This window comes from Triticum urartu, chromosome 7A (assembly GCF_056163025.1).
Source record: "Triticum urartu cultivar PI428250 chromosome 7A, HENAU_Tu73, whole genome shotgun sequence".
NCBI lineage: Eukaryota > Viridiplantae > Streptophyta > Magnoliopsida > Poales > Poaceae > Triticum > Triticum urartu.
In genome coordinates this window covers 599,254,377-599,316,825 of record NC_141879.1, presented here as the reverse complement: position 1 = coordinate 599,316,825, position 62,449 = coordinate 599,254,377, and the positions used below count along the sequence as shown (strand labels likewise).

Here is a 62,449-nt window from a genome sequence, read left to right as displayed (position 1 = left end):
TTTATTTTCTTGTGAAAACGCAGGCAGGAGAACCTTTCCAGAGGATTGGCACAGACAGATTCCTTTGTACCGAACAGCCTAAAAGCTAGCGATTCCTTAGGAATGAGTTTCCTTCGGTTTTCCTCCGGTTTTCCTCCGTCCCGAACAGGGCCTTAGATTTGAATGGCAAGAAACCTATGAACTTGAAGCTATGGAGATTTTGTGCTATATTAAATGCGGAACATCTGTGCTCATTCATTCTTTAGTAGGTCAAGTAAGAGATAAATTTGGAATATCTTTGTGCATATTTCCTGCCAACTGGCTTACTTGATTGAAATTGTTGCTGCTGATTGCTTTGGCATAATTTACATCTATTTGGTTTTGTTAAATAACTCCATATAATAGAAGTCTCAGAGTTTTGACCGCAATTACTTGATTTGATTCTGCTCACTTCTGAACATCTGTTAGAAAAAGTATTCAACACGTGAGAAACCTGGTTGTCAGTCAGATATTGTCAGACAATAAACGGCTAGCTGCCTAGCTCCCCGTGGACATCCCCCTGTTGTGATTGTTTTCTGCTTGAACTTAATGTTCTGCCTATTTCTAGGGCAAGCTGTTCTTTTTTGTTAAGCACAAGTAACTTCATAAGTTCTGATGCTCTGCTTACCGCAGATAGAATACTGGCAGGTTGGTGGTAACTGCATATATGCGTTGCATCATTTTGCTAGACTTTGCCTTCATCAAATAGATTATATCTAGTGTATAGTTTAAGATCGAACTTATGGTGGTTCTTTGCCGATTAGGTCTATTGATCATTTCTTGATTCATTCACTTGATCCAGTAGGGTTTCAGGCTTTCAGCCATGTAATATCTATGAAACATATATGGTCGAAATGATTGTTGTAGAATGCAGCTGTTGAAGTATAGAGTGGATCTTTTTTTGTGCTCTAGATAAATCCTTCCTAGTTCTCAATGATTTGGTACTCGGCCTTAAAAATAGTAATGTTTATGTTTTAGTAATTAGTTAACTATGCTTAATATGATTAGCTATGTGCAACTGTTCTCCAAGTTTTTAGATATTAAGAGCCAAAATAGGAGAGAGCTATCATTTAGTTGATGAATTGTAGAAAACTCATTGGTTGATGAAACTGTAGAAAACTGATGCGTGATTGAAGCTAGGATTGTTTCGGGGATGCCAAAGCACAAGAGAAATAGAGTGTGCATGTGTGTGGGGTTCTGGGGTATGGGGTACCTTAGTGTTCTTGTGAAATGTGGTATGGTCATGGCACTCGTGGCTGTAGGTACTGCTGTTGTGATTTTCAGTTCATGATATACTTATTTTATCTGTAAAGCATGGTGATACTTACTGGCTTCCTACTCTTGGTTGATAGGTATACTTTGAGCTGCACGATTTTACTTCTGGAGAAGCAAAGTGAAAGGGCGTTCACTACATTTTCCTGTATGAAGACCTTGTTGTCCTTCACCAAGTGCTTGCGAGAGAGTTCTTTTTGTAAAGTTTGGCCGGTGGGTCGGTTCCCAGAATTTGACAGACCTGTGTGCTCTCATCTCGCTGGGGGCTCGTAGCTTTCTCTTGGGTCGTGCCGTTCTGACTGGTCATGCGTAAACTTGTTAGCGCGTACTTTCTGGTTGCTTGGTTGTGAAACTCTTAAATGCTGGAGACAGTTTGTAATTGGTCCATGACACTATGTTTACTTTCTGGTTGTTTGGTTGTGAAACTCTTAAACGTTGGTTGAGGTTTTTGTTTTGTTTTTGAAATTCCTGAGGGAGACCGCAGGTTGAGGCAGTAGAAACGGTATGTGGATATCAATCTATCATTACACGTAAGCAGCTAGCATGGTACTCATCTGCGTGAGCACTAAGTAAGCACTTGGTTGGATGATATTGACATATGAGTGAATCCACCGCCACGTTAAAGTGATGTTTTGTCACGCATTGGATGACATCATATCAAATCTTTAGTTTTCCAAACCACTTTTACCTGCAGTACCCATTTCTTTCTCGCCCATCCGATCTGGCCCCATTGATGGCTCCGATCCCTCATATTGCCCGTCCGTTCTAGGGCCATGCCATGCGTGGGGGGTCGTGGCAGGCTGGATCTGGAGGGGGGGGGTTCGGTTAGAACAGAGGAAGGAGGAAGAAGTGGCTTGGGGCCGGCCGGCCGTGCTTGGGCTTAAATCCCAAGGCATGACGCCAAGCCGGTTAGCGCCCAGGTTCAACGGTACGGCGCCAAGGGCTGTGGCGTCGTGCTAAGGTGCCACGACGCCATGACTTTTGGCGCCGTCCTTTCCATACGAATTTCCTCCCCGCCACGGAGGATTCGATGTGGCAGGGGACGGCGCCATGGCCTGTGGCGCCGTGCTATCTTACTCCGGCACCAAGACCCTTTGGCGTCGTGCTCGGGGTCCATTTGTGGAATTGTTTCCACCAGAAGTCCATATGTAAAATTGTTACCAAAAAAGGGCCAAACTGCAAAAATAACTTGCCTCCCTCTCCCCGAGCCGCTCCATCAGTGTGACTCCCCCAACGGGACTATACCTGAGATTTAAGAAGGATTGCAAGACGACGTCGACCTCAAGGGACGATGGCCCTCTCATGCCTGAATTGACAATTCTTGTGGATCAGCAGCGTGATCCTGATCCCCCTGGCTGGCCGCCTCGCCGAATTAACTACCTGACCGTGATCCGCCAAACGTGTCGCGGCAAGTTGTTCTCGATCGGCAGCCCTGCCTAGTGCCTGCCCTATCCTCTAATTCTTCACGCTCGCCCTGCCTAATCACGCCAACATTGACGCGTCGCCCCTCCCTCCCCAGTCCAGTCCCCTAGCTAGATGTCAATGTCATGCACGGTTCCACTGAAAAGCACAATTAGAATCCACTGGAAGCTTGAACCAAAAGCACAATTATTCAAACGTGACAATCCTTTTTACATCTTCATTAGTCAGTTAAGTTATTTCTTCCATTGCTTTTACGCCCAACCAACCAACCGACGGAAAGAGGCATGCGTCTGTCAATGGGGAAAAGATCTCCAGAGTTCTCCAGTCCACCTCCTCCTCCTCCTGCTGCTAGGTGGGCCTCCCTCGCCAACTACCCCCCTCAGGTTTGACCAAACTCAAGCGGGCCTGCCAGAAAACAGAAAACAAGAGGAGGAGACAGGAGCCAATTTTACCTCTTTTGCCACTGTGCTCCCCACCCCCACCTCCTCCTTCCACCGTTCTTTGCCTCCCGGCGAGGCTCCGCTCGACGTGCCCGTCGCCGTGCCGCACCCCCCGGATATCAGCTCCCGTGGGCTCCTTAGTGTAATGGACCCTTGGCCGCCGACGATCGCCGGCGACGTGAGACAATCACAGAGATCACAGACATGATACGACGGGGACAGATGAGGAACCCTAAACCCCTGAGCAACGCTCAATTCAGTTTAACTGGTTTGTACACATGAGTCTCTCCCCTCCTGAGCTCTCTCTTTTAATCGTTACAGCATCGGCCTTGGGCCCACATGTCATCGACTAACACACTGTAGGATCTTGAGAAGAGGTGTCTAGAGGGGGGTGATTAGACACTAAGTACCAAAGTTGCAGTTTTTAATCTCTTTAGGTTTAAGTGGAGTTTAGGCACAAATTCAACATTCACAATACATAACAAGCAAGCATGCAAAGAGTTTATGAGCAGCGGAAAGTAAAGCATGCAACTTGCAAGAATGTAAAGGGAAGGGTTTGGAGGATTCAAACGCAATTGGAGACACAGATGTTTTTGTCGTGGTTCCGATAGGTGGTGCTATCGTACATCCACGTTGGTGGAGACTTCAACCCACGAAGGGTAACGGTTGCGCGAGTCCACAGAAGGCTCCACCCACGAAGGGTCCACGAAGAAGCAACCTTGTCTATCCCACCATGGCCGTCGCCCACGAAGGACTTGCCTCACTAGCGGTAGATCTTCACAAAGTAGGCGATCTCCTTGCCCTTACAAACCCCTTGGTTCAACTCCACAATCTTGTCGGAGGCTCCCAAGTGACACCTAGCCAATCTAGGAGACACCACTCTCCAAGAAGTAACAAATGGTGTGTTGATGATGAACTCCTTGCTCTTGTGCTTCAAATGATAGTCTCCCCAACACTCAACTTCTCTCACAGGATTTGGATTTGGTGGAAAGAGGATTTGAGTGGAAAGCAACTTGGGAAGGCTAGAGATCAAGATTCATGTGGTTGGAGTGGAATATCTTGGTCTCAACACATGAGTAGGTGGTTCTCTCTCAGAACTGGTAAGTTGGAAGTGTAGGTTTGTTCTGATGGCTCTCTCCATGAATGAAGAGGAGGTGGAGGGGTATATATAGCCTCCACACAAAATCTAACCGTTACACACAATTTACCAATCTCCGTGGGACCGAATCAACAAACTCGGTCGGACCGATTTAGTAAACCTAGTGACCGTTAGGGTTTTCGGTGGGACTGACGTGCATCTTGGTAGGACCGATATGGTTAGGGTTAGGGCATAACGTAATCTCGGTGAGACCGATTACACAAACTCGGTGAGACCGATTTTGGTAATTAGCTAACCAGAGAGTTGGTCAGGCAAACTCGGTGAGACCGATTACTCAAACTCGGTGAGACCGATTTTGGTAATAAGCTAACCAGAAAGTTTGCATTGTAATCTCGGTAGTACCGATTGCACAAACTCGGTGAGACTGATTTTGGTAATGGACATACACAGAGAGATTACAATCCCATCTCAGTGAGACCGAGATCCCTATCGATGAAACCGATTTGCCTAGGGTTTGTGGCAGTGGCTATGACATTTGAACTCGATGGTGCCGGATAGAAAGAATCGGTAGGGCCAAGTTTGACTTTAGGTTTAGGTCATATGAGTGGAAGTGGGAAAGTAGTTGAGGGTTTTGGAGCATATCACTAAGCACATGAAGCAAGAGGCTCATTAAGCAACACCTCATCCCTCCTTGATAGTATTGGCTTTTCCTATAGACTCAATGTGATCTTGGACCACTAAAATATAAAATGAAGAGTCTTGAGCTTTTGAGCTTGAGCCAATCCTTTGTCCTTAGCATCTTGAAGGAGTTCCCACATCCTTTAGTCCATGCCACTCCATTGTTGAACTCATCTGAAACATACTAGATAAAAGTGTTAGTCCAACAAGAGATATGTTGACATTAATTACCAAAACCACCTAGGGAGCACTTGTGCTTTCAATCTCCCCCTTTTTGGTAATTGATGGCAACATACACCAAAGCTTTAGATAAAGATATAAAGAGTAGCAAGTAAAGCTTCGGAAAGACATGTAACAAGCATAGGCTCCCCCTACATGTATGCAATCATGTAAATATGGAATATAGAAGCATATGAGAGCATAACCATGATAGAGTAGGCAATGTGTTACATGTATCTTGGCCATATGCATCAGAGCAAAAGATTATTAAGGAAAACACCTTCATGCTCATGAGTCCTTCTTGCAAACAGTATGTACATCAGCAAGAATTCCTCATACACATGATTGTGATGCATATACTTACCTTGTAGTCTTGAGTTGGCTTAGGATGGAATGAACCTGCACAAACAAGGTTAGATAACACAAGTACATCTACTAGCCAGAGCAAACAAAAGAAACCACAAGAATACCGATTGCATGTAGAAAGTGAGTACTAAGTACCACATTGGATTAGACATGTCCCCAAGAATAAAGATATGCAATGAATTTAAATGATTTCCTTCCCTTAGGTGTCTTGCTCCCCCTGAATCTAGCATGGGATATTGGGAGAAGATAGGGAACAGAAAATCAGAGCAGAAAATCAGAGCTGAAAGATATGAATGAACAGAGCTTAAAGCAAATAAGCACATATGAACATGTCTTTCTCCCAAAAATACATGTGGCATCTCTCCTCTTGAACATAAAGCATCTAGGATCCTTGAGAAATACTTTCTACTTGAGTATTCTCTCCCCCTGGAGATCTCTTTATCCCCCTTAATATTCTCTCCCTTTTGGAAGTGATAGGCTTTGATGTGATCTCTCTCTCCCCCTTTGACATCAATTTCCAAGAAGGGTCTTCTGGAAGTTGTTGTGGATGGGTTCGGTCCTTGAGTCGCATCACAAAGCACTGGATAAAATTGTGATGCTTGTAGAGGACAAGATTCATTGAGTGGAGCTGGATCAGAAGAAACATAGAATAAGTGGCAAACTGTTTTTCCTGTTGTGAAATCGGTGGCACCGAGTGGTATGCTTCGGTTGTACCAAGTGGATTCGGCTGGACCGAAAGCAACAAATCGGTGAAACTGAGTTCATCACAGAGAAAACACTGGTCACCTCAGCTCACTAGACTAGTAAGACCTCACAAAGATTTGCAAGGAATTAACTGAAGGATATGCAATGAATTGGATGCAGGAAATGCAGAGCAACTGAAAAGAAAGAACGAAAGAAAGAAATCTAGATGAAGTTTTTTTGAAAGGGAAAGCAATTATGCATGAGACAAATGCAAAAACACAGACAAGAACACGAGAGAACTTCATCTAGAGATGGTCGGTGACAAAGTCACCTATGTTAGAGTATAATGACTTATGAGTCAAGTGAGATCACTTGATCATGGGTCATACTCATCGTTTAAGCTCAAAATGGGGTTACCATTTTTTGTTTAAGCATTTTGATGTATTCACATCTTGTCGAGTTGCTTTAGCTCATGTCTTGGAGTAAAGCTTCTCTAAGATGGAATGACATACCTTGGTTGGTGGTGTTGACCATGTAGTTGAACTTGTGTGGGTTGCTCAAGGTTGATGTAGCTCATCAAGAGTTGGGAGCACCACTTGGAATTTGAGTCCATCTACCTAGATGGGTTAGTCCTTGCAAGGAGTAGCACTTGTGTAAAAGAGAATTTAATCATGAAGCTCAATCATCAAGATTGTCAAAGGATATGTTTGAAAGATTCCGTGCTTCCTTGACTTCAACCACCATAGTGTAGTGACTTGGTGATGTAGAGATTGCTCAAGATGTGAGTGGTTTACAATCTCATGGAATTTGATTTAACCAAGTACCTACATGGATTAGATAACATGCAAGATGCAAATATATCCAATAATATATTCATCATAAGAGAGATATCATGGATTAGTCATAAGCTCATGTCTTGCATGTATCCAATGGAGTTTCTACTCCAAGTTTGAGGCATCAATGATGTTCAATTCTCCTCTTAACCTGCAAAACACTTTCTCATCAAGGGGTTTAGTGAATATATCTGCTAATTGCTTTTTGGTGCGAACATGCTTAAGATTAATGTCACCCTTAGCAACATGATCTCGAATGAAATGATGACAAACTTCAATATGCTTAGTTCGAGAATGTTGTATGGGATTATGACCAATTTTGATAGCACTTTCATTGTCACAAAGCAATGGAACATGTCTCACGTATATCCCATAATCTTTAAGAGTTTGGGTCATCCAAAGTAATTGAGCACAACATGAACCAGTGGCAATGTACTCCGCTTCGGCAGTAGATAAGGATACCGAGTTTCGTTTCTTGGAGGACCAAGACACAAGAGATCTACCAAGAAATTGACAAGTACCCGAAGTGGACTTTCTATCAACCTTGTCTCCGGCATAGTCCGACTCGGAGTAGCCAACAAGATCGAAAGAGGCCCTCTTAGGATACCAAATGCCAAAATTTGGTGTGTGAATTAAGTATCTCACTATCCTTTTTACGGCCTTAAGATGACATTCTTTAGGAGCAGCTTGATATCTTGCACACATGCACACACTTAGCATAATATCGGGACGTGAAGCACATAGGTATAACAATGAACCAATCATAGAGCGATAAACCTTTTGGTCCACGGGTTTACCATCTTTGGTCAAATCAAGATGTCCACTAGTAGGCATGGGTGTAGACATACCTTTGCATTCTTGCATATTGAACTTCTTGAATAAGTCCTTAGTGTACTTCGTTTGAGACACAAAAGTACCTTCCTTAGTTTGCTTGATTTGCAACCCAAGAAAGAATTTGAGTTCACTCATCATTGACATCTCAAACTTCTCCGACATTAGCTTTCCAAACTTTTCACTAAAATGAGGGTTAGTTGATCCAAATATGATATCATCAACATAAATTTGGCATACAAATAATTCTCCATTAACCCTTTTATTAAAAAGTGTGGAATCAATTTTCCCAATTTCAAAGCCTTTTTCAATAAGGAACTTGGTCAAGCATTTATACCAAGCTCTAGGAGCTTGTTTAAGACCATAAAGAGCTTTGTGAAGTTTGTAAACATGATTTGGTTTCTTAGGATTGACAAAGCCGGGAGGTTGTTTGCCATAAACTTCCTCCTCTATTTCACCATTTAGAAAAGCACTTTTAATGTCCATTTGGTACAAGGTGATATTATGGTGATTAGCATAGGCAAGTAAGATGCGAATGGACTCAAGTCTAGCAACGGGAGCATAAGTCTCACCATAGTCCATACCTTTGACTTGTGTGTAGCCTTGGGCGACGAGACGTGCTTTGTTGTGAACTACTTGTCCATCTTCATCTTGCTTGTTGCAAAACACCCATTTGGTACCGATGATGTTATGGTTGTTGTCGGGCTTCTCAACCAATGTCCAAACTTGGTTTCTCTCAAAGTTGTGTAGCTCTTCATGCATAGCATTTATCCAATCCGGATCTTCCAATGCTTCTTCAACCTTCATAGGTTCAATGCTAGAGATGAAAGAATAGTTTTCGCAAAAGTTAGCTAAACGAGTTTTAGAGCGAGTGATTCTCCCGGTTTGAATATCATTGTAGATTTGCTCGACAGGATGCTCTTTAGCAATTCTTGCTCGAACTCGTGAAAGCTTTTGCTTGGATTTCGGTTGAACATCTTCTTCATCTTGTTCTTCTTCTTCTTGATCTTCTTTATTGTTGGCGTCGTTGTTCTCTTGTCGTGGTGGAGAAGGAGGTTGTTGATGTTCGTGATGTTCTTCCTCGTTTTCTTCATCTTGGTGTGTTCCACTTGTGGATGCTTTCGTATCAACTCTTGGTTCACCTTGTCGTGAAGTAGAAGCTTCCACTTGGACAGACGAGGTACTCTCCTTCACCTCCGTTGGACGGACCTTGCCAATAGACAAGTCTTGGATTGCTTCCAAAGGGTCTTTGTCTATCAATTGGCAATTGCTCTACTTGCGAGCCATTAGATTCATCAAACTTCACATCTACCGTCTCTTCAACCTTTCGGGTGAAATTTTTGTAGACACGGTAAGTGTGAGAGTTTGAGCCATAACCAAGTAGGAAACCTTCATGAGATTTAGGAGCAAATTTTGAACGACGATGCTTATCAAGAATGTAGCACTTTGAGCCAAATACTCGAAAGTATCCAACTTGGGGTTTGTTACTGGTGAGGAGCTCGTATGTCGTCTTGCCGAGTAGCTTGTGAAGATACAAGCGATTTGTTGCATGACAAGCCGTCTCAACTGCTTCCGCCCAAAAGTGCTTCGGTGTCTTGTACTCATCAAGCATCGTTCTCTCCATTTCGATGAGCGTCCGGTTCTTCCTCTCAACAACTCCATTTTGTTGAGGTGTGTACTTAGCCGAGAACTCGTGTGAAATCCCTTCCTCGTCAAGAAAGGTGTCCACATTAGCATTCTTGAACTCTGTTCCGTTGTCGCTGCGAACCTTCTTGATCTTCACTTCAAATTGGTTTTGGGCCTTCCTAGCGAAGTTTTTGAAGATCTTTTGGACCTGCGATTTATCATCGAGAAAGAACACCCACGTAAATCTTGAAAATCATCAACTATAACTAGACCAAAAGAATTTCCACCAAGACTTTTGTAAGCGTTGGGACCAAAGAGATCCATATGAAGAAGCTCGAGTGGCCTCCTTGTGGTCATGATGTTCTTCACGGGATGCCTTCCTCCAACCTGTTTACCTGCCTGACAAGCACTGCACAGTCTGTCCTTATCAAATATGACATCGTTAACTCCAAGGATGTTATTTCCTTTAATAAGCTTGTCAAGGTTTCTCATGCCAACGTGACCTAGTCGTCTATGCCATAACCAATCTTTTGAGGATTTAGCAATGAAGCAAGTTTTAGGTTGTGCCTTTTTAGAGAAATCAACAATGTAAGGATCACCTCTATGTATACCGGTAAATACCATTTTATGATTGTCTCGACGAAACACTTGGCAATCTACTTCAGTAAATAGGACATTTAAACCAAAATCAGCAAGTCTAGATACTGAAAGTAAGTTGTAGCCAAGAGACTCAACGAGCATGACATACTTTCGAGGACTATCATTTTCAGCAAGCTCACGAAACATGTCTTTATCTCCGGTCATGTGATCGGTACATCCACTGTCAAGAACCCATTCCTTTCCTCCTGACACATATCCCCGAAGATTCGCCATAAGACCAAAATGTCTCATTGCATCATCAAGATCGAAGTCACTACCATCATCCTCATCATAGTATCCATGTTCAACATCGTCAAGTGGTGGATCAAGTCCTAGAGAGGGTAATTCGTTAGAGTGAGTTTGACAATGATCTTGCTTATGAATTCTTATAGCTTCGGAAATAATATCACCAATAATTCCAACATATCCTTTGGCACGCATAAGGTCGGTGAGTTCAAACAGACGATCACCAAACATAGGATCGCTAGTATTCATCTTACTCAAGGCGATAGACTTATAGAGAATCTCATCTAGATTTTTCAAGGAATAATTTGGAAAGCGTTCCTCAAAAAATTCCATATGGTGTAGGCACACTCAAAAGTAGGCAAGGTTCTAATCAAGTTTCTAGGCAAGACTCTAGTGATAAGATTAACAGTTCTAAGATTTCTAGTCATGTCAATAGCTTCATCAAGGGTAGGATGCATAGGATCAACATGAGGTGCACAAGGGCTAGCAATGTACTTGTTCAAATGATATTGATTGAAAATTACAAGCATCTCATTTTTCCACTCATGAAAAATACTCTCCATCAAGAATAGGCACTCTATGTCTAAGACTCCCCAAAGTAGACTCATCCATCTTCCTCCAATGGTGATTAAACCAAGGCAATAGAGACCAATGCTCTAATACCACTTGTAGGATCTTGAGAAGAGGTGTCTAGAGGGGGGGGGGGTGATTAAACACTAAGTACCAAAGTTGCAGTTTTTAATCTCTTTAGGTTTAAGTGGAGTTTAGGCACAAATTCAACATTCACAATACATAACAAGCAAGCATGCAAAGAGTATATGAGCAGCGGAAAGTAAAGCATGCAACTTGCAAGAATGTAAAGGGAAGGGTTTGGAGGATTCAAACGCAATTGGAGACACGGATGTTTTTGTCGTGGTTCCGATAGGTGGTGCTATCGTACATCCACGTTGGTGGAGACTTCAACCCATGAAGGGTAACGGTTGCGCGAGTCCACGGAGGGCTCCACCCACGAAGGGTCCACGAAGAAGCAACCTTGTCTATCCCACCATGGCCGTCACCCACGAAGGACTTGCCTCACTAGCGGTAGATCTTCACGAAGTAGGCGATCTCCTTGCCCTTACAAACTCCTTGGTTCAACTCCACAATCTTGTCGGAGGCTCCCAAGTGACACCTAGCCAATCTAGGAGACACCACTCTCCAAGAAGTAACAAATGGTGTGTTGATGATGAACTCCTTGCTCTTGTGCTTCAAATGATAGTCTCCCCAACACTCAACTCTCTCTCACAGGATTTGGATTTGGTGGAAAGAGGATTTGAGTGGAAAGCAACTTGGGAAGGCTAGAGATCAAGATTCATGTGGTTGGAGTGGAATATCTTGGCCTCAACACATGAGTAGGTGGTTCTCTCTCAGAACTGGTAAGTTGGAAGTGTAGGTTTGTTCTGATGGCTCTCTCCACGAATGAAAAGGAGGTGGAGGGGTATATATAGCCTCCACACAAAATCTAACCGTTACACACAATTTACCAATCTCGGTGGGACCGAATCAACAAACTCGGTCGGACCGATTTAGTAAACCTAGTGACCGTTAGGGTTTTCGGTGGGACTGACATGCATCTCGTTAGGACCGATATGGTTAGGGTTAGGGCATAACGTAATCTCGGTGAGACCGATTACACAAACTCGTCAAGACCGATTTTGGTAATTAGCTAACCAGAGAGTTGGTCAGGAAAACTCGGTGAGACCAATTACTCAAACTCGGTGAGACCGATTTTGGTAATAAGCTAACTAGAAAGTTTGCATTGTAATCTCGGTAGTACCGATTGCACAAACTCGGTGAGACCGATTTTGGTAATGGACATACACAAAGAGATTACAATCCCATCTGGGTGAGACCAAGATCCCTATCGGTGAAACCGATTTGCCTAGGGTTTGTGGCAGTGGCTATGACATTTGAACTCGGTGGCGCCGGATAGAAAGAATCGGTAGGGCCGAGTTTGACTTTAGGTTTAGGTCATATGAGTGGAAGTGGGAAAGTAGTTGAGGGTTTTGGAGCATATCACTAAGCACATGAAGCAAGAGGCTCATTAAGCAACACCTCATCCCTCCTTGATAGTATTGGCTTTTCCTATAGACTCAATGTGATCTTGGATCACTAAAATATAAAATGAAGAGTCTTGAGCTTTTGAGCTTGAGCCAATCCTTTGTCCTTAGCATCTTGAAGGAGTTCCCACATCCTTTAGTCCATGCCACTCCATTGTTGAACTCATTTGAAACATACTAGATAAAAGTGTTAGTCCAACAAGAGATATGTTGACATTAATTACCAAAACCACCTAGGGAGCACTTGTGCTTTCACACACACATACCTATCGAACACGGTTTACTTTTTTCTCGCCTTGTCTTCAGAAGAAGTCGTCGCTGTGGATGTTGCTTCATCAACAGGCTTCACACCCCCACTTCAGATATTGCTTGACCCCAAGCAATGGCATCAAGAAATCTTTTCCGGAGAACATAGAGATCTTCCCATGTTGCAGAGGCCGCCGGGATGCCCAACCACTTGATCAAGCACCTATGGAATGGCTCTTCCACCTTTCTTCACCAGGCGCCTGTCAAGAATTGATTCTGGTGCCAAGTCATGAACACTGAGATCAATGAGCTTAGGGAGTTCAGAAAATACAGGAGTATAGTTAGGGGTGAATGGCTTGAGTTGTGACACATGAAAAACTGGATGTATATGACTTTCTTTAGGCAAAGCCAATTTGTAAGCGGCCACACCAATTTTGTCAGTCACTGTATATGGTCCATAGAACTTATAGGCTAACTTGGGGTATGGCCTATTCACCACTGAATGTTGAGCATATGGTTGAAGTTCCAGAAGAACTTGTTCCCCAATTTGAAATTGCCTGTCAGTTCTGCTCTTGTCTGCTTGAATTTTCATTCTATTATGTGTTGTTGCCAAATGTTGCTTAAGTGCTGCCAACTGAGCTTCCCTGTCTTGCAGGAAGTCCATTGCTACATTGTTCTCTTGTTCTGTCAGTGAAATGCCCATACCCAATTCTGCTGCATACCCATAAAGTGCCTTAAATGGTGAACACCCTAATGAAGTATGAAAAGTAGAATTATACCACAATTCAGTCAAGGGCAGCCATGCTTTCCATTGTTTAGGAGATTCATGAACATCACATCTAAGATACATTGATTGGAACGCTCTGTCTGGCCATCTGTTTGTGGATGGTAGGAAGTACTCTTCAGCAGTTTGGTGCCCATCAGAGAAAACAGACTGGTCCAAAAATTGCTTGTAAAGATTTTATCTCTGTCTGAAACTACAGATTTTGGTAGGCCATGGAGTTTCACCACCTGATCCAGAAACAATCTAGCTACCCCAGGAGCTGTGAATGGATGTTTCAGAGGAATGAAATGACTGTACTTGGTAAGTCTATCCACCACTACCAAAATAGCATTGCTGGATTTAGACACAGGCAGTCCCTCGACAAAATCCATAGATAGGTCTTGCCAGGCACCCTAAGGGATAGGTAAGGGCTGTAGCAATCCACCAGGATGATGTTCTCATGCTTAGCTTGTTGGCAAATTTAACATTGCTTAAGAAAGTTTTCTACATCTAGCTTGATACCCTTCCAATGGAATACACATTGAAAGCTCTTCTTGTTCTGTAGCTTTCAGCTGCTTATCTATTTGAGTTGTTTACTTTGGGTTCAGAAAGCTGGCTTTTTCACTAGTATCAAGAATGCATGTACTTTTCTTCTTCTTCTTTTGGGTATGGTTACGAATAGCATGTTGTCGGTACAACCAATGGTATGTGCTTCACTCACCGGTTAATATTTGTGTTTCAGACATCTGGCAGGGCTGCTAATCTTCTTAAAGACGTATTCCAGAATTCCTATGACGAGGCATTAAACTGTCTCAATACCAATTACTATGGATGCAAATGGGTAACAGAGGCCCTTCTGCCACTTTTGAAGCTATCTACATCAGGTGCAAGGATTGTTAATGCCTCCTCCCTTGCGTTGGAGCTGAAGGTGCATCGTCTATATCTATTTTTTTCACCACTAAAATTCCTGCATTTCCACAAAAACTAAGAAGATATAGATAGTAGCAACACTTACCATAGCACATGTAATTGATTTTGTTACCAAAGAATGCCAAACGAGTGTTGGGTTTCGTAGTAATTTCAAAAAAATTCCTACGCACACGCAAGATCATGTGATGCACAACAACGAGAGGGGAGAGTGTTGTCTACGTACCCAACGCAGACCGACTGCGGAAGCGCTGACACAACGTAGAGGAAGTAGTCGTACGTCTTCACGATCCAACCGATCAAGCACCGAAACTACGGCACCTCCAAGTTCGAGCACACGTTCAGCTCGATGACGATCCCCAGACTCCAATCCAGCAAAGTGTCGGGGAAGAGTTCCGTCAGACGGCGTGGTGACGATCTTGATGCACTACAGCAGCAGGGCTTCGCCTAAACTCTGCTACAGTATTATCGAGGGCTATGGTGGCAGGGGGCACCGCACACGGCTAAGGAATAGATCACGTGGATCAACTTGTGTGTTCTAGGGTGCCTCCACCTCAGTATATAAAGGACCAAAGGGGGGAGGCTGGCCGGCCACAAGGGGTGCGCCAGGAGAGTCCTACTCCCTTCGGGAGTAGGATTCCCCCCCCCAATCCTAGTTGGAATAGGATTCGCGGAGGGGGAAAAGAGAGAGAGGGGGCCGGCCACCTCTCCTAGTCCTAATAGGACTAGGGGAAGGGGGAGGCGCACAGCCCATGTAGGGCTGCCTCTTCTCTTTTCCACTAAGGCCCATCATGGCCCATTTAGCTCCCGGGGGGTTCCGGTAACCTTCCCGGTACTCCGGTAAAATCCCGATTTCACCCGGAACACTTCCGATATCCAAACATAGGCTTCCAATATATCAATCTTTACGTCTCGACCATTTCGAGACTCCTCGTCATGTCCATGATCACATCCGGGACTCCGAACAACCTTCGGTACATCAAAATGCATAAACTCATAATGTAACTGTCATCGTAACCTTAAGCGTGCGGACCCTACGGGTTCGAGAACAATGTAGACATGACCGAGACACGTCTCCGGTCAATAACCAATAGCGGGACCTGGATGCCCATATTGGCTCCTACATATTCTACGAAGATCTTTATTGGTCAGACCGCATAACAACATACGTTGTTCCCTTTGTCATCGGTATGTTACTTGCCCGAGATTCGATCGTCGGTATCCAATACCTAGTTCAATCTCGTTACCGGCAAGTCTCTTTACTCGTTCTGTAATACATCATCCCGCAACTAACTCATTAGTTGCAATGCTTGCAAGGCTTATGTGATGTGCATTACCGAGAGGGCCCAGAGATACCTCTTCGACAATCGGAGTGACAAATACTAATCTCGAAATACGCCAACCCAACATCTACCTTTGGAGACACCTGTAATGCTCCTTTATAATCACCCAGTTACGTTGTGACGTTTGGTAGCACCCAAAGTGTTCCTCCGGCAAACGGGAGTTGCATAATCTCATAGTTATAGGAACATGTATAAGTCATGAAGAAAGCAATAGCAACATACTAAACGATCGGGTGCTAAGCTAATGGAATGGGTCATGTCAATCAGATCATTCAATTAATGATGTGACCTCGTTAATCAAATAACAACTCATTGTTCATGGTTAGGAAACATAACCATCTTTGATTAACGAGCTAGTCAAGTAGAGGCATATTAGTGACACTTTGTTTGTCTATGTATTCACACATGTATTATGTTTCCGGTTAATACAATTCTAGCATGAATAATAAACATTTATCATGATTATAAGGAAATAAATAATAACTTTATTATTGCCTCTAGGGCATATTTCCTTCAGTCTCCCACTTGCACTAGAGTCAATAATCTAGATTACACGGTAATGATTCTAACACCCATGGAGTCTTGGTGCTGATCATGTTTTTGCTCGTGGAAGAGGCTTAGTCAATGGGTCTGCAACATTCAGATCCGTATGTATCTTGCAAATCTCTATGTCTCCCACCTGGACTAGATCCCGGATGGAATTGAAGCGTCTCTTGATGTGCTTGGTTCTCTTGTGAAATCTGGATTCCTTTGCCAAGGCAATTGCACTAGTATTGTCACAAAAGATTTTCATTGGACCCGATGCACTAGGTATGACACCTAGATCGGATATGAACTCCTTCATCCAGACTCCTTCGTTTGCTGCTTCCGAAGCAGCTATGTACTCCGCTTCACATGTAGATCCCGCTACGACGCTTTGTTTAGAACTGCACCAACTGACACCTCCACCGTTTAATGCAAACACGTATCCGGTTTGCGATTTAGAATCGTACGGATCAGTGTCAAAGCTTGCATCAACGTAACCTTTTATGACGAGCTCTTTGTCACCTCCATATACGAGAAGCATATCCTTAGTCCTTTTCAGGTATTTCAGGATGTTCTTGACCGCTGTCCAGTGATCCACTCCTGGATTACTTTGGTACCTCCCTGCTAGACTTATAGCAAGGCACACATCAGGTCTGGTACACAGCATTGCATACATGATAGATCCTATTGCTGATGCATAGGGAACATCTTTCATATTCTCTCTATCTTCTGCAGTGGTCGGGCATTGAGTCTTACTCAATTTCACACCTTGTAACACAGGCAAGAATCCTTTCTTTGCTTGATCCATTTTGAACTTCTTCAAAATTTTGTCAAGGTATGTTGTTTGTGAAAGTCCAATCAAGCATCTTGATCTATCTCTATAGATCTTTATGCCTAATATGTAAGCAGCTTCACCGAGGTCTTTCATTGAAAAACTCTTATTCAAGTATCCTTTTATGCTATCCAGAAATTCTATATCATTTCCAATTAGTAATATGTCATCCACATATAATATCAGAAATGCTACAGAGCTCCCACTCACTTTCTTGTAAATACAGGCTTCTCCGAAAGTCTGTATAAAACCAAATGCTTTGATCCCACTTATCAAAACGTTTATTCCAACTCCGAGAGGCTTGCACCAGTCCATAAATGGATCGCTGGAGCTTGCACATTTTGTTAGCTCCCTTTGGATCGACAAAACCTTCTGGTTGCATCATATACAACTCTTCTTCCAGAAATCCATTCAGGAATGCAGTTTTTACATCCATCTGCCAAATTTCATAATCATGAAATGCGGCAATTGCTAACATGTTTCGGACAGACTTAAGCATCGCTACGGGTGAGAAGGTCTCATCGTAGTCAATCCCTTGAACTTGCCGAAAACCTTTCGCGACAAGTCGAGCTTTGTAGACAGTAATATTACCGTCAGCGTCAGTCTTCTTCTTGAAGATCCATTTATTCTCAATTGCTTGCCGATCATCGGGCAAGTCAACCAAAGTCCATACTTTGTTCTCATACATGGATCCCATCTCAGATTTCATGGCTTCAAGCCACTTTGCGGAATCTGGGCTCACCATCGCTTCTTCATAGTTCATAGGTTCATCATGATCTAGTAGCATGATTTCCAGAACGGGATTACCGTACCACTCTGGTGCGGATCTTACTCTGGTTGATCTACGAGGTTCAGTAGTATCTTGTTCTGAAGTTTCATGATCATCATCATTAACTTCCTTACTAACTGGTGTAGGTGTCATAGAAACAGTTTTCTGTGATGAACTACTTTCCAATAAGGGAGCAGGTACAGTTACCTCGTCAAGTTCTACTTTCCTCCCACTCACTTCTTTCGAGAGAAACTCCTCTAGAAAGTTTCCGAATTTAGCAACAAAAGTCTTGCCTTCGGATCTGTGATAGAAGGTGTATCCAATAGTTTCCTTTGGATATCCTATGAAGACACATTTCTCCGATTTGGGTTCGAGCTTATCAGGTTGAAGCTTTTTCACATAAGCATCGCAGCCCCAAACTTTTAGAAACGACAACTTTGGTTTCTTGCCAAACCATAGTTCATAAGGCGTCGTCTCAAAGGATTTTGATGGTGCCCTATTTAACATGAATGCGGCCGTCTCTAGAGCGTATCCCCAAAACGATAGCGGTAAATCAGTAAGAGACATCATAGATCGCACCATATCTAGTAAAGTACGATTACAACGTTCGGAAACAACATTACGCTGAGGTGTTCCGGGTGGCGTGAGTTGCGAAACTATTCCACAATTTTTCAAATGTACACCAAACTCGTAACTCAAATATTCTCCTCCACGATCAGATCGTAGAAACTTTATTTTCTTGTTACGATGATTTTCGACTTCACTCTGAAATTCTTTGAACTTTTCAAATGTTTCAGACTTATGTTTCATTAAGTAGATATACCCATATCTGCTTAAATCATCTGTGAAGGTGAGAAAATAACGATATCCGCCACGAGCCTCAATATTCATCGGACCACATACATCTGTATGTATGATTTCCAACAAATCTGTTGCTCTCTCCATAGTACCGGAGAACGGTGTTTTGGTCATCTTGCCCATGAGGCACGGTTCGCAAGTACCAAGTGATTCATAATCAAGTGGTTCCAAAAGTTCATCAGAATGGAGTTTCTTCATGCGCTTTACACCGATATGACCTAAACGGCAGTGCCACAAATAAGTTGCACTCTCATTATCAACTCTGCATCTTTTGGCTTCAACATTATGAATATGTGTGTTACTACTATCGAGATTCAACAAGAATAGACCACTCTTCAAGGGTGCATGACCATAAAAGATATTACTCATATAAATAGAACAACCATTATTCTCTGATTTAAATGAATAACCGTCTCGCATCAAACAAGATCCAGATATAATGTTCATGCTTAACGCTGGCACCAAATAACAATTATTTAGGTCTAATACTAATCCCGAAGGTAGATGTAGAGGTAGCGTGCCGACTGCGATCACATCGACTTTGGAACCGTTTCCCACGCGTATCGTCACCTCGTCCTTAACCAATCTTCGCTTGATCCGTAGTCCCTGTTTTGAGTTGCAAATATTAGCAACAGAACCAGTATCAAATACCCAGGTGCTACTGCGAGCATTAGTAAGGTACACATCAATAACATGTATATCACACATACCTTTGTTCACCTTGCCATCCTTCTTATCCGCCAAATACTTGGGGCAGTTCCGCTTCCAGTGACCAGTCTGCTTGCAATAGAAGCACTCAGTTTCAGGCTTAGGTCCAGGTTTCTTCTCTTGAGTAGCAACTTGCTTGCCGTTCTTTTTGAAGTTCCCCTTCTTCTTCCCTTTGCCCTTTTTCTTGAAACTGGTGGTCTTATTGACCATCAATACTTGATGCTCCTTTTTGATTTCTACCTCCGCTGCTTTCAGCATCGCGAAGAGCTCGGGAATAGTCTTGTTCATCCCTTGCATATTATAGTTCATCACGAAGCTCTTGTAGCTTGGTGGCAGTGATTGAAGAATTCTGTCAATGACGCAATCATCTGGAAGATTAACTCCCAATTGAATCAAGTGATTATTATACCCAGACATTTTGAGTATATGCTCACTGACAGAACTGTTCTCCTCCATCTTGCAGCTATAGAACTTATTGGAGACTTCATATCTCTCAATCCGGGCATTTGCTTGAAATATTAACTTCAACTCCTAAAACATCTCATATGCTCCATGACGTTCAAAACATCGTTGAAGTCCCGATTCTAAGCCGTAAAGCATGGCACACTGAACTATCGAGTAGTCATCAGCTTTGCTCTGCCAGACGTTCATAACATCTGGCGTTGCTCCTGCAGCAGGCCTGGCACCCAGCGGTGCTTCCAGGATGTAATTCTTCTGTGCAGCAATGAGGATAATCCTCAAGTTACGGACCCAGTCCGTGTAATTGCTACCATCATCTTTCAACTTTGCTTTCTCAAGGAACGCATTAAAATTCAACGGAACAACAGCACGAGCCATCTATCTACAATCAAACATAAACAAGCAAGATACTAATCAGGTACTAAGTTTCATGATAAATTTAAGTTCAGTTAATCAAATTAATTAAAGAACTCCCACTTAGATAGACATCCCTCTAATCCTCTAAGTGATTACGTGATCCAAATCAACTAAACCATAACCGATCATCACGTGAGATGGAGTAGTTTTCAATGGTGAACATCGTTATGTTGATCATATCTACTATATGATTCACGCTCGACCTTTCGATCTCCGTGTTCCGAGGCCATATCTGTATATGCTTGGCTCGTCAAGTATAACCTGAGTATTCCGCGTGTGCAACTGTTTTGCACCCGTTGTATTTGAACGTAGAACCTATCACACCCGATCATCACGTGGTGTCTCAGCACAAAGAACTTTCGCAACGGTGCATACTCAGGGAGAACACTTCTTGATAATTTAGTGAGAGATCATCTTATAATGCTACCGTCAATCAAAGCAAGATAAGATGCATAAAAGGATAAACATCACATGCAATCAATATAAGTGATATGATATGGCCATCATCATCTTGTGCTTGTGATCTCCATCTCCGAAGCACCGTCGTGATCACCATCATCACTGGCGTGACACCTTGATCTCCATCGTAGCATCGTTGTCGTCTCGCCAAGCTTATGCTTCCACGACTATCACTACCGCTTAGTAAAGCATTACATCGTGATTTCATTGCATACAATAAAACGACAACCATAAGGCTCCTGCCAGTTGCCGATAACTCGGTTACAAAACATGATCATCTCATACAATAAAATTCAGCATCACGTCTTGACCATATCACATCACAACATGCCCTGCAAAAACAAGTTAGACGTCCTCTACTTTGTTGTTGCAAGTTTTACGTGGCTGCTACGGGCTTAAGCAAGAACCAATCTCACCTACGCATCAAAACCACAACGATAGTTTGTCAAATAGACTCCGTTTTAACCTTCGCAAGGACCGGGCGTAGCCATACTTGGTTCAACTAAAGTTGGAGAGACAGTCGCCCGCAAGCCACCTATGTGCAAAGCACGTCGGGGGAACCGGTCTCGCGTAAGCGTACGCGTAAGGTTGGTCCGGGTCGTCTCGTCCAACAATGTTGCCGAACCAAAGTATGACATGCTGGTAGGCAGTATGACTTATATCGCCCACAACTCACTTGTGTTCTACTCGTGCATATAACATCAACATAAATAACCTAGGCTCGGATGCCACTGTTGGGTTTCGTAGTAATTTCAAAAAATTTCCTACGCACATGCAAAATCATGTGATGCACAGCAACGAGAGGGGAGAGTGTTGTCTACGTACCCAACGCAGACCGACTGCGGAAGCGCTGACACAACGTAGAGGAAGTAGTCGTACGTCTTCACGATCCAACCGATCAAGCACCGAAACTACGGCACCTCCGAGTTCGAGCACACATTCAGCTCGATGACGATCCCCGGACTCCGATCCAGCAAAGTGTTGGGGAAGAGTTCTGTCAGCACGACGGCGCGGTGACGATCTTGATGCACTACAGCAGCAGGGCTTCGCCTAAACTCCGCTACAGTATTATCGAGGGCTATGGTGGCAGGGGGCACCGCACACGGCTAAGGAATAGATCACGTGGATCAACTTGTGTGTTCTAGGGTGCCTCCACCTCAGTATATAAAGGACCAAAGGGGGGAGGCTGGCCGGCCACAGGGGTGCGCCAGGAGAGTCCTACTCCCTCCGGGAGTAGGATTCCCCCCCCCCCAATCCTAGTTGGAATAGGATTCGCGGAGGGGGAAAAGAGAGAGAGGGGGGGCCGGCCACCTCTCCTAGTCCTAATAGGACTAGGGGAAGGGGGAGGCGCACAACCCATGTAGGGCTGCCTCTTCTCTTTTCCACTAAGGCCCATCATGGCCCATTTAGCTCCCGGGGGGTTCCGGTAACCTTCCCGGTACTCCGGTAAAATCCCGATTTCACCCGGAACACTTCCGATATCCAAACATAGGCTTCCAATATATCAATCTTTACATCTCGACCATTTCGAGACTCCTCGTCATGTCCGTGATCACATCCGGGACTCCGAACAACCTTCAGTACATCAAAATGCATAAACTCATAATATAACTGTCATCGTAACCTTAAGCGTGCGGACCCTACGGGTTCGAGAACAATGTAGACATGACCGAGACACGTCTCCGGTCAATAACCAATAGCGGGACCTGGATGCCCATATTGGCTCCTACATATTCTACGAAGATCTTTATTGGTCAGACCGCATAACAACATACGTTGTTCCCTTTATCATCAGTATGTTACTTGCCCGAGATTCGATCGTCGGTATCCAATACCTAGTTCAATCTCGTTACCGGCAAGTCTCTTTACTCGTTTTGTAATACATCATCCCGCAACTAACTCATTAGTTGCAATGCTTGCAAGGCTTATGTGATGTGCATTACCGAGAGGGCCCAGAGATACCTCTCCGACAATCGGAGTGACAAATCCTAATCTTGAAATACGCCAACCCAACATCTACCTTTGGAGACACCTGTAATGCTCCTTTATAATCACCCAGTTACGTTGTGACGTTTGGTAGCACCCAAAGTGTTCCTCCGGCAAACGGGAGTTGCATAATCTCATAGTTATAGGAACATGTATAAGTCATGAAGAAAGCAATAGCAACATACTAAACGATCGGGTGCTAAGCTAATGGAATGGGTCATGTCAATCAGATCATTCAACTAATGATGTGACCTCGTTAATCAAATAACAACTCATTGTTCATGGTTAGGAAACATAACCATCTTTGATTAACGAGCTAGTCAAGTAGAGGCATACTAGTGACACTTTGTTTGTCTATGTATTCACACATGTATTATGTTTCCGGTTAATACAATTCTAGCATGAATAATAAACATTTATCATGATTATAAGGAAATAAATAATAACTTTATTATTGCCTCTAGGGCATATTTCCTTCAACGAGAAGCTTCGAAATGATTTGTGCGACATCAACCTCTAGGATGAGGACCGAATAGAAGCAGTGTTGAACACATTCTTGGAGGACCTAAAGAACGGGCGGCTTGAACAGGCCGGGTGGCCCATCATGCTACCAACATACAGTGTATCGAAAATGATCATCAATCTGTACACCAGGGTCATGGCAAGGAGGTATCCAGAGATGCGCATCAATTGCGTTAGACCTGGCTTTGTCAAGACTGACATCTGCTGGAATCTAGGGCTATTGACTCCTGAACAAGGTGCAAGAGGGCCAGTCATGCTAGCTCTTCTCCTTGACGATGGACCAACTGGGTGCTATTTTGATCAGACAGAAATGGTGAACTTTTGGTGATCAACAGCTGAATGGATCATTGTCAGATAGTTTGAGTGATATTATTTCCCTTATTGTGAGACAATAACGGCATCATCATATCCTGACATAATAAACACAAAACACACGGTAAAATTTTCTCATGACCAGATGGTTGCTTGATAGTCTCTCGACTTTTCCCCTTAATACGATAGGTTACAGTACAAACACATTTCATAATTAAAGATATCCATTGATCATTAAAACCCAATTTCTGCATCATATTTTGTAGGAAACTCCATTCCACCCTATCGTATGCCTTACTCATGTCTAACTTTATTGCAGCCACCCCATGATCCCCCCTCCTCTTAGAATTTAAGTAATGGATAAGCTCATAGGCTAATAAAACATTATCTGTAATAAGACGACCTAGCACAAAAGCACTTTGGGAAGGGGAAATAATATGTGGCAGCAGACCTTTCAGCCTATTAGCTAGTACTTTAGAAACAATTTTATATAAAACAGTACATAAGCTGATAGGTCTGAGATCATTTAAATTTGAAGGATTTCTTATCTTTGGAATGAGGACAATAATTGTGTCATTCCACCCTTGTGGCATATCATCCCCATTCAAAACCGCCCTCACTTCTTGCTCCACGCGGTCTCCAATTAAATACCAGAACCGTTTATAAAAAATACCAGGGAAACCATCGGCTCCAGGAGCTTTTAGATCACCTATACTGCATCCCAAATCTCTTCATCTGTAAATGGCTTCAAGAGGCTTTCATTCATTTCCCGTGTCACTTTTCGTTGAACACATGCAAGAATTTCCTCTACACACGCTTCAGAATCTAACAGCTGACCCAAATAGAGTAGAAAGTGACACTCCAGAGAAAGGCATAGAAGATACGGCAGCTGGTACTACAGGAGGATTGCCCTGGAGTGTTGCTTGTGGAGCTCCTGGTAGACCTGAAAGAGTTGTGTCAGGCTGAGTGAGAAGTTGAGACAGAATGCCAAAGATAGCCTGCACACTCTGCTGCATGGCTGCCATCTGAGCGTCCTGTCGCTGCACAATCCGCTCGACCATGCCCATCATGCACTCCTCAGACTGAGCGCGCTCCTGAGAGACCTGCTGCTGAAGCGGTATCACTCTCTGCTCAACTGCAGCACGCTATCGTACCTGCTCTGCTCGCTCCTGTGCCTGGTCCTGCTGCATCTTCAGAAGCAACTCATTGTGGCTCTGCTGGTTCTGAGCCAAGGTGGCCAGAACAGACGTGAGCTCTGCGGGCTGCCGGACCGTCGTCTCAGTGACTGTGACAGGCGTCTCTGTGTGTGGAGGAGAAGAGACTGCAACCTGTGTGGATCCCCCTGCCTTTGAGTCATGAGCACCCTGTGGTGGTGGTAAGTACTCAAGCTCCTCACTATTAGACTCTGAGAGGTCACCCAGTGGACTTCATCAGAGAGTCATGCCTCTACCTCATCAAGCGCTGCATCCTCTACCTCAGATGCAGCCCTCTGTGCTGGTGTGAGCCTCTCCATAAACTCCTTGAGAGCCTGACGCCCCCTTCGAGAATCCTTCAAAGCTGCTGGTCTGTATTCCTTCAGCCTGGAGGTCTTAGGTCTATCATAATAGGCTCTGTGGGGACTGTCCTCTCCTCCGAGCCTCAAGAGAAGATGTGAGATCAGGTGGGCATATGGTAGTCGACGCCGAGCTCCTGCACCATCTATGGTAAAGTCCTCCATCTTAGCAACAAGCAGGTCTACTACATCAAATTGTATGTGGCTCATCAGGTGATAGACAAGTTGCTGCTGAAGACCAGTGAAGCCCTCAGCGTACCCAAGCCTGGGTAAGATAGTCCTTCGGGTGGCATTGAGCACCACCGAAGCCTCTGGAATAAGCAGATCAGGTGCTCTCTGGTAGGACACAGGGAACGGCTGTCGAAAGAGAAAGGAGATCTGCTCATGTGTTGGCGCCTGTCCTCCAATCAACGCTCTGTGAGGAGGGTCTGCTGAGCCATAGACCAGATGATGTAGAGAAACCTCTCCAAGCTGCAGACCTAGACTATCTGCAATCTGTTGACGAGTGAGTCTGTACGGCTCTCCACCAAACATGAACCAGATGGACATCCTATCCTGAGCAATATATAGAGTGGCGTAGAACACTCTGACCCAATCCTCGACCACCCTGTCAAAAGGAGTCTCTAGCAACTCTTCCAGCCCTGGGATATAGGAAAAATGCCTCCTAATATCCACATCTCCTGCAGCCTCACTCAGAGCAACCCAATCCATCACTCTGTGCTCGAAAAGCAAGTGGCTCCTGTGGGTCTGATATAAACTAGCCCGAAGCATTGTCCAGAACCTGTCATCAATATCCCTGGAGCGTGGTTGTGGCTGCCACTCGTGTAACTGCACCATCCATCTCAACTTCTTCATCTTGGGAGCCTTTGCAGTGGAACTCCCTCAGCCACACGAACAGCTGTGTCCATCCTCCTGATAGCTTCTTCAGCCTCCTTGTCCTCTACACGGTCCTCTGTTGTGGGACGAGTGGAGCGAGCCTTCGTGGGGACAGTCTTGCCCCCACGACCACCCCTTGTGTGAAGAACCGAGCGAGTGGTAACTGGAGCATCAGTGGCCTCCTATGTCTCCTCGGCTGACCCCTGGCTAGGCTCATGGATCCGGAAACCACGAGCACGACCGGCGGCAATATCATCGGCCGCCTTTGCCGCTCTCTCGGCACGCTCGGCCGCTTTCTCGGCCTTTGTCTTCTTCTTCTTCTCTTGAACGATCTCCTTGCCATGCCTCTTTTGTCCGGCCATCTCGCTCTGTAAGGATTATGATTGAAATAATAAGAACGAGATCGATGCATGAAACATGGGAAACAATGAGCCGGATAAGGGAGCTAGAAAGATTGGAAGAATTAAGCCTAGATCATGGAGATGTTTTCGGATTAAGGAAAAGAGGGCTCTAGGTATTGCTAATCTAAGAGATTAATTTTGGCCTTAATCAAATTTTCTTTGGATTAGCCCTAGTAGATGCATTCTTAGGAACAAGACTAAGACATGAAACCCTAAATCTATTTGTCCTAAGAACTCTACCCTATGGTCACATTAGCCCTAGAGCAATTTAGCCTTAAGTTCAAATTTGCCCTATGGTTAACTAGGTATAGTCCTAAGGAATTATTAGTTTTATCAACCGGAAATCATGTGAAGAAAACTAGGACCGAAGAATCAAGGTAGCTCACAAAGTTTCGGAGGTGAGGTAGACGACGAGAGGATCACGGCGAGGTCGGTCGCTGCGCTGGGTGAAGGAGGTCGCCGGCGGCAGTGACGAGTGAACTCGGCGGCTGGAGAAGAGGACTCGTATGCGTGGGAGAGCAATGCAGGTCCTGGCGACGACTTTAACAGTGAGAGGGTGCGACGATGGTGCCGCACGGCGACGGCGCACGGCGTCGACGAGGTGGTGGTGCGCGGGCGCTGGAGTCGGCAAGGGTCTCCGAGCATCGCTGGAAGATGGAGGCCAGCGAGGTGGTGGCGCACGGGCGCTGGAGCCAGCGAGAGGGCGCGCGCAGGACGGAGGAGGTCGGCAGCATAGTGCTGTCGGCGGCGACGGCGTGGAGAGACTAGGGCGACGACGCACAATGGAATAGATCGATTTGGAGAAGAACATTTATAAGAGCGGGCCCTGCTAGACAGAGACAGATTTGGAGTCAAATGCGCGAAAACTGAAAAACGTCGGAAGCTCCGATGACTAGGGTTTGTGCGCCGGAACAATCGTCGGAGGAAAACATCAGTAACATGTATTTCCGGGATAAAAGGATCGTCGGATGTTCCGGCGTATATTTGTGATAAGCGTTGGAACATCCACTTTTGTTCCTTCAGAAGACTTTGACGAACTGCACGTTGGATGTTCTGGCGATGTTGATGTTAATCCTGTATAGCTTAACATATAGCGGTAGGAGGGACTTTACGTTTTTTACGTTTTATCTGCAGTTGCTTCCGGTGAAGTGGAATGGGTGTCCTTTCGCTTGGTTTGGTTCATGGCATGTGCTTCTCTTATCTGAGGATGAGACATGTGATAGAATATTAGCATGTAATTATCTGATCTAGAGTGGTGTAATAATGTGTTTGTTATCTTTGTTTTATTTTGCAAAGTGATACAACGTACCTGTGCTAATGTCGTGCTTGTTGGTGGGGACGATGGGGTTGCTAGGTGGCTAATGAGCTGCGAAAATACAGATATATCATATGGTGTCGCAAAACCAAAGTTCTTTTTACATATCAGTTTCTGTTGGGCATGTGGATGGACAATTTAACGTAAGGGAAATATCCTTGATATTGTGTTGTTTGTACGTATGAATGACAAAGGCAGTTGCAGTATGAAAGATATTTGGATTAGAGGAAACAGCTCATGCTCAGGTGAAGGGAGGAAGTTCTCTGCATCTGCAGTTTCCTGCGATGTTGCGTGTGTCTTTGGGTTATAATTTGTTTCTTGAACGTATTTTCGTAACCGTTTATGGTTTTGGTTGGAGAGTGTACCTTGGCAGTTTTTTTGCCTTTGCTGTCATGACGGTCGTCTTTGGGGCCTGCTGTTTCTGCATTTTGAGGTTCTTCTGTAGGAGAGCAAGGTAAGAGTGAATTAGTGCAGGTCGTCTGGGACGAGATCTGAGTCTGATGTGCCTTACCGCTGTCAGTTCCCATTACATTGAGGAGGTTATCCACCTGGTATGAGACGTGTGGGTTGTCGAAGTCTGCAAATGAAATGGCCGAGAGGCTGATACGAACAGTGAGAATTTTGCCACACAGTTCCTTTATGATATGTGGCATAAATGTTTCGGCATCCTCATATCTTGACATGAGATCGTCCACAGGTAGGCCAATAATTTGCTGCGCATTTGGACCAAATATGGCAAGTTCCATCGAAGGTGCAGTAGCATCTTCAAGTGAGATATGGGGCTCAACAACCCTGACAGGGACACGGTATCTGCATACGCATAAAACATCTTCATCTCAGTAGGTTTTTATGCAGAGTGGAGTGGAGGTGCTTTGGAGAATGGAATTTTTACCTGGGAACAGCTTCTGTGGAGTGGCAAGTTGTGTCACTGCATCTATATGTGTTGCCGCTAGGGAAAACCTTCTTCTTGCAAGTGGTGCATGCTAGGTACCACCATGGTTGGTTGCGTGGAATCTTTTGAATCTTAGCAGTGATGACAAAGCGTTTCTTCTGCAAATAGTATGTTTGAGATGATTTAGGAAATTGCTGTGCAACACACGTATGGATATTAAACTGGAGTGTGAAAGATATGATCACATCCATCTCATGAGGATCAGTGAGTGTAGCCAGTTCGGAGACAGTTGCGTCCTGATGCTCTAATCTTCGTGTCGGTGTTGTCATGAACTTGGGAGCGGATGAATTGCCGGAGCATATGTTGGCAGTTGACAAAGGGAAAAATTAGTTGCTATGATGACAGTGAACGGGTGGTTCGTTCTGTAAAGGTTCTGAAGTTAATGTTTTAAAGCAGCGATGCGACATATGTTGGGTAATGCTGTTTTCTGCATATGCATTTACCTTTGTTTGAGTTCATGAGCCTCTGATATATCGGGATTAAGGTACCAGCGACACACTAAGGAACCCTGTATTAAGAGTTTGTCTGCAGGATGAAGAGAAGCATGTTATTTTTTGTTTTTGTTATGTAATCTGAAACTATTTTGGCTGTAGATAATGTAAAATATTATGTAAAGGATTGTGGTAGGTTGTGGAGGAAACCATTATATTTGCGGCATGTCATAGCACAGAATAGGACGATCAAAGGATCCTCGGGCTGCACTGATATGAAGCTATCAACATCAAACATTTCAGCATGTTTACCCCAAAGCGCGACAGGGACATTCTGGCTGCTTGTGACAATCAGTTACAGCAAGTGATGAGGTCATCGGACATGTAAAAAGGTTTGGGTAAGATGTAAGCAAAACATACCTTGCATCAGAGATGTAGACGTTTCTGAGTTTCTTTACATCGCCTCTGCGTGTAACCTGGTCAACGCAACGGGTGAAGGCAGTGACAATACCGACGACATCTGCAGTAAAAGTAACTTGTTAATTTTGAAGTGCTAAATGCATGATAGGCTGTCATTTTCATGCATTTGTGTAAGGTGGACGGACAATGTGTATGTGGTGTTGTAGCTTTACAGGTTATTGCCGAAGTACCTGAAGTTAGCTGGTCGTTGTTGATCCTTGTCTCTAGCATATGGAATGGCACAGCTGAATAAGCGTACATTGGGAATGCGGATGGTGAGGGACAATTTCTTGCAATCTTGTATAAGGTGTGAAAACAGCCATGTAGTCATGGGCAGTAGTGCGAAACATATTCTTTGCATTCTGCACTCTGAAATGCTTAATACAGTAGATTTTGTCTTCCTCAATTTGCCCTTTGAATCTTTGAAGCCAGCTCTCTAGGACCTGTCCTTCCATAGCAGTTCCCTGTCAATTTATGGGTCAGTAGACAGTAGTGGTAGGAGTATTTGCCTTCCTTTTTTTAATATGTGGAGCTTTAACGTCACTGTAACGGTATATGTTGCCATACTGCTATGGTTAATATCTATGAAGCATGGCAGCCGGTTGTGGCACAAACCTGTTCATCAAGCATGATAAGATCAATTCTGATTCTCTTTTGTGGGACACTGGTGGTCATGAAATCGGAGAACCGTACTGTTCTGACCTTAACAATCCAATTATGGCAATTTGCGTTTACGTCCTTAAGCATGACATAACCCATCCTGCAGAGAACAAAGGGCATAACATTGAGTTCCATTCTTTAAGTCCTGTTTACGGCATCGAACATTAATGTTGGTAACATTAGAAGTGTACATGGTGGAAGTATTCGAAAGGTTATAGCCGTCGAGACGAATGTTGCGACTGCGGTGTAGGGGTGCGTGCACAGGGAACTGTTCATGGCAGGGAAACAGCGACTCGAAGTGTATGGACCATGTCGGTGTATGTCCGTGGGTCCCAGGCGGGGGGGGGGGGGGAAGGGGGTTTGAGGCTGTCGGTGATGGAGGAGGGGTTGCGTTGTCGGCAAGGTTACATAAGAAGGAACAGATCTAGTGTTGTAATGGCTGTTGAAAAAAAACCGGATGCGAATGTCTTACCTGCAAGGTCTTGGCTCGTATTCGTGGTTGCTGCCCCGGAATGTAGGACAGCGCGTTGTTCCTGGAAGTTACTGAATCATGGCACCTTCACCGGAGATTCTTTGAGGAAAGCAATAGGCAGTGGACAATGGGGAGAAAAAGAATGATGCACAGTGTTCTTTTTGTGGGGGGGGGAGTAAAGCGAAGATTGTCGGTGCGCAGATGTGGAGTGCGGTAGGTGGCCTTTGTTTGCCCCTCCTTCCCCTTTTCTTATTCCGGCCCATATGTTTGGTAGTGGTCTGTTTGCAACCATGGGCCGCAGTAGTTGGATCCTGCCTGTTTTTTGCTGTAGGCTTCTGCACATGGGCCATTTGTCATGAATGCTACGCTGCTGCGCTAGATTTTCAATTGATTCAATGGTAGCAACTTTATTTTTAATAATTTCAAGTCTTTGCATAACATGCTCCAAAGTTAACATAGTTCCATTAACCAAAAGAGGTGGCGAGCCAAATAAATCTATCATAGCATTATAAGAATCAAAAGTATGGCTACCCAAGAAATTCCCTCCGGTAATGGTATCAAGGATATATCTATACCAAGGATTGGCACCTACATAAAAATTGTGAAGAAGAACTGAAGTAGATTGCTTCTTGGTAGATCTATTTTGAGCATTGCAAATTCTATACCAAGCATCTTTCAAATTTTCTCCCTCCCTTTGTTTAAAAATTAGGACTTCGTTCTCGGGAGATAACGGAGAAGATAAAAGACTAGCCATGACGACAAGGCAAGCGAGAGAAAGGCAAGCAGAAAGAGAGAGGAGGAGATTGGAAAAGAGAGGGCAAATAAAACGGCAAGGGTGAAGTGGGGGAGAGGAAAACGAGAGGCAAATGGCAACTAATGTAATGTGAGAGATAGGGATTGTGATGGGTACTTGGTATGTTGACTTTTTGCATAGACTCCCCGGCAACGGCGCCAGAGATTCTTCTTGCTACCTCTTGAGCACTACGTTGGTTTTCCCCGAAGAGGAGAGGATGATGCAGCAAAGTAGAGTAAGTATTTCCCTCAGTTTTTGAGAACCAAGGTATCAATACAGTAGGAGGCTACGCTCAAGTCCCTCGTACCTGCACAAAACGATAGCTACTCGCAACCAACACGATTAGGGGTTGTCAATCCCTTCACGGTCACTTACGAGAGTGAGATCTGATAGATATGATAGATAATATTTTTGGTATTTTTGATATAGAGATGCAAAGTGAAAAGTAAAAAAGCAAAGCAAAAAGCAAAGCAAAATTTAAGTGATGGAGATTGATATGATGAGAATAGACCCGGGGGCCATAGGTTTCACTAGTGGCTTCTCTCAAGAGCATAAGTATTCTATGGTGGGTGAACAAATTACTGTTGAGCAATTGATAGAATTGAGCATAGTTATGAGAATATCTAGGTATGATCATGTATATAGGCATCACGTCCGAGACAAGTAGACCGACTCCTTCCTGCATCTACTACTATTACTCCACTCATCGACCGCTATCCAGCATGCATCTAGAGTATTAAGTTAAAAACAGAGTAACGCCTTAAGCAAGATGACATGATGTAGAGGGATAGTTTCATGCAATATGATAAAAACCCCATCTTGTTATCCTCGATGGCAACAATACAATATGTGCCTTGCTGCCCCTTCTGTCACTGGGAAAGGACACCGCAAGATTGAACCCAAAGCTAAGCACTTCTCCCATGGCAAGAAAAACCAATCTAGTAGGCCAAACCAAACTGATAATTCGAAGAGACTTGCAAAGATAACCAATCATACATAAAAGAATTCAGAGAAGATTCAAATATTATTCATAGATAGACTTGATCATAAACCCACAATTCATCGATCTCAACAAACACACCGCAAAAATAAGATTACATCGAATAGATCTCCACGAGAGAGGGGGAGAACATTGTATTGAGATCCAAAAAGAGAGAAGAAGCCAACTAGCTAATAACTATGGACCCGAAGGTCTGAGGTGAACTACTCACACTTCATCGGAGGGGCTAGGATGATGTAGAAGCCCTCCGTGATGACAGCCCTCTCCGGCGGAGCTCCGGAACAGGCCCCAAGATGGGATCTCGTGGATACAGAAAGTTGCGGTGGTGGAATTAGGTTTTTGGCTCCGTATCTGATCGTTTGGGGGTACATAGGTATATATAGGAGGAAGGAGTACGTCGGTGGAGCACCGAGGGGCCCACGAGGCAGGGGGCGTGCCCTAGGGGGGCGCGCCCCCCACCCTCGTGACCGCCTCTTTGACTCCTTGGAGTAGGGTCCAAGTCTCCTGGATCACGTTCGGTGAGAAAATCACGTTCCCGAAGATTTTATTCCGTTTGGACTCCGTTTGATATTCTGTTTCTCCGAAACTCTGAAATAGGCAAAAAAACAACAATTCTGGGCTGGGCCTCCGGTTAATAGGTTAGTCCCAAAAATAATATAAAAGTGGAAAATAAAGCCCAATATAGTCCAAAACAGTAGATAATATAACATGGAGCAATCAAAAATTATAGATACGTTGGAGACGTATCAAGCACGATGCTCCTTATCCCACTCATCAATTAATCCGTCATACCAAGGTCCATCATCATCCGCCATCCTACAAAATAGATCACAAACATCTATGAATACATGAACAATATCAAACAATACAATTGCCTTCTCCAAGTCATGCATTCTTTTTTCCATATGACCACATCATTCTTCTCAAATATATGCACATCATCTTTCAGTCAAATAAAATTCTCAAACAATATGGTGTCACATAACCATATGCACAATTTCATCATATGCAACATCTCTCTCTCCCTTAAAACACTCCTATTCAAAACATATGCAAATACATAACATCTAATTTATACAACCCAATCTGTGGAACAAATCATGTCACATACAACCATCAATTTCATCATCTCTTTTGCAAAAAAAATAAGCCAATAGGATAATCTACATATGAACCAAACAATTTCAAATTGCATACATATTCAACAACACATCATCTACTATCTACAAATCAACTATACCATCTAACAACTACACAAAATTTACTAAAACAAAAACAACAAGTACTCATCTAACATCTCCCAATGATGAATAATGCAACCAAAAAGAGATGTTCTAATCAAAACAAATTGGAGGGAATGGGGGAGAATACCTCAAGGATGCTTGGGGGCCTCAGATCCACAAATTTGGGTGGAGGATGGAGTAGATCAAGGGGGGATTTGATGTGAGGGAGAAGAGGGGCGAGAGAAAAGTGGACTCTGCTCTTGTGTTCGGCCGCCGCCAGGGAGAGGTTGGGGATGGATGGGCTGGGCCCACGTGTGGTGTAAACCTACCAGGGCCAGACACCAGGGTTCCTGGCGTCTGGCCCCTTTGCCATGTCAGCAGGTCAACGGGCAGGCGGGTAGTGCGGGCCAGGGGCCAGACGCCAAGGTGCCTGGCGTCTGCTTCACAACCCAGACGCCAGGGATGTTGGCGTCACCCAAAGAGGTCAGAATCGAAATTTCTTTTGAAACGAGGTCAAATCAGGATTTTGTCCTCCATAACAGTAATTTTGTCCTCCATAATCCATGGATCAATCAATTCAAGTTGCTGCTAGGCCGGCCGAGCTAGAGGCATCAGACACCAACTAGTAGCACTACAAAAAAATACACTTCCGTGATGATACAAGTTTGTCACAGTAGGTCGCGTTTTCTGTCATGCATGTACATCCATGACAAATTTATGACAGAATCAAGATAGTCATACCTGTGCTGTCGTAGAAGTGTTCCATGACATTGCCAAAATTATCATCACGGAAGTGTCCACTTCCATGACGATAAATCGCGCGTCACAGAAGTGCTTTCGTCAAGGGTGACCGACACGTGGCATCCACCGTAACGGAACGCCGTTAAGCTATCGGGTCGGGTTTTGGATCTGATAACCCGTTAACAGCCCCGACCAATGGGAAATTTCCACGTGTAAAATTCTTATTAGCCGGACGAAACACGTGTCAGCTCGTCATTGGGTCAGATAGGCGCCTATGAAACGTCGACACGTGGCACGACCCAACAGAGGCCCATTCATGTGAAAAGGCCGGCCTATTTGACTTGGTCAAAAGGTGGCGGGCCAGCCCATGGAAAGCCTGTTAACGGCCTGTTCGCATATAGCCCATTTACAGCCCGCTAACCCAAGGCCCATTACGCCCTATTCGAATTAGGCCCAGTAGCATCATGTGGGCCATCCAATATGATTCCAGCCCGTTTTCACTTCTGGCCCATGTATGGCCCATGACGTCTTTCTGCCCATATGAGGCCCTATGTAACTCTTGGCCTATTAACGGCTCGTGGTGAAACTGGCCCGTAATGAACAGTGTATCACTTTACACCCATTAACGGCCCGTGGTGAAACTGGCCTGTAATGAACAGTGTATCACTTTACACCCATTAATGGCCCGTGGTGAAACTGGCCCGTAATGAACAGTGTATCATTTTATACCCATTAACGACCCGTTATTCCGTTGGGCCGTTTCCAGCCCATGTTATCTTTCGGCCTTCTCAGAGCCCATTTATTCTTGGGCTCATTTCCAGCATTCATTTACTTACGGCCCGTTACTATCATTTTCTGCTTGTGGGCCAAATTCAGCCCGTGGTTACAGTCGGCCCGTTTGCGGTCCGTTAATACATTGGGCCGATTTCATAGCGTCATCAAATATGGCCTATTAATGATGGCCCGTTATGGTCGGCCCATGAACAAACGATTCCAACTCTAACCCTTTTACGGCCATAATGCGGTCTGTTTGGCCCATGTTTGGCCAATCGATTATACGGCCCGTATAAGGCCCATTGATAATACGGCCCGCAGAAGGTCCATTGTTTCTACGGCCCGTAGAAGGCCCATTGTTTCTACGGCCCGTAGAAGGCCCACTGTTTCTACGGCCAGTAGGAGGCCCAGTGTCACTACAGTAAATATTAGCCCATGGTTATTGCGGCCTAGTTTTAAAAAATAGGTTATTGCAGCCACTAGCTAACCGCGAAAAAAGAACTGCTATGACTACATGTTGGGGAACGTAGTAATTTCAAAAATTTCCTACGCACATGCAAGATCATGGTGATGCATAGCAACGAGAGGGGAGAGTTTGTCCACGTACCCTCGTAGACCGAAAGCGGAAGCGTTAGCACAACGCGGTTGATGTAGTCGTACGTCTTCACGATCCGACCGATCAAGTACCGAACGCACGACACCTCCGAGTTCAGCACACGTTCAGCCCGATGACGTCCCTCGAACTCCGATCCAGCCGAGTGTTGAGGGATAGTTTCGTCAGCACGATGGCGTGGTGACGATGTTGATGTTCTACCGACGCAGGGCTTCGCCTAAGCACCGCTACAGTATTATCGAGGTGGACTATGGTGGAGGGGGGCACCGCACACGGCTAAAATATCAAACGATCAATTGTTGTGTCTATGGGGTGCCCCCTGCCCTCATATATAAAGGAGTGGAGGAGGGGGGAGAGGGCCGGCCCCTATGGCGTGCCCTGGAGGAGTCCTACTCCCACCGGGAGTAGGATTCCCCCCCTTCCAAGTAGTAGGAGTAGGAGTCAAGGAAAGGGAAGAGGGAAGAGAAGGAAGGAGGGGGCGCCGCCCCTCCCCCTAGTCCAATCGGACTAGTCAATGGGGGGCGCACGGCCTGCCTCTCCCTCTCCTCTAAAGCCCAATAAGGCACATATACTTCTTCCCCCGTATTCCCGTAACTCCTCGGTACTCCGAAAAATACCCGAACCACTCAGAACCTTTCCGATGTCCGAATATAGTCGTCCAATATATCGATCTTTACGTCTCGACCATTTTGAGACTCCTCGTCATGTCCCCGATCTCATCCGGGACTCCGAACTCCTTCGGTACATCAAAACTCATAAACTCATAATATAATTCTCATCAAAACTTTAAGCGTGCGGACCCTACGGGTTCGAGAACTATGTAGACATGACCGAGACACGTCTCCGGTCAATAACCAGATGCTCATATTAGCTCCCACATATTCTACGAAGATCTTTATCAGTCAGACCGCATAACAACATACGTTGTTCCCTTTGTCATCGGTATGTTACTTGCCCGAGATTCGATCGTCGGTATCTCAATACCTAGTTCAATCTCGTTACAGGCAAGTCTCTTTACTCGTTCCGTAATACATCATCCCGCAACTAACTCATTAGTTGCAATGCTTGCAAGGCTTATAGTGATGTGCATTACCGAGTGGGCCTAGAGATACCTTTTCGACAATCGGAGTGACAAATCCTAATCTCGAAATACGCCAACCCAACAAGTACCTTCGGAGACACCTGTAGAGCACCTTTATAATCACCCAGTTACGTTGTGACGTTTGGTAGCACACAAAGTGTTCCTCCGGTAAACGGGAGTTGCATAATCTCATAGTCATAGGAACATGTATAAGTCATGAAGAAAGCAATAGCAACATACTAAACGATCGAGTGCTAAGCTAACGGAATGGGTCAAGTCAATCACATCATTCTCCTAATGATGTGATCCCGTTAATCAAATGACAACTCATGTCTATGGTTAGGAAACATAACCATCTTTGATCAACGAGCTAGTCAAGTAGAGGCATACTGGTGACACTCTGTTTGTCTATGTATTCACACATGTATTATGTTTCTGGTTAATACAATTCTAGCATGAAAAATAAACATTTATCATGATATAAGGAAATAAATAATAACTTTATTATTGCCTCTAGGGCATATTTCCTTCAGTCTCCCACTTGCACTAGAGTCAATAATCTAGTTCACATCGCCATGTGATTCAACACTAATAGTTCACATCACCATGTGATTAACATCCATAGTTCACATCGTCATGTGACCTACACCCAAAGGGTTTACTAGAGTCTGTAATCTAGTTCACATCGCTTATGTGATTAACACCCAAAGAGCACTAAGGTGTGATCATGTTTTTCTTGTGAGATAATTTTATTCAACGGATCTGTCACATACAGATCCTTAAGTATTTTGCAAATTCTATGTCTACAATGCTCTGCACGGAGCTACTTCTAGCTTAATAGCTCCCACTTTCAATATGTATCCAGATTAAGACTTAGAGTCATCTGGATTAGTGTCAAAAACTTGCATCGACGTAACTCTTCACGACGAACCTTTTGTCACCTCCATAATCGAGAAACATATCCTTATTCCACTAAGGATAACTTTGACCGATGTCCAGTGATCTACTCCTAGATCACTATTGTACTCCCTTGCTTAACACAGTGTAGGGTATACAATAGATCTGGTACACAGCATGTCATACTTTATAGAACCTATGACTGAGGCATAGGGAATGACTTTCATTCTCTTTCTATCTTCTGTCGTGGTCGGGCTTTGAGTCTTACTCAATTTCATACCTTGTAACACAGGCAAGAACTCTTTGTTTGACTGTTCCACTTTGAACTACTTCAAAATCTTGTCAAGGTATGTACTCATTGAAAAAACTTATCAAGCATCTTGATCTATCTCTATAGATCTTGATGCTCAATATGTAAGCAGCTTCACCGAGGTCTTTTGAAAAAACTCCTTTCAAACACTCCTTTATGCTTTGCAGAATAATTCTATATTATTTCCGATCAACAATATGTCATTCACATATACTTATCAGAAATGTTATAGTGCTCCCACTCACTTCCTTGTAAATACAGGCTTCACCGCAAGTCTGTATAAAACTATATGCTTTGATCAACTTATCAAAGCGTATATTCCAACTCCGAGATGCTTGCACCAGTCCACAGATGGATCGCTGGAGCTTGCATATTTTGTTAGCACCTTTAGGATTGACAAAACCTTCTGGTTGCATCATATACAACTCTTCTTTAATAAATCCATTAAGGAATGCAGTTTTGTTTATGCATTTGCCAGATTTCATAAAATGCGACAATTGCTAACATGATTCGGACAGACTTTAAGCATCGATACGAGTGAGAAACTCTCATCGTAGTCAACACCTTGAACTTTGTCAAAAACCTTTTTCGACAAGTCTAGCTTTGTAGATAGTAACACTACTATCATTGTTCGTCTTCTTTTTGAAGATCCATTTATTTTCTATGGCTTCCCGATCATCGGGCAAGTCAACCAAAGTCCGTACTTTGTTCTCATACATGGATCCTATCTCAGATTTCATGGCCTCAAACCATTTCGCGGAATCTGGGCTCATCATCGCTTCCTCATAGTTCGCAAGTTCGTCATGGTCTAGTAACATGACTTGCAGAACATGATTACCGTACCACTCTGGTGCGGATCTCACTCTGGTTTACCTACGAGATTCGGTAGTAACTTGATCTAATGTTACATGATCATCATCATTAGCTTCCTCACTAATTGGTGTAGTAGTCACAGAAACAGATTTTTGTGATGAACTACTTTACAATAAGGGAGAAGGTACAGTTACCTCATCAAGTTCTACTTTCCTCCCACTCACTTCTTTCACGAGAAACTCCTTCTCTAGAAAGGATCTATTCTTAGCAACGAATATCTTGCCTTTGGATCTGTGATAGAAGGTGTACCCAACATTTTCCTTTGGGTATTCTATGAAGACATATTTATTCGATTTGGGTTTGAGCTTATCATGATGAAACTTTTTCTTATAAGCATTGCAACCCCAAACTTTAAGAAACGACAACTTTGGTTTCTTGCCAAACCACAGTTCATATTGTGTCGTCTCAACGGACTTAGATGGTGTCCCTTTTAACGTGAATGCAGCTATCTCTAATGCATGACCCCAAAAAGATAGTGGTAAATCGGTAAGAAACATCATAGATTGTACTATATCCAATAAAGTATAGTTATGATGTTCGGACACACCATTATGCTGTGGTGTTCCAGGTGGCACGAATTTGTGAAACTATTCCACATTGTTTTAATCGAAGACCAAACTCGTAACTCAAATATTTGTCTCCGCGATCAGATCGTAGAAACCTTATTTTCTTGTCACGATGATTTTCCACTTCACTCTGAAATTCTTTGAACTTTTCAAATGTTTCAGCATCAAGTAGATATACCCATATCTGCTCAAATCATCTATGAAGGTCAGAAAATAACGATACCCACCGCGAGCTTCAACACTCATCGGATCGCATACATCAGTATGTATTATTTCCAATAAGTCAGTTGCTCGCCCCATTGTTCCGGAGTACGGAGTCTTTAGTCATCTTGCCCACAAGGCATGGTTCCCAAGCATCAAGTGATTCATAATCAAGTGATTCCAAAATCCCATCAGCATGGAGTTTCTTCATGCGCTTTACACCAATATGACCTAAACGGCAGTGCCACAAATGAGTTGCACTATCATTATTAACTTTGCATCTTTTTGCTTCAATATTATGAATATGTGTATCACTACGATCGAGATCCAATGAACCATTTTCATTGGGTGTGTAGCCATATAAGGTTTTATTCATGTAAACAGAACAATAATTATTCTCTAACTTAAATGAATAACCGCATTGCAATAAACATGATCAGATCATATTCATGCTCAATGCAAACACCAAATAACACTTATTTAGGTTCAACACTAATCCCGAAAGTATAGGGAGTGTGCGATGATGATCATATCAATCTTGGAACCACTTCCAACACACATCGTCACTTCACCCTTAACTAGTCTCTGTTCATTCTGCAACTCCCATTTCGAGTTACTACTCTGAGCAACTGAACCAGTATCAAACACCGAGGGGTTGCTATAAACACTAGAGAAATGCACATCAATAATCTGTATATCAAATATACCTTTGTTCACTTTGCCATCCTTCTTATCCGCCAAATACTTGGGGCAGTTCCGCTTCCAGTGACCAGTCCCTTTGCAGTAGAAGCACTTAGTCTCAGGCTTAGGACCAGACTTGGGCTTCTTCACTTGAGCAGCAACTTGCTTGCCGTTCTTCTTGAAGTTCCCCTTCTTCCCTTTGCCCTTTTTCTTGAAACTAGTGGTCTTGTTAACCATCAACACTTGATGTTTTTCTTGATTTCTACCTTCATCGATTTCAGCATCACGAAGAGCTTGGGAATCGTTTCCGTTATCCCTTGCATATTATAGTTCATCACGAAGTTCTACTAACTTGGTGATGGTGACTAGAGAATTCTTTCAATCACTATCTTATCTGGAAGATTAACTCCCACTTGATTCAAGCGATTGTAGTACCCAGACAATCTGAGCATATGCTCACTGCTTGAGCTATTCTCCTCCATCTTTTAGCTATAGAACTTGTTGGAGACTTCATATCTCTCAACTCGGGTATTTGCTTGAAATATTAACTTCAACTCCTGGAACATCTCATATGGTCCATGATGTTCAAAACGTCTTTGAAGTCCCGATTCTAAGCCGTTAAGCATGGTGCACTATACTATCAAGTAGTCATCATATTGAGCTAGCCAAACGTTCATAATGTCTGCATCTGCTCCTGCAATAGGTCTGTCAGCTAGCGGTGCATCAAGGACATAATTCTTCTGTGCAGCAATGAGGATAAACTTCAGATCACGGATCCAATCCGCATCATTGCTACTAACATTTTCAACATAATTTTTCTCTAGGAACACAATAAACTGGGAGCAACATCGCGAGCTATTAATCTACAACATAGATATGCTAATACTACCAGGACTAAGTTCATGATAAATTAAAGTTCAATTAATCATATTACTTAAGAACTCCCACTTAGATAGACATCCCTCTAATCTTCTAAGTGACCACGTGATCCATATCAACTAAACCATGTCCGATCATCACGTGAGATGGAGTAGTTTTAATGGTGAACATCGCTATGTTGATCATATGTACTATATGATTCACGCTCGACCTTCTGGTCTCAGTATTCCGAGGCCATATCTGTTATATGCTAGGCTCGTCAAGTTTAACCTGAGTATTCCGCGTGTGCAACTGTTTTGCACCCATTGTATTTGAACGTAGAGCCTATCACACCCGATCATCACGTGGTGTCTCAGCATGAAGAACTTTCGCAACGGTGCATACTCAGGGAGAACACTTATACCTTGATAATTTAGTGAGAGATCATCTTATATGCAATCATAATAAGAAAAATAAGATGTATAAACGATAAACATCACATGCAATCATAATATGTGACATGATATGGCCATCATCATCTTGTGCCTTTGATCTCCATCTCCAAAGCATCGTCATGATCTCCATTGTCACCGGCATGACACCATGATCTCCATCATCTTGATCTATATCAATGTGTCGTCACATGGTCGTCTTGCCAACAATTGCTCTTGCAACTATTGCTATCGCATAGCGATAAAAGTAAAGCAATTATTTGGCGCTTGCATCTTACGCAATAGAGAGACAACCATAAGGCTTTTGCCAGTTGCCGATAACTTCAACAAAACATGATAATCTCATACAACAACTTATATCTCATCACATCTTGACCATATCACATCACAACATGCCCTGCAAAAACAAGTTAGACGTCCTCTACTTTGTTGTTGCAAGTTTTACGTGGCTGCTACTGGGCTTAGCAAGGACCGTTCTTACCTACGCATCAAAACCACAACGATAGTTTGTCAAGTTGGTGCTGTTTTAACCTTTGGAAGGACCAGGCGTAGCCACACTCGGTTCAACTAAAGTTGGAGAAACTGACACCCGCCAGCCACCTGTGTGCAAAGCACGTCGGTAGAACCAGTCTCGCGTAAGCGTACGCGTAATGTCAGTCTGGGCCGCTTCATCCAACAATACCGCCGAACCAAAGTATGACATGATGGTAAGCAGTATGACTTATATCGCCCACAACTCACTTGTGTTCTACTCGTGCATATGACATCTACGCATAAAATCAGGCTCGGATTCCACTGTTGGGGAACGTAGTAATTTCAAAAATTTCCTACGCACACGCAAGATCATGGTGATGCATAGCAACGAGAGGGGAGAGTTTGTCCACGTACCCTCGTAGACCGAAAGCGGAAGCGTTAGCACAACGCGGTTGATGTAGTCGTATGTCTTCACGATCCGACCGATCAAGTACCGAACGCATGGCACCTCCGAGTTTAGCACACGTTTAGCCCGATGACGTCCCTCGAACTCCGATCCAGCCGAGTGTTGAGGGAGAGTTTTGTCAGCACGATGGCGTGGTGACGATGTTGATGTTCTACCGACGCAGGGCTTCGCCTAAGCACCGCTACATTATTATCGAGGTGGACTATGGTGGAGGGGGGCACCGCACATGGCTAAAAGATCAAACGATCAATTGTTGTGTCTATGGGGTGCCCCCTGCCCCCGTATATAAAGGAGTGGAGGAGGGGGAGAGGGCCGGCCCCTATGGCGCGCCCTGGAGGAGTCCTACTCCCACCGGGAGTAGGATTCCGCCCTTCCAAGTATTAGGAGTAGGAGTCAAGGAAAGGGAAGAGGGAAGAGAAGGAAGGAGGGGGCGCCGCCCCTCCCCCTAGTCCAATTCGGACTAGTCAATGCGGGGCGCGCGGCCTGCCTCTCCCTCTCCTCTAAAGCCCAATAAGGCGCATATACTTCTTCCCCCGTATTCCCGTAACTCCCCGGTACTCCGAAAAATACCCGAACCACTCAGAACCTTTCCGATGTCCGAATATAGTCATCCAATATATCGATATTTACGTATCGACCATTTTGAGACTCCTCGTCATGTCCCCGATCTCATCCGGGACTCCGAACTCCTTCGGTACATCAAAACTCATAAACTCATAATATAATTGTCATCGAAACTTTAAGCGTGCGGACCCTATGGGTTCGAGAACTATGTAGACATGACCGAGACACGTCTCCAGTCAATAACCAATAGCGGAACCTGGATGCTCATATTGTCTCCCACATATTCTACGAAGATCTTTATCTGTCAAACCGCATAACAACATACGTTGTTTCCTTTGTCATTGGTATGTTACTTGCCCGAGATTCGATCATCGGTATCTCAATACCTAGTTCAATCTCGTTACCGGCAAGTCTCTTTACTCGTTCCGTAATACATCATCCCGCAACTAAGTCATTAGTTATAATGCTTGCAAGGCTTATAGTGATGTGCATTACCGAGTGGGCCCAGAGATACCTTTCCGACAATCGAAGTGACAAATCCTAATCTCGAAATACGCCAAACCAACAAGTACCTTCGGAGACACCTGTAGAGCACCTTCATAATCACCCAGTTATGTTGTGACGTTTGGTAGCACACAAAGTGTTCCTCCGGTAAACGGGAGTTGCATAATCTCATAGTCAAAGGAACATGTATAAGTCATGAAGAAAGCAATAGCAACATACTAAACGATCGAGTGCTAAGCTAACGGAATGGGTCAAGTCAATCACATCATTCTCCTAATGATGTGATCCCGTTAATCAAATGACAACTCATGTCTATGGTTAGGAAACATAACCATCTTTGATCAACGAGCTAGTCAAGTAGAGGCATACTAGTGACACTCTGTTTGTCTATGTATTCACACATTATTATGTTTCCGGTTAATACAATTCTAGCATGAAAAATAAACATTTATCATGATATAAGGAAATAAATAATAACTTTATTATTGCCTCTAGGGCATATTTCCTTCACTACAAGCTAACAAATAAACAAGACAACAAGGAAATAAATAAGCAAGCAACTAACGCTAGGCTATCACGACTATTACACATATTACATCCATTGGGCATCAAAGTTCGCCACCAGTGCAAATATAGGGAACAAAGCAGCATATCATATACACTGGTTGTCAAAGTTGGCGACCAGCGCAAATAAACGCCGCAGCAAAACAAATCCAAAACTGAAACCACTTCAGAAGATCTCAAGAAACAATATCCTGGGTACCCATAATGCTGGCAAGATGCTTAGCAAGCTTATTAACTTTCTCTTGTTTGGCGCTTAAATCCTCCAGCGCTTGCTGTTGCACCAGAAAATATGCATCTAAATTCTGCAGGGACTTCCTCAGTCCTTCAGCTTCCTATCGCAGCACATCTGATCGATGTCTTTCAACTTGAAGTTGAGACTCAAGAAGACGAACTGATTCAGGCAGCGAGTTCGAAGAGCTTGTGCCAGCAGTAGTGGCCAGTAACTCGAACACTACATCAAGACAGGACTTTTGGGTTCCCTCACTGTCGTCAAGATAGTTTTTATTAGCTTTCTTGGAGACCAACAGGGATGTCTCACTATCTTGAACCTTATCTGCATTACTTCCTTTACCATTAGATAACACGGTAGTGTTCTCCAATATTTTGTCCGCATTCTAAAAGAGAAACAAGCAGACACATCACATGTTTACCATGTTGTATATGAAACTCATTTTGGTAAATGAGTTCAGTAGTAAAGTGGACAGGATAACAGCATGAAACAAACATATATCTATGTACCATGGTCACTTTATGGTCTATATCATTCTAGTTTTTGTTGCCAAATCAAGATAGAGACACAGTTCAAATAATATTTGTTCAAGGCAAAGCAGAATAGACAAAATATAAGTGTGGGTAACTATAGAGCAATAACAACACTTGTAATGTGCATGACATGAGAACATAACTGTTTATTCAATTGGAACTAAAATCAACATAGATCAGGTTACAACAACAAATTAAACCAGTTAAAGAAACAGGTTTAAAACATACCTATTGCACCATTGGAGTTTCAATTCCATCCTTCAAATTTGAAAATAGTTGGTATGAGTAAATACCGTCATGCAAGAGCAAGGAGTATGAACCATAGCTACAGAACCTGACCTGGGAACAAATCTTCTTCTCCTTTAAGCGTTGAGTTGGGATTCGGAGTGGTGGTCCTCGTGCTTTGGGCACTGCAGTTCCCTTACTAACTGCTCGTGTTTGGGTGCTCTGTGGTGGAGACGGTGTTGTGTCAACTGGAACTGGGTTACTATCTGTCGGGGTTGGTGTTAGAAGGGGTGTAGCTAGTTCTCTGTCAAACTGGGTAGGGGTACAATCTGCGAGAGTCTGGGTTATGTGTGGTGGATCTGGTCCTTGGGAAAGTACAACCGTGGTTCTATCTGCATCAACTGGTAGCACTATCTTTTCTGAAAACCGTGTTGTTACTCCTTTAGATACTGCCATCATGCTCTCCAATTCAAATGGCTGATAAACAAGAAAAGTAATTGAAAGTATAGACATTGTATGATAGACAGGTGCAATGGATAGTGGGGAATAAAAGAGGGCATGAAACGATTCATATTTATGTTGTCTAACCAAACAGGATAGCATGACACAATTTCACATATATGATGGCTAACTAAACAGGATAGCATGACACAATTTCACATTATGATGGCTAACTAAAAAATATGGAAAGCCATAGTTCAAAATATGAGACTATGTAAATAGGATGACATGACATAACTATATAATGTGTTTATTAAATAGGTTGGCATGCCATAGTTCACATACATTCACGGATAGAATGCCATAATTCAAAATATGATGACTGTAAACACTAAACAGGATGAGATGATATAACTATATGATGTCTTTATTAAATGGGTTGCCATGCCATAATTCAGATAGATGATGTGTATGTACTATGTAAACATGATGGCATGATATAATTCAAATATATGATTTATATAGTAAGCAAGTAAGCAGATGGCAATCCATATATGATGTAAAAAGTAAGCAATGCAAGACAACATGCATGACATGGGTAATATAACCCTACCAAGTTTGAGCATAGACCTCAGGGGGAAAATAGGACTGGTCATCAGTCTCTAAATCCTCCTCTGAGGAGCTCTCTGTAACCAGCAATATGTCTGCTTCAGCAGGTAGCATTGTCTGCTCTGAATACCTTGTTTTCACTCCAGATACTTCCATCACCGCTTCAAATGGCTGATGCACAGGAAGAGTAGTTGAATATACAAATGTTGTCGACAAATGGAACACGTAATACAAAAAAATGAAAGCATGATATAATTCACATACATGACGATTGGCTAAACAACATGGCATTGCATAATTCACATATATAATGCCTTTGCAACAAGATAGCATTCTATAATTCACATATATAATGTCTTGCAACAAGATGGGAATGCAAAATTCACATATATGGTAATTAGACACTGAACAGGTGGCATTCACACAAAGCATGTCTAAACTAATCAAATGACATAGCAATGCGAGCCACCATACGCACGATATGAGCAACATAACCCTGCGAAGTTAGAGCATACACCTGGCGGGGGGGGGAATAGGACTGGTCATCTGTCTTTGAAATCCTCCTCTGAGGAGCTATCCGTAACCAGTGAGATATGCGCTTCGTCAGATAACATAGTCTGCTCTGAAGACCTTGTTTTCACTCCAGAATTTTCCATCACCATGTCAAATGGCTGATGCACACGAAGAGGAGTTGAATGTAATAACATTATTGAAAAATGTAATATGTAACGAAAAAAAAGATGGCATTCGCACAAAGGATGTCTAAACTAAGCAGATGACATATTTGATGTATAAAGTAAGCAATGCAAGACACCATATGCATGATATAACCAACATCAGCATGCCAAGTTAGAGCGAAGACCTCAGGGGGTAAATAGGAATTGTCTTCTCCTTCTGAATCCCCCTCAGAACAGATATCTTCCTCTCGATTACATTCCGAAATGCGTGGAGGGGAGGCTGCCTTTGCGCCTACCATGGAGCGACGTCTGCATGAAATTTTATTGCCACGCAAGGCTCGTCTCTTTTGCTCTACATGTTCAGTTCCATTGTTTACAATAACTGTCATGCATAGGAATAAAACATAGTGAGATTATGTAAGGAGTGCATGCAGAAGTCCAGAGTGATGGTAGCAACCTGTGGATAGACCCAAAACCAATAATAGCAGGCAGATAATGGCTTCAGTTAAAAAATACAGATAATGGCTTCTTTACTGTTTGTTTCCCACCCAACATGAAACTCATAGTAGACACCGGAGATTAACCAGATAGTAGATAGATACTATAGATAGCAGCCCCGATATGTACCCCACAACCATTTAAAAACTCAAGTTTGACCATTAGTTTGGAGCTGACTCAGAGTCTAATCGGTGAACAGGACGATGAAGTAGCATGTAATATTAAGCGATGCATAACGTAAGCAGACATGAAAGAGTGTGACCTCTCTTGCGGACCCGTGTAGTCCTCGAGGTCATCTGCTCGGTTGATGATGGTAGTGCAGTTTTCATGGCTGCCAGCGGCGGGGAAGAAGATCCGAGGCAGCGAAAGACAGTCTGGAGGCCGGATCGCTGCTGTGCTGGACCCTTCTGTCATTGGAGCAGCCGAGCTGGGGTGGACGACGGCGCAGCAGGAGCGGGACAAACCACGCAAGGTTTTCTTTGACAACTATCTGTAAGAGAAGTAATTCTGTAAGGGCTCGTTTGAATTGGAGGATTCCAACAATGCAGGGATAGGAAATAGTCAGGAATAGGATAGGAATGCACGTGCAAAACTGAGAATTTAAAAACACAGGATTTTTGCCAATCTGGGTGTTTGATTCACAACAGTTGGAAGATCACAAGATGCAAAGAAGCATGGTGACATTAAGTCAAACCACAAGAAAATGTACGGTTATAATGCTATTATGCTACTATCTCTTAGTCTTGTGCTTCATGAATAGGAATTTGAAAAGGAGGACAAGTGAAAATTAAAATTCCTACATTTTTTCTTTCAAGGAGACACTAAAGGAACAAATCTGTGTGCTCAGTGGACAATATATATAACATGTAGAGTAAAAAAGAGATGCAATAAGTGGACAACCTCTTTGGTGAAGCCATGTCGATCTCAGCGTGATTGGGTTGGCCGGTGAGGATGCTCCGACTGACTTGGCTGTCAGAGGAGGGGAAGAAGATCTTAGGCGTCTGGAGATGGAGCCCGAGGTACTGCTCCACTGTGATGGAGGGTTTCGTCGTTGGAGCAGCTCCGGTGAGTTGTACGACGCCGAGGCTGAAGCAGGACAAGAGAGACAACGAACAACGTTAACCTGAGTGGAATTCTAATAGCATCTCCAATACATGACGTAAAATACATAACCACAAAGTGATAGATGTAAAATACATCAGCCGCTCATCTCTGAACTTAACTGTCGAAACTGAACTTAACTGTCGAAACTAAATTTTGCTGTCGAAACTGAACGCACTAGCAAGGTGAGGCTACACGTCGGTCGACTGACTTTTTCATCTCTGGTCAGTCGATTTTGTAGTCGTTGGATACGAAATCAAGGGCCTGTGGTTCATCTTCAACCTCCACCCCCTGAGCCGGCCAAACAGCAGCCCCCCGCTGCCCGCGGTCGGCGGTGCGCCGCCCCGCCCGCCCCGAAAACACTCCCCACAGCCGGTCCGGCCATCCCTCTAGGCCCCCCCGTGCCGAGCTTTTTCTCTGGCGATCCCCACGCCACCGCCCCGCCAACGCCCCGCCACCGCTGGCGATCACCATCCCCATCCTGAACCCTAAGATAGATAGTGGGGTACCTCTCCGGCGAGCCCCCCTCTCCGCTGCGGCTGGTTCTTCCTTCACCCCGGCGAGCCCCCCCCCCCACACCCCCTGAAAATCGACTGACCAAAAGTCGATTCAGTCGACTGAAGTGTAGCTAAATCGGAGCAGCATCGCAAGAAAGAGCAAGAGCGAGAGCAGCAGCGCGAGCAAGAGCAATAGCAAGAGCAGACCAGGCAGGGGACCAAGAGCAAGAGCAGAGCAGCAACGCGAGCGAGAGCTAAAGCAGCAGCAGGTCCTACTGATGTGGACGTCGCCGCCAAGGGAGCAACGCCGTGGAGGAAGTGGCCGGCGACGCCGCCGTGGATGGAGCCGCGCTGTGTCGGCTCGGGACTGAGCGCCGGCAGCATCATGAGATCGAATCAAGAAGAAAATGCGGCGATTAGTGTACAACCTCTATGGTGGCGTCGATTAGGCCGCAGCTTCATCCGAGGAAACGGTGATGATGATGCTCTTCCGGTGGTGCAGGTGAAGACGGTGGTGTGGGAATGGAGGTGGCACAAAAGACGAGGGGAACGTCAGGGAAGCTCCTTGGAGGTGGAGGACGGGGTGGCTGAACCGGCGGGATGATGAGATCGACGACGGATCCTCATCTGGTACAGTGGATGAGGGACGTCGAGGTGTTGTTGTGGACGATGTCGTTGGGGAAGAGGCTCCGGCTGGGTGACGGACGGAGCATGGTGTGGGGTTTCGTCGCGGGTTTTCGTGGCCTCGGTGTACGAATGGGTGGGCGGATGGGATGGCAGTGGGGAACCATGGCTTAGAGACGCGCTTGTCTGAAATGTGGGGTAAGTTACAAAAGTACCCCCACCGATTTGACGCGGTTCTTTCGGTTCAGGGGTACCACGGGCATTTCATGTGTCGGGATTTCACAGGAGGTGGGAGTTTTCACGCGCGTTGTAATTTCGGAATAGCAAGGCGCGGGTTGAGATGGAGGGAGTTGTCGGAGCACAACGAGACAAAGATATATCTTAAATATTTCGGGCTAACAAGACGCGGGTTGAAATTTCCAGACAAGCGTAACGTGTACTGTCCCAAATCAATGCGCCCTACAAATGTCATTCAAAACTTTGAATTCATGTTATGTTCAATTAAATTCTTTCGCTACGTGTATAATGCATGCAACCTACTACTCAAATGAACGTTTTAGTGCATTCCAAACGTATATACTACCGCTTCAATATGAACTAAATTTGAATTCGTTTCTCTATTTGAATAAGATCTACAATAATGATTGTTGTGAAGTCAAAGCATTTGAATTCGTTTCTCTGTTTTAATAAGATCTGCAATCATCATTATTGTCAAGTTAAACCATCGTTTGTGTATTATCTTCACAGCACACCACATGATTAGTCTCGAGTTACATATGAACTATGTGTACTATATGTACTCCAACTAGATTTTTTGAATCCACTTTATTTTGATTTCAAATCACATTACATTTCTAGATCTAGCTAGATCTTCATAATCTAAACCATGTCTCATATGTATAATGTGTTTATCACATTATGTATGGTGCCCCGTCCCCTACGCCTACAAGTATTTAGATGTGAGTTGCAAACACCACACACATTACCACAAATTCAAATAAAATGTGAGAATGTTCGATATATAGTATTGTTTAGATTGTTCGATATTTAGTTGTAAGCTACAAACGCCACACATTATCACAAATTTAAAATGTGAGATTGTTTGATGTATAGTATGGTTTAGATTGTTCGGCATTTAGCTGTGAGTTGCAAACGCCATGCATTATCACATTATGGCATAACATGTGCACAGCACGTGTATCACCACTATATTCATGCATGCAATGTTTAAAACACTATGGTCTCCTATTCAAATATATGAATCCCCTTTCATATCAAATTATGATCTTTGTTAGTCTCTTACACCCACACAATCCTCTAACCTTTGTATCTACCACTAACTTTCTGTCGTGCATGCACACGCCCTCCTCGCCCTCCCCCTCCCTCGGCATTCTATCCACCGGGCACATTCATTTTTTTCTTTAGGTCATTCTCCCAGAGTCTCCACAACTCCTTTCCGACACACACCGATCGATAAACCTCTCCAGCGATGTCTGCCTACAACATACAAACGCACCTTCAATCTCCTCCTTTATGTGTCCTTGCCTCGTGTCTCTCATATGGCCAGACACACGTGTAAACTCTCACCCCTCTTTTCATCGCTCTCACAACCGCACACTCCTCCCCCTATCTAGCTAGTAGTTGGGCCTCTCACACCACCTCCTAGCTCCATTCTCTCTGTCTATCCGTCTCGCTGGGCCTTATTTGCCTCTAACAAATGGACGTACACCGACCGATCTCTCGCTATACATATAGCTAGCTAGGTCCTTATATCTCGTTTTTACCCACACGTCAATCGATCTACCTCATTAGTTGTGTCTCTCCCTTCCTCCGACAAACAACAATTGATCTACCGATCTAGTTAGGTTTGCTTACCAAACACATGGTTCCCCTTCATCATCCATGGATGCGTCCCGACAGATCTATCACGCACAGGCACACATAGAAACACATCCCCACTCTTATTGATAACATTGCAGTTCCACCCTCAGTTTGTCTAGTAGGCCTCTCCCACCATCTTCGAGAAGCAACTCCATCACCCATCCAGCACTCTACCCCTCTCCCTCCCTCTCCCTCCCTCCCTCTCTCCTCTCTCTCTCTCTCTGTCCCATCATATTTCTCGTCCTTCAGTTATGTATGGATGTCGACCGATCTCCCTCAAGACATAGCTGGGTCTCTCCTTCTCAACACATATACGAGTCGTTCTACCTCTATAGTTAGGCCTCTGCCTACCCCTCCCACCACCCTCTCCCCCACACACACCCCGATACATCGAGCGCTCTAGTCATGTCTCCCTGCCACACACAAACTTGACGTGTGCCCTCTAACGTTCCGGTAGGCCATTCGCCCTATATCTTTGACTTTTACACACACAATTTCGATGGCTCTCTTCATCGATCTCGCACCCACCCACTTGATCCTCTCTTCGACTCTATCGATAGCTATGACCCCTCCCTCTCTTCTCGTGGATTGCCTGACCCTCTATGTATGATATGGATAGGCCTCCATTTCACACACATTGCATGCAAAAATTTGTTTGAGATGTCATTGACACATATTCCCACAAATAATTCATGAAATCAACCCCCACCCCACCCCCCACCCCAACCCAAAACAAAAAACACTCACGAACGCGGTTTGTATCTCTCTCACACACACACACGTAGGTGGGGGACGTGCACGAAGAGAAGAGCTGCATGCACGTCGCAAGTACTCCCGTCTCTTTCACTACCACACCCGCGCGGGTACACGGTGGAGCTCATTTCTGTACGAAAAAGGCAGCCCATGTGGTAATTTGGCACGTGTACTGGTTGTCCACTTGGTGGAGGGAGGATCGTCTACCACGGGTGAACAAACAAATTGCGACTTGACGTGTTATGTTAAAAAAAGAGGCAAACCATGTGGGGCCTACCTTAGAGGCAAGGCTCTATACACTGGAGTACTTTTGATGTGTCCCGTCAACTCACAGAACGAGGAGAAGCTTTCTCAGTACGCCGTCTCCCCCGCCCACGGGCGCGGTGGCTCGCAGGATGAGGTGAAGCTTGCTTACTACGCCTTACGCCCGCTCCCTCGCCCATGCGCGCGGTGGCTCGCAGGACGAGGAGAAAAATTTACTACTCCCTCCGTTTACTCCTCGTCCCTACTACCTTGGTTATAGAGATTATACTATCATATTGTTTGGAATATATATGTCCTTTAGTAGATTTCAATATGAACTACTAGTAAATACTCCAAACACTGATGTATATAGACATATTTTAGAGTGTAGATTCACTCATTTTGCTCCGTATGTAGCACTCTCCCTCGCCCCTCGACCCTCGCCCACGTGGTGGATGTGCAGCAATTCGTTCGGTCTCATATAGCCAGAACGATATATACTGCACTACCATTATTGCTCGACTTCCCGAAGAGGCGAAGAGCCAATCGCAAGGTTAATATTTTGGAGATGCCAAGCACAAGGTTATAGGAGAACGAGTAGTAGGTGCCGCGTCATTTATAAATAAAGTTTTTTTTCTTCAGTGGCATGTACGCAATATGATAGGTTCATATGGAGAGAAAAGGAAACCGCTCCACTATATACATAGTCAGGACGGGCCAGCCTACACGGTTGCTTGCTGGGTTGCTCTCTTCACACTCTCTCGCACAAAACGACTGTGGCCACATCTCTAACATCCCGGCGGATCAAGTCCGCTTGGGGAAGGGGTGGATGCTTAGTGTAGATGCGGTGGCCGTCGCCGACGGCGAAAACCCACTATCGGCACGTCCCGATTAGGGGTCCCTGCCGTTCTCTCTCACAAAGCCGGTGAGGTTGCCTTTGTCCCTTGCTCACTACCACAATGTGGGAAGTTGCCGCCTCCCGCCGCCCTCCTCAAGGTTGAGCTACGTCCCTCAGGTACAACTCCCTTTACAGCCAGCTTGCACCACTGCTCCAGCTGCCCACATCACTCCCTGTGGATATTTCTCTATACTTCTTTGCCCCGCACATACCTCTACTGGCTTCTACGTACTGTATTTGTGATGAGTTTATGTCTCATCAACTAGTCCCAGTAATCTTATTCTAATCACGCTTGTTCAATTTCTTTGCCACAGGGATGCTCATCTCGATTTTGGTGAAACTGCACAAAATGATCCGATGGTCAAAAGGTTGCAAACTTCATTTATTAGGAAGCTCGAACGTTGCCAGCAAATTGAAGCCTGGTCAGGGTTCACGGTTCAAGGGCTAGGGACTGCATGGATCGTTTTTTTCTTTAGTTGCCTCTGTTCCAAAATAAGTGTCAACTTTAGTAGTACTGTAGTAGTACAACTTTGTATACTAAAGTTTGCACAAAGTTGAGAAACTTATTTTGGAAGGGAGGGAGTACATATTTGCTATGATCTGTCAATCATTGAGATGCAATAGCATGCATGTTAGTCTCCTTTGTATTTGATGAAATGTTGCAACGGGCAACCTTGGACGCAAGATACATGTAACAGAAGCTGGAAGCTTCATAGCATTGTACAAATTTATCTCGCTGATAAATTACAGTACGTACTATACTAGTACTTCCTCCATTCCTAAATATAAGTATTTGTAGAGATTTCACCATGAACCACATGCGGATGTATATAGATGCATTTTAAGTGTAGATTCATTCATTTTGCTCCATATGTAGTGGAATCTCTACAAAGACTTACTATCTACTAGTAATAGCTAGCCCCCACTACTAGGAATTCTCTATCCTCTCCTTGAGCCACGTCATCAAAATTGATGTAGCCGTTAGATGAAGTAAATCAGTCCATAATAGCCATCTGATCTAGACGTTGAGAGGCTCCGCACTAAGCCACATGAAAGCATGCAGAAATACCGTGCCACATGCATGTGAGTGGGTTTTAAATCACATCAACATGTCTGCATGCAAGCATGCATCGGTAGCATGCATGTAAGTGAGCTTTTAAGTCCCATTAACATGTCAAAAAGAAAAATATAATCCCATTATGTAGTAGGAGTCGGCTGATCTTTTTTCCTTACGTGGGATGATCTAAATGATGATGGGAGTTTATTTAGTTTGGCTACCACATTTGTCATGCGGTTATAGAGTTTTTTTTTGTTCTATGAAATCGATAATTTTGCGCAGAGAGATATACCGTTGTTCCGCGCCAACGCGCGGGGACTCATCTAGTAGTAATATTTAGGAACGGAGGGAGTACTATGTAAAGAGTTAGGTGTCACACGGTGATAGTGTGAGGTAGGCCATGTAATCACTGAGCCTGCGTGTTTTTACTGCTCTTGCACGCCTCCACTGTAAGAATGGAGAAAATTGTAATCTAGTAATAGTATACCTCCTTTCGCCGAAAGCGTGGGACATCCAGCAGTCCTACCACCTCATTAATAAAGACCAATGAGCCCAAATCACATAGACCCAACAGTAAGTTGGACGGACGAAGTAACCATCACTCTTGCGCCAGTGAGAGGTCGCGTCCGCTCTGCCCGGGCATGAATGCGGCACCGATTCTTTGGAGCGGCGCTGACCGTTTCGGGCGGGAAGCACGCGTGCGATGGAGGGGCTTTGGGTGGGCCAGGCTGGTCAGGAGCGGGTGTGGCAGCTGTCCGCATGTCCCTACCGGACATGCCTGGAAACGAGAGGATGCACCGACTCTCACGGCTAAAATCGTACACTACACAACATCTCTCTGTAGGAGTAGGTTGATCTGTCACTCTCTCTAACACACACACACACGCGCGCGCGCGTGCGCGTGCGCACACACACACGCACCTTGGTCCCGTTGCACCTTCTAACGTGACTTATTACACCTAGACGGAGGGAGTAGTAAGTATACGAGATACGGTGGCACACTGACTTAAGTGGAATACAAGTGCCCAAAATTTGTGTGCATGTTATAATAAGGATTCAGGAATGTATAAAAGGTTATTTCCCTCTCGTTGAACATAACGGGAGGGTTGTGTAGCTGGTTAGCCTGTTCGCTCGTCAAACTTGAGGTCTCGGGTTCGATAACTACACTTGAGCATAATTTGTGCCAGGAGGATTCTTTGAATGGTCAAAATGTTTTCTAGGGTTTGCACGCTTCACACTCTCTCTCCAGTATATATATACACGCTGGAGCCTCAACGCTTGTACTTGTAGTTGCTCTCTTCACACTCTCTCGCCCTCTCCAGATCTAAACAAGACTTCATTGGCCTCTCTCTCTCCCCTCACTGCTGCTCAAAGAGCCGGCAGGATTCGTCCGCCAGGAAGGGAAGGAAGGAGGCTTAACGCTGTCGCCATCGGCGAGGGACTACCGGCGCAGCTGTTCACTTTCCACCCAGCGGCGGTGCGGGAGGGCCTCCGACCCCTTCTTCTTTGCCACCGTCCCGTCGCCCGCCGAACCACGCCCCAAGAACCTTAAGGTATAATTTACTTACTCCACATGCATTGCTCTAGCTGCATGTATACCATGAATCTAGGACGTGGTTCAAAGAGGAAAGGAGTGGGGGAAAGTAATGGGAAAAGTTGTATATAGCATGAATCTAGGACGTGGTTCAAAGAGGAAATGAAGGGGGAAAGTTGTATAGCATTAATCTAGGACGTGGTTCAAAGAGGAAAGGAATGGGGGAAAGTAGTGGGGAAAGTTGTATCGCATAAATCTAGGACGTGGTTCAAAAAGGAAAGGAAGGGGCGAAAGTACTAGTTCAAAAAGGAAAGGAAGGGACAAGGCTGTAGAGTTTGAGCAGGACTAGATTTGCTGCGCTCACATAGGGAAAGGCGTCTGATAACAAAACTGGGACCAACACGGACTGACACGGTGTTTTTTTAGTCCCTACACCAAAATGTCCCTGTAAACAAACACCCTCTAATAATGCCGCTGGAAAATTGATGCAATGGCACAGTTAAAAGCAAATTACATGTTTAACGAATTTTATTGTTAATATAATATCTATGTTAATATTAATCAATGCCACCATTTGAGAAATGCTATGCTTTCTTTCCCATTTAGATAAGGTAGATGCTTCTTTTTGTTGGCTTCTGTGTCATCCACCGTTATTGACCACTAATTGTTTCCTTTGCACCTCTGTGTAAACAGGGCTATCTTCTTCACCTCGTTGCCATTGTGACCTTTTGTTGCACTGCACAAAACACTTTTGTTTTAAGAGTGTTTTGTGTAGTTCAACCAAAATGTCACACCGACAACGTTGCTTGATTGCTTGATCTTAGTGGAACTGCACAAGAGGATATCTTACTTCCTATCCGTTAAGGCGAATTTGGTTCAGATCTTCTTCTTGTGAGTTGTTTGAATTCCGCATCATGAGAGGTCAGTACTAGCCTTCTTCCACATGATTCTGCAGTGTGCATTCATATGTTGTGCTACTTGTACGATAATGTTGCTTGATTTTAGTGAACTGCACAAATGGAGACAAGACTTCCAATCTGTATGTGCATCGTAATATCCCATTGAGGTAAGATAAGGATATTTCACAACTACTGGCCTGTATTTTGCCACTTTCATCAGAAAATTAAGTTTAGTACTATACTTGTGCTCCCTAATTGACATGCCAAATCTTACATTGAAGGCGAAGCTTGTTTGTTATTGAACCAAGTGATGAAGGGGAAGAACAAGGGGAAGAAAAACAAAAATCAACTCCCGGTGCTGTAATGAAGCATTGGAACTGTGATGGCACAAGTAATGATATAGTTTTGCATCTTAATTTATTGCTATGGCTGGAACGAGCAATTGTTTTGCCACTGATATGATGCCACTCTTAATGTAATATGTAATTATCTCTACTTGTGCAAACAGGGATCTTCTTTGAAGATACCATATATTTTAGTGGAACTGCACAAGAAGATGTTGGGAACATTAAACTAATCGAGGAGTATATAGTAAGCTTGGCCACCACCGTAGATAGCAACAGATGGTTCCGGAGAAATGCTTCATCTGTATGCTCTACACAATAAGCCTCCTGACAAAGGTTGGTACTCGCCCACTGATTTCATCCATTGTCATCTCTATTGGTGTTGTGCTACTATTTAGATACTGTCACGAAAAAGTGGTATTGTCCTTGAGAAGTGCTTCATCTGTGCTGTTTTAAATATGTCCTTTCCTTTTTTTCGAGAAAACAGTGATGCTAGCATTTAGTAGTCCTCTTGTCTTTGCACAACAGGATCATCTTCCTCTGAAGAAGAATATGGAGTACGTGAAGTGACTAGTTCCGATTATGCCAGGATGAAGAAGCCCTATCTATCTTATCATCAGTAGGAGCAGTTGAAGGATGGTTACATTACTCCCCACAAGAACAAACTAACTTCAGCTCAGAAGGACTGACAAAATCTCCATTTTTTTCTGTGATGTGTGAGTACAATGTTGTTCTAGGATTCTTTCTGGTGAGTTCCATTTTTCTAAAAGTGTGCTCTACATGGACCATGTATGTGCCTGTTGAAACTGTCAATTCATAGTACAGTTTGCTCTATACTAATCACTTTTTTGTATTTGTGCAAACAGGGGTGCTCAGCTTGATTTCAATGGGAACTGCACAAAATGTTCATGAATACATCGAATCATTCATTTCCACCACAAGAAAGGGGGTGCCGATAAGTTCAAGGCGTTTCAACATATAAGGGCGAAATCATACAAGCTACGCGCGAATTTGGTTGATTTTGGTGGAACTGCACAAAAAGAACAGCTGGTTTATTTAGCACGAGGTGCCATGTCAATGTCCGAACTGATGGCAAACCCTGTCCATTCCACAATCGCAGGCATTTGATATTTTGTAATGGGACAACCTTGTCAAATTTTGCTCATTGATTTTAGCAAGACATGCGTTTGATATTTTCGAATGGGACGCCCTTTGCTGTCAGCAGCGTCGATCAATTTTTTATTTATTCTTTAGTTGTGAAGTAAATATTGCCTCTGACATGTGAGTCGCTGAGATGCATAATCATCGATTGTTTTGAATGTTCTCTATTAAGTGCCAGGCCTGTGTGTTTGATTGCAATGTACAGAAATGCTAAAAAGCTACTCAAACTCTTTGTACTCCTTCTGTTCCTTTTTACTTCGCACATTGTGAAAGTGCATACTTTTTTGTATAAGATTGGTCAAAGTAGAGATACTTTGACTGCAGACAAAACTTGTATGTAGACTAGAAAGGACCGGAGGGAGTACATGTGAAACTGCTGCAAACGAGGTGATCACCCTAGGAATAATGCTAGTACGTATTGTTTTGCATGTTCATCCAATGCCAGTGATACAGGAATTCGAACTAATCGAAATAAATTCATTCATACACGGTCGGATTTCATATAAACATGTCGGATTTCATTACATTTCATACATTCTTCAACTAAAAAGGGGTGCGCTGGAGGTATAATTAATTAACCGAAGCTACCCACCTGTGTCCTGCTGAGCCGAACAGAAACTTCAGTGACTTAACTACAGGTGCGATTGCGTAACTGACATGTGGCCCAGATGCTTGTTGGGCCCACGTGTCAGTCAGCCAACTGCACCAGCAGTTAAGTAGAAGCAGCGTCCTTCTCCAACATAGCCCTCCGACTCCACGTTGCCGCCAAGAAGCTAACCGGCCGTCAGCGGTCAACTCGCCTAGCTTGTCATAGCGATTAGGGCAACTAGGAGCCCAATGATCAGGATCACCACATGACAAACACCTTTCTTCTTGTCATTCTTCTTCTTGAAGTTCGTGTGTTGCACAGCCTTGTTCTTCCCATCAAACTTTGCTTTACCATCAAACTTGCCCTTGTTCTTGAACGTGTGGGGCTGGAAGTTCTTCTGTACCATATTGGCACTAGATCCTCCCTCAATTCCTCAAGCATGTGTGTCCTTTGCTCTCGCCTTTTCTTCCACATCAAGAGTGCTAATGAGATCCATGAAGGAGGAAGCTTGGTGACGAAGGAGGTATAATTAATTAACCGAAGCTACCCACCTGTGTCCCGCTGAGCCGAACAGAAGCTTCGGTGACTAAACTGCAGGTCAGTTGCGTAACTGACATGTGGCCTGCTGGGCCCACGTGTTAGTCAGCCAACTGCACCAGCAGTTAAGTAGAAGCAGCGTTATTCTCCAGCAGAACTCCCCGACTCCACGTCGCCGCCAAGAAGCTAACCGGCCGTCAATGGTCAACCCGCCTAGCTTGGCTTCAACAGGAGGGTAGCAGCGGTGGCCTTACTTGGACCCGAGCGGCGGCGACCTACCGTGTTCTACTCGTCCTTGTTTTCTGTGTGGCGCGACCTAGTTGGCAGCAGGGCGGGGCCTCGGCGGAGCCGGCGATGTCCTTTGTCTCGTTGCCGGCGGGCGGCGCCTCAGCGGAGCGGTGGAGATCCTCCCCCGCGTTGCCGGCAGGGTGGCGCCTCGGCTGAGTCGGCGATGTCCTCTGCCTCGTTGTCGGCGTGGCGGGGCCTCGGCGGAGCCGGCGGTGTCCTCCGCCTCATTGTTGGCGCCGTGGGGCCTCAGCGGAGCAGGGCCTCGTCGACGCCAGCGGAGCGGGGACTCATCGGAGCCGGCATTGTCCTCTGCCTCGTCCTCGGTCTCGCCAAACAGCGCCTCGCCCACTTCATCGCCCTCTTTGCTAGCCTCTTTGTAGGCGGCCGCAGCCTCCGCCACCCGCATGCGGTACCGCCAGTGCTCGAGGCGGCCCTTGCGGGCAGAGCGATACGAGTCGAGCAGCGCCTCCTGCTCCGCCCGCTCCGCGGCGATCTGCTCCTCCGCCTACAGGTGCTCCTGGAGGAGATGGTGGTTGTAGGCGGCGTCGGCCTGCGCCTTCCGGAACTGCTCCTGACGCATCTGCCTCACACTGTCCATATATTGGGCACGGGCCTCGCGGATGGTCATGGTGCAATGCACCGGCGAGGATGGCGCAGAGGAGGGGGTTGGCGCCGGATCATCGACTACCGTGTTCTCCATTGGGATGTCGTCGTCCTCCGGCTGCCTGCCGGCCAGCCGGTCGGCAGCAATGACTGCCATCTCCTTGTGGTCCGTCGTCCGCCTGTCCCGAAGAGCGCTGGAGTGCGAGGAAGCCATGGTGGGCAGTAGTGGTGTGGACAGGAGAAAGGGAATGGATGTGGATGACTGCGGCTATGGCCGGCGCAGTAGTTTATATAGCAATGGTGGGCGGGCGGAGGGACGGATGTGTGGCGCCGGAGTAGCCGCCTCGGCAACCGCGTATCATTAATGTGGGCGGCAGATGGATGGACGGACGACACTTGTGTCGTTTGAAGGCGGAGCAATCGCCTGCACCGGGAAGCGGGGTGGGCGGCGCTGACTGTTTCGGGCGGAAAGCGCGCGTGGGCCAGGAGATGACTTTACTTGAAGAGGATGACAATGGGGACCCACCAGGTCCATAGCCTCACGTACGCAAGTGCCTCCTTATTATATATATATATATATATATGTATAAAACTATACTCCCTCCGTCTAGGTGAATAAGTCGTATTAGAAGGTGCATCACGACCTAGGTGCAAGCAGATTGGTGGAAAAAAAGAATATTTCTCTCTTCTAAACACAACACTTAATCACAGCAGTTAAGAGGATGCCTTATTAGCTACCCATGCAGGCCATCGTAATTCATAGCATGCAAAACGCTTTTATTTCTTGCCTAATAACCGCATGGACGTGTTGCATGCATTGATCCTTGCCCGAGCAAAAAAAGGGAGGAAAGGGGTTTCCACGGGAGACAACGAGGCACAGGTGGAAGCGCTCGCTGGAGTAATTTATTTTGCTTCCCCCTGGTTTCCTGACATCACGGTCCCATACCATTGTCAACCTATATAGTAGTCAATAAATGAGAGAATTGCACGAGAAGCGACCGACAGCTGGGACCAAGCAGCTCGAGCAGTATTTGTGTTTTTGAGGTGTGAGAACTGCAGAGTTTTTCGATGTTTAGCCCAGATATTAATTTTTCTTCTCTGAACAACAACGAAAACATCGCTGCAGGTATTAACTAGGCGGGCTGTGGCCCGTCTAGCCCAGGCCAGATATCCAGCCCAGATATTAATTTTTTTCAAGCTGAAAATGGCTAGCCCAGCTATACTTTTTTTTGGAATACCCAGGCAAGGTCAAGTTGTTATTCTCCGCCCCGCTAGGCTGCAAATCTTTCCTAGGAGGGATGCATTAGGCTTAACAAGAAAATGGGCTTTAAGAAATAATAAATGGGATGTAATTATAAAAACCGGGCAGTAACTACAAAAAAATGCACTAAACATGTGATTACTTTATAAAATACTATTTTTGGATATTGAAAATTTTAATTTCATTAATTGTTGCGAGCGCAATGTTTCGCTGGATTTTTACATAATATAAATTTATTTAATCTGACTAGAAATTTCGGGATAAAAATATTTCGGATCCCATCAAAATGTGGAAAATTTTATTGAATTCTGTTTTGAACGGTTGGTTGAAATGGGCTGTACTTTTAACAAACTGTAAATGGGATGTAGTAAATTCCATTAGAATTCAAAAATGGGCTAGACATTCTTACAAATCTCAAATGGGTTATAAGTTCTCTGCCACACACTTCTGGCCTTACTAAGTTGACGCGTCCCCTAAAATAAACAGAGTTGACGCGTATGCAAGGCTTTGTCAACTTATAGTCAACACACGGTTCTAGCAGCAGTGGCCATTGGATGTCCATCCAATGGATGTCGTGCTTCTTCTTCAATCTCGGATATTCTAGCTTCACCCGCCC

General features: G+C 44.5%; 2 protein-coding genes and 1 pseudogene across 2 annotated transcripts; 1 reads left to right on the top strand and 2 right to left on the bottom strand.

Annotated features, from left to right (window-relative positions):
• Positions 1 to 12,941: 12,941 nt before the first annotated feature.
• LOC147960617 (uncharacterized) lies at positions 12,942 to 13,421 on the bottom strand. The gene has a single exon (XM_087533443.1). It carries the CDS (start codon positions 13,419 to 13,421, stop codon positions 12,942 to 12,944), a length of 480 nt encoding a protein of 159 aa, XP_087389569.1.
• A 293-nt stretch (positions 13,422 to 13,714) lies between these two features.
• Positions 13,715 to 23,614, top strand: LOC125519115 (short-chain dehydrogenase/reductase 1 pseudogene; annotated as a pseudogene).
• A 3,832-nt stretch (positions 23,615 to 27,446) lies between these two features.
• On the bottom strand, positions 27,447 to 30,402 carry LOC147960616 (uncharacterized). Its single transcript, XM_087533442.1, has 12 exons — positions 30,398 to 30,402; positions 30,200 to 30,344; positions 29,970 to 30,048; positions 29,776 to 29,829; positions 29,546 to 29,645; positions 29,373 to 29,463; positions 28,635 to 28,828; positions 28,254 to 28,552; positions 28,108 to 28,181; positions 27,737 to 27,793; positions 27,549 to 27,628; positions 27,447 to 27,501 (listed from the first exon to the last, which is right to left on the bottom strand). The coding sequence occupies exons 1-12, from the start codon at positions 30,400 to 30,402 to the stop codon at positions 27,447 to 27,449; spliced, it is 1,233 nt and encodes a 410-aa protein (XP_087389568.1).
• Positions 30,403 to 62,449: the final 32,047 nt, after the last annotated feature.

Coding starts and splice junctions, on each gene's coding strand:
- LOC147960616 (XM_087533442.1), bottom strand. Junction 28,829..29,372: donor AGCCCGAGGATCCTTTGATC/GTCCTATTCTGT, acceptor TGTGTTGCACAG/CAATTTCCTAAATCATCTCA. Junction 27,502..27,548: donor GAAGCAACTGCAGATAAAAC/GTAAAAAACGTA, acceptor TAAGCTATACAG/GATTAACATCAACATCGCCA.
- LOC147960617 (XM_087533443.1), bottom strand. CDS start 13,421: ATGGGCATTTCACTGACAGAACAAGAGAACAATGTAGCAATGGACTTC.